A 72,089-nucleotide genomic window follows, 5' to 3' on the forward strand; every position below is an offset into this window, starting at 1 on the left:
GTGGAGCTGCCTGCAGCAGTTTCTTTCCTCTGAATGTGATTAGAGCTACATAAAGGTTTTCAGATTCAGCCTTCAAAACTCATTTCCTAAATGTACAGTATGTCAGTGTATGTCATCAATACACTCATCTTTCTGAAATTATTCCAGATTGGACTTAGGGGACCAAAGCTCTAACATTTCGTCTGAATAACAAACTGGAGCTGTGGTGCTGAAACGAGTATTTTGGAGGTAGGACGGGTCTAATGGTATATATTACATCAAACTGCATCATGGCTAATGTATTTGAAGTTTCAACTATACTAAGTACTAAAAGTCAAAAGACTATTAGCTCTGCCTTTGTTTAAACTTTCTATTTTTAAAATGTGCCGTGTTACTTTTGTAACTTTTTGCAATAACACATTAACACATTTTGCAATAACACTTTCCAACAACTTATCTTAGTAACATGCACTCTATAACTGCGTATGTCTAACTTTGATATCATCAGAGTGAGTGGATAGATTTGATCAAAAACGGGCCTCATCTTATCCCGTTTTATTCCAGGAAATCTGCGTTTTACCAAGTCAAAACCCCATGAAGTCGATGATGTGAAAAGGAAGAGGGGGCTTTATTGTGGATTACTTTCTTTCCATGTCTTGCTTGCACAACATCTTGATCTTAGTGAGACTTCCTGAATAAATAAAGCTTAATTAAGTAAAACCACATCAAGAGGTGAAAAGAGTCTCTGAAAATGTATTTCCACATTTAGCTCATGCAGGCTATTTTGTCTCTCCATTGGGGACTACAGTAGAAAATATATTTAACACTTTTTAATGCCATTTACTTGCTCTCTTTTTGGCAACTCAGTGCTTTCTAAGTTAAGCCTAGTTCTCTATAAGCATGTTTTTATTTGTCTTCAAAGTAATTGTAGCTTTTAATCAAGCATCAAATAAAATAAAATAAAATAGACAATATTATTGGTTAAATTAAATAAAATCCAACTCCTAGCTTGATAAGGTTACCTAGCTTATCAACTTGTACTTGTACTTGATACGTACAGACACATTCCTAATGCAAATAAACCGTACATGTAAATACCAGCATATGAAGCCCAGGGACAGGGGCATCCATGTTTCATCAGGGTGAGAAGTCATTCAGTGAAGGGATGGGAAACATGGTCATGCATTTGTTAAGCTGCATACTCCAGAGCTAGGTACCTCTGCAAGTGTAAATATCCAAACGGTCAGCAAAACATGCTGTACGCTACTCCGTCTCTACCGAATTGTCTGAGTGTAAATGAAGTGTGACCCAAATAAAAAATTCAGCACTTTACTTCCTGCAGCTTCAACAGGATCTGAAGGGAATAATTAATAAATCCACAGCAAACGTCTTACGAAGATTTAATGTACATTTATTCTTAACACGTGGAACATATAGTATAAAGATTTCATACTGAATAAATGATATTCATTAAGCCAAAAAAAGGAAAAAAAGAGGAATTTACATCAAGTTTTTAGCTACATCATCTGAAATACAAATATGCAGAATCCGCATCACTGGAAAAAAATAAACAAAATAAACAATTAAAATGGTTTCTTCATCAAGGTCTAGTCTGTCATTTATGTAGAAGCTCAAATGGAACCGCAGACATGATTTTTGTTATATTCTCTACACCCAGACCAGAGACAAACTAAAACCAAAGTTGTGTTTGTTGGGGGTGGCGTTGAGACAGCAGCTAAACCTCCCCCACCCTCACCCCTCTACCCCCCAACAAGGAGCACAGTATGAGCAGAGTGAGGCTCATAAGTAACGAAGTGGGCGGGTGTCAAGTAGTCACATGGCATACTTGATGATGCAGGGAATTGTCAAAGATTAAAAATGGTGAAGAGCAACAGAGGTTGAGAAAGAGAGAGAAGTGTAATGTACAACATCATATATACACTGCAGCTTGGACTGCATCTAGAGTTGAGGACCAGTCCTAAAGAGTTGACTTTAGTATAAGGGTCAAGTCATACAATCAAGGGACAAAGAAGAGGTCGGGGTGTTGTAGGTTCACCATACTTTGGGGGGAAAGCCGTTTTCTCTCTTGACATGAATTAAAACTGTTTTTAAAAACTACAGTTTGCTGCCAGGCCAGCGTATCTCAGTGTGAAACAGTATTATTACAGTATGTTTACAGTTTTAAGGTGTACAGTACAGAAAAAAGTCCTACAATCTACTGCACAGGCCTCCCATGACACGTCTGTTCACAGCCAATAATGTGGTTCCTGTGGGGGCTGAGTATATAGCATCCAAAGTTACAGCAATTATACCACACCACAGTCTGAGAGTCTAAGTAGCCTCCAAACATGAACCATAATATTGTTTAGTCCGTGCCTTCCTCTCTCCCAGCCGACCCCAGTAGGGAGAGAGCGAGCACATGTTTCCCCCAAACTCACTGTAAACGAGACAGCAACTTTGGTTACAGTTTTTTCTTTTTTTTTTTCTTGAGTTTTTTTGTCTTTTCATAAAAAAACAAGTCTTTTCTGCTGGGCGCCACACTCTGGCCCGTGCCAAGGTCTCAATCTGCTCTTCTTTGCCAGTATCGTGGCTTTTCAGATGTTTAAAATCCACAGCTACTTCATGATATTCCTTCCTTTAGTCAGGAGCAGGGGTAAGAAAGACAGTGGAATCCGAGGTGATTTTGCATAAATTAAAAAAAAAAGAAAAAAAAAAAGAAAAAAAGAGGAGTCAGTTTTGCTCTTTGCAATCACACACAACAGACACACACACACGCACACACACATAAAAAAGGGTGAAGGGGAATGGAAAGAGGCAGAGCTGAAACCTCCCCACGGCTGTCATGACTGGCCAATCAGAAAAAGTACATCACAAATCACTTGGGACACCAGAGCGTTCATAAGTGGGGACACAGAGATGTCCAGTAGCCGCGACTCGTACAAAGTGAACTCAGAGTGGTTTTCCTCAACCTTAGCCAGGGCATGCAGGGCCCGGGCTGCCCGTCTCATCATGTCCACGCTAGTGGGTTCAAACTGAGGTGCACCCTGCATTTGTAGCAGGGAGCTCGGGCTCTGTTGGTACTGTGTGGCAGCAAGGCTGTCCTCTAAGAAGCCCAACAGGTTACCCACGCTGCCTTTCTGCACAGCAATAGCCCGCGCTGCTAGGCTGTCACCCTGGGCAAGATTAGCCAACAGGACAACTGCCATTTCCCGGCACACGAGTACCTTGCGCTCACCAATAAGACGCACCAGCGAGCCATACAGCTTCTCTAAGCGGCTGAATGGTGGCGTAGCCAGAATGAGGTCAACGTTGTTGTCTTGAATGCTGAGCTTGCTGAGGGTCTCTAGGACCAGTCTCTGGGGGGACAGTGAGCCATGGGGGCCCAGTGAAGGAAAAGGGTCCAGGGCCTCTGCTGAAGGGCAAACAGCCCAGTGGAGCAAGCCATCCAGCAGTGGCAGGCATATACTCTCTGGGTAGATAGAAAGGTCCAGCTGGCCTGAGATGTTTGCCAGAGTGACTAAGCAGTTTTCCCTTAACACCTCAAGGCAGTCCCACCACCACTCGTCTCTCTCACAGCTAACGCCTTCATCTTCTTCTTCCTCCTTCTCATAGGTGACTGGTGCCTGTTTGCGTTCGGGGTGCCTATGGTGGAGCAGCACCAGGCGGCCCAATAGCAGCAGGAGTCCTGGGTGTTTTGACATCTCCAGGTCGTTCCCAGGAACAAAGGAGAGGCTGCGGACTATGTTGGAAACACAGATACAGCGTCGAGCTAACGAGTCCTGCCAGTCTGACAGAGTGCAGAGTGGCATTTCATCCTTGCTGTGAGGCTCATCCTCCAGGATCTTGATGTTGCGACGGCTCTGGAGGTCAGGGTTGATGCTGAACAAATACTTGCCGTTCTCTTTCTGCTCCTCTGCGCCTCCACGAACAACTTCTTCTGTGACTGACCCTGGGCGAGCAGATAGAACATCGTCGATGGTGGCAGTGACTGGTGCACCAATGGGAAGAGCAGTGGAGGTCTTCTCTGCTGATTTCTGAGGTACACAATACAGGGGCATCTGCTGCTGAGACTTATCGTCCCTGTTGAACCTAGGTTTTTCAGGGTTTTCTGTCACTGTCTCAGGCACATGGAGCTTCTTGCGACTCTCAGTGGCTGATGGCATGCGTTTCCTCTGCCTGAGAGGGTCCATTCGGCTCTCAAAATGGGTCTGGATGTGTTCAGTAGTGTCACCACCCCCAACACTCCAATGTATCAGGCCGCTGTCAAAGCTCTGCCGCTGCCCAAGCCTGGATGGGTGATTCACCAGGAACGGATTTTTCCTCCGCACCACCTTGATGGGGAGTTTATCAAATTTGCTCGCCATCTTCGGCTTTTCTGAGTGGAGATTTGGGTCCGTGGAGGACCCTGAGGTAGAGGTACTGGGTTCCTTAAGAGGAGACTCACTTTCTCTCTCCTCTTCCTCATCCTCTGAAGATCTATCTTTCTGGGAGCTCTCCTCCTCTTGTTTTATTTGGACCACTGAGGAGGTGCCAGGATTGGCCTTTGATTCTTCTACTTCCTCCTCATCCTCTTCTTCATCCGTGTCCATATCCTGGCCTTCCGGCATTGGAATTTCATCATCAGAGTCCTCAGCAGCATTTGGGTCTATAAGGGTGCGCTGGCCAGGGTCCCCTACTTCGTACTCCTTCAAAATGCCAAAGATCTCAATGAGGCAGCGTCTGAAGTACTCTACCACAAGCTCTAGAAATCCAGGCAGCTGAGAAAACACAGAGAATGGTCATTAAAATAATTCTACCAACATATGCACAATGTGATAAGATAAAGAACTTCTGTGTTAATACATATTTTACATGTGGGTTTTGTGGAAATTACCTGGCATAAGTTAAACGTAGAAATACTGTTGTCATCATACAGTAAAATGTTAATGGTGTCCAAAGCCCAGGTGCTTTCAGCTAGTAAGCCTGACTTTAGTGACATCATCACTCTCCAAGCTTCAGGAGTTCCTGTTAAACACAAAAATACAATGCCAGACATCAGACACACTTTTGGTAGAGATTAGAATCATCCCTGATTTTGTGGACCTTTTTGTGATTGCTGCAACATAAAATGCCTGATTTCATGAGAACTTTTCTAAAAAAAAAAAAAAAAGAAAAAACAAAGAAAGGAAAAAGTGATACATGTTGAGGTGTTTTTTGGTGTTTTTAATTGCATAGTGGTGCAAAATTCACATGGGGATTGGTTAATTAATTGTTAGGATCACAGCATTGTTCCATTGAAAAATAGCCTGACATAACCTTTCAGATTCTGGTATGTCCAAAATAAGAAGATTTGAACCTGTGGTCTAATTAACACAACATCTAAGAATCTCTTAAACAGTTACAATTTTACATTTGAGTCAGTACATGTACGTGTCTGTTGAAAATACTGAGCAAGGCATAAAATTAATGTTGTGTACCAATGTCTTTCATGGTGAGCCGCCTGCGAGGTTTAAGGTGGGGTTGGGAGGCCTCAACAGAGCCTGGGGGGAAGGCTACGTCTCGCCTGATCATGGGTTGCTGTACAGGGGCTTGACCAATGTGGGAGGCGGGTACTGGAGGTCCTGCTTTCTGCACCTTAATGCCTGAATGCATGTAGGGGGACTTGCTAGGTGATGTTCTGCTCTCCATGGGCCGGGGCATGGGTGCTGGGCTTGACACCTGAGGAATGTGGTTTGGGGAAGCCTGGTAGGTGGATGGCAGGGGTCTGGTCATTGGAGGTCCAGAACCACCAGGGCCAAATGGTGGCTGGCGCTGGTTGACGTGGCCAGGCCACTGACCCTCATGATTCATGCGTTGGTCTGATGGCATCATCTCCTCTGAGCGGTTAATGCTGTGGTAGCCCGGGCCCTGACCTGGTACAGGAGGTCCCTGTCGGTTTGGATAGTTAGGGTAGCCCATCTCATTGCGGCCCTGCCACATTGAGGCTTGGGGGCCATCAGGACCTGAAGGCATGGGGCTTGCCATCATCTGAGGGGGCATTGGAGACTGAGAGTTGGGGCGTGCAGACGATGGTCCTCTTTCTCGCCCAAACGGGAAGGGAAACTGGCCCTGTGGGCCCGGTGGTCTTCGGTCTCCTCCAGGGTACGTATTATATTGGTTATACAAGTCCTGTTGGCCCTGGGGCCCTGAGGACTGGGGTCCTGGTTGCTGCTGGCTAGTGTAGGGGACATTGTACATTTCACCCTCATGACGCTTAGCAGGTGGTCCGTACCCTCCATCTACAGGGCGCTTATAGTTCTGTCAGCAGAAAACAGAGTTCTTATTTTAAGTCTTATTTTAAGTGTCATAGTGTAATTTTAAGAGAAATAAAAGTAATTTACAGAGAAATTAGGCGTGTACCTTGCAGAAAATAAACACAGACAAGAGAGTTTATATAAAATATATGATAAAAAAAAAGGACAGCAAAATATTTTTCTCACCGCTTGCTGCTGTGGAAACATTCCTGGCTGTTGATTTTGGTAAGGGCCACCAGGGGGAGCTCCTTGGCCAGGATACTGATTGGTATAAGACTCGTGCCTGAGAACAAAAACAGAAAGCTGTTTTGTCAGTGACATTTTTCATATAAAGCTGCCATGCTGACAATCTTGTCATCTTTTAACATGATTCAAATAACTCTCTCTGTTCTAGCATCTTAACACTGAATGGTACTGACCGTTGCTGTGGCGGGGGGCGGCTGGGCGAATACATCCCTGTGTCGGCTCCAGAAGGCATCATGTTGGCCTGAGGAGCTCCTGGTCCCATGCTCCCTTCAGGGCCCAGGCCTGGCTCCTGTCTATAAGGACAGTAATGGTAAATGGTCTGCTTATATAGTGTTTTTATCCAGAGCGCTCTGCAATGTTGTTACCCATTCTCACACACATTCATACACAAATGATGGCATCTGCGATGCAAGGTGCTAATCCAACCCACTGGGAGCAACTTACGGTTTAGGGTCTTGCTCAACAACACTTAACCACTTAAAATATAACCAGGAGGACCTGGGAATCCAACTACCCTGTGGTCCATGGACAACTAAGCTACAGCCTCCCCCATAAAAAGTGGTTAAAAATGAGTAGTGGAATTTCACAGTTCTGATCTTATTCTTGTTCAGTACCTTGTAATAATTAAAAAATATATAATTATTAATTCAAGCTGACCACTTAATTATTATAAATAATTGACCATGATTACCTTCGATCATATCCATAAGGGTACTGTTGCCTCTGGCCCAACTGCATGTTACCCATAGGGCCTGGTGGGCCTCTGTTATACTGTTCTCCCATCCCACTGTTGGGTCCTGGAGGCATAAACTGCTCTCCAGCTTAAATAAAAAAAAAAAAAAAAGAGAGAAAAACAACAACACTTTTAGTGTCAGGTCTAACAAAACTCATCTGATGTGGTGGTTTGGCTGACACACACCTTTTCTCATGCCACCAAAGGGGTCCTTGTTAGACTCATAAGGACCCATCCGACCCATCATCTCTGGGCCACCCATCCCAGGCTGATAGCCCTGAGAGTTAGGAGTCATGGCATTCCTTCTGGAAAATGCTGGATCTCCACCATCAGCAAAAGGGTCCTGCAGATTCACACTACTCCTACAGAAGGGGAGAAGAATTGTTAGAAAAAGGTTCAGTTCTGGGGTTTAATTCACTGTATTCAGGATCCCTACACAGTTTGTTAAAAATTGTGTTTAACCTTTTACTCATCTGGTTTGACAACCAAGAGATGAAATATACATGACGATGCTTGATATTGTTGAGAAGAGATTTTGTGGGTTTTAACTTGTACCTGACACCAGGCATTGGAGGCATTTGTGTGTGCGGGGTGGACGCTGGGGTTGGGGGCTTCAGGTCTCCCCCCTCGGCCATTGAACTGCTGGTTGACTGTGGAGTTTGGGGTCCTTGCAGTGATCCTGAACCAGCTGCAAGAGAAAAACAAGTACACTGAGGACAAGAAAAACACTATCAAGCCATCTGGTTCGTCAAATTCAAAGATCCCAGAGAAATCACCCCCCCCGTCCTCCACCACCTCCTCTCTTCACTACAGGAGTGAAGGTGAGACCTGACAGTTGATAGTGAAGTAAGTTAGTTCTCTGCATAGGTAGAGCACCGCTGGGGGTTTTCAAGAATGCATGCTGCTTTTGGCAATCCTAAATCCCATTAAGAAATCCATGAGTGTTGCAAGGAGGAATGCAGATCGTGTCAAGCTGACTAGCTTTTGAGTGCACAGCCAGCGAAAATGCTGAATCCTCCAGCACATCACAACCAGGAAACATTGATCTAAACCCTGACTCTGATAGATTGCTGCCTGGCCTGGAGAGACAGCAAGTTGTGGATGTGTGCATGAGACTGAGCGATTGTTTGTGTTTTGTTTGTGTGTGATAGCGCTCATCCTTAACTTCGGCTCTGGAGTTCTCACTATTAGCACGCCAGTCTGATGACTCACAGGTTCCCATTCATTAAAATGGCACGCACACACACACACACACACACACCACCAGGGTCATTGGCAGGTCACATTTATTCACATTTTCTCACATCAACCTCTCGCCTATGTAGCTCTCTCACACATACACACACCCTTTGCCTTCCCCCTCCTCCTCCCTCTGGGTAGGGATTTCCCTCTACTAAAGATGAAGGAAGGGGGGGGAGGGGGAGATCTCGTAAGGAAGAGAAAAAAATAGCTTGGTAGGAACAGAGAGAGAGAGAGAGGGAGAGAGAGAGAGAGAAAAAACTGTGTGACTTTTTACACACACACACACACACACACACACACACACCTTCCTTCATTCATCATTTCTGGCTCAGTACTAATCTCCTGGGAGTGTTGCTTTGCCTCTGTAGCCCTAGGCCAGGCACCAGGCAGTGCGAAAATGCCACTGATGGGGCATCACTATCATCAAATTACCTCCTACCCCTCACCGATCAACCTCGTTCTTTTTCCCAGCTCTTCCTTCATACTAACTTGAGGGGCTGATGCCAGCTGACAAGCACCCGAATGTCTCCAACAACAACACCCTGGTGCTGACTCAGTGCCCCATGTCTGACAGCCTGGGTCTTGGGCAGAGTAAAGCACCACATGGTCACTTCTGGTGTGCCTGCTCCTAGCAGCTGTAACAAGAGTCCCTCAAAACAAACAGCTTCCAGGTGACAAGGTGGTCCCTGCACCCCCCCACCTCTAACATGACTGATTGCCAGTTTGCACAATGACTTTTACTCAACATTCATTCATTCATTCAAACATTTAGCATGCTGGTTGTGTTATTTTTAGCATAAAAACAAACACAAGGGAATCTATAATGAAGAGACTTTTATCATGTCTTGTGCAAATGCCAGACAACATACCCCCAAGACACATAGTTGTGGAACTGTCCAGAGAATGCAGTGCACTTCTGTGACTTACAAATACACCAGTGACATTTACAGCTTAACCAATACATGAAGAAAAAGTGATTTATGGAGGATGGCTGCCTCATACAGGAAAAAGACAAAGGGTGGTCTTAACATTGCAATTAATAAGATACAATAAAATACTCTAGTTTATTGGCAAATGGGGGCCTAGATAAATACAGCAAATAGAATATGATGAATTTTATGAAAACCATGCTGCACTCAAGAGAAAAATTAAAAAAGATTGCATTCATTTGATGTGAGTGCAGTTGAACTTAAAAAATGAAATAAAAGGTAATGAGCTGCAGAATGCTGTTGCTCACCTGGGCTGGGAGGCTGGATCTTTGCCTGGTTCTTTTTTGTGTCTGTATTAAAGACGTCTGGAGGCGGGTCCTCGCCACGCTCAATTTTGCACTCGAAGGCATACAAGCACTGGATGTACTGTTTCTTAAGCGAACTGGCCGCACTGCTTGACGTGCCCACATTCAGGTTGGTGGCCAGCTCCCTCCACTTCTTGTTCTTGTTCACCTGGTGGGCGATAACAGGAAGGAGGAGGTTTTGAAAGCAAAAAGCACACAACAGCCTTAGAACAATTAAAAAGATTCCTGTTTTTATGTCTAATATTCATGGCAAATTCAAATGGAGAGCAGGCAAACCTGTGTGAGGCCTCCAATCTCTTTGACAGACATGTAGAGCCTGAAGAGATCAAGAGGCTTTCGGCCCACGGCAGGCAGGTTGTTCATGCCCATGGCCTTCTCCTCTGCAAAGGCCAAGTATCGGTCTACCCACATCTTCCTCTCTGGCTCTGGGCCAAGCTCATACAGACGAGTAATCTTCTCATTCGTGATGGTGGAAGAGCTCGACTTCTACATGGAAGGAATTCAATAGATGAGAAACAAAAGAGAAACAAATTAGGAATTTTATCATTTGGAGTTAAAAGCATTTACCTTTTTGGATTCAGGCTTGGGTGTCCCATCCACTTTGTTGTTCATCTTCTGGGCAGGGTTGATTTTGTCCATGCCAAACTCTGAACTGGGAGCCATACCTGAATGTTTGTGGGTAGTAAGAGAAGGTTATAAAAATACAAGATTTCCACACTAAAAAAACTGAAGAGTTAAGAAACCAGAATGAAAATTGTGCTAGAACCTGTTTAATTCAATTCAATTCAACTTTGTTTATATAGCGCCAATTCGCAACAAAGTCATCTCAAGGCACTTTACAGAATAAAGTCACTTTAAAGATGTATATAAAAACCCAACAAATCCCCCTTGAGCAAGACCTAGGCAACAGTGGAGAGGAACAACTCCCTTTAACGGAAGAAACTTCCAGCAGAACCAGGCCTGAGCCTGGTGGGCGGCCATCTGCCTTGACCGGATGAGGTGAGTGGAAAGTGGAGAGAGGAAAGAAAAGAGCAACAAAAAGTAACAACAAAACATTGAGCAGGTTGGTAGGACCAGTGGCTGGGCATTGGAAAACACACAGCTCCAAAGCTGTGGACACCTGCAGAAAGGGACTGAGACAGGAAGAAGAAAGACAACTAGAAATGACTTAGTCAGTGTGGCTACAGTGCTGAGAAGAAACTGGGGGTTGTTCTTGTTTTTCTCTATTAATGATGAATAATATGCTGTTGTGGCATCACAGTGGGCTTTTATGTAAATTTTTAAATGTTTTCCAGGCTAAATGAGATTCTTCTAAATTAGTGGACGGTCACTTCCTTTCCAACTTTCGTGTTGCCTGGTTAAAGTTGCGAGTGTGTGAACTATACCATGGAGATCACCTCTTCTGGTTTACTGCCTTCTTACTGCAATGGTATCAATTATTGTATGTAATGAGGCTGCAGAATTAAGAACAAAATACTCAACTTGTACAGTAGTAAAGTTAAAGTGGCTACTCTCCATTATATTGACAACTGGTCAAGCAAATGATGAAAGAATCATTTCGTTAAATTTGTTGACAGAATTTTCACTTAAGCCTGCTGTAGTGAAATTGTTTTCTAACTGATGTATAGTCCATTATTGTAAATTAAAATTATTAAAAAATGGTCAGACAAAAGAGAATTTTAAGAATTACTCACCAGGGGTGTTATTGGCCATGTTTGTCCCCATTGGATATGGCCCTGGCCCTCCCTGGTTCATCATACCATGCATACTACCAGGGCCGTATGGGGAGCCTGCTCCCATTATGCCCTGAGACATGTTGGGGTAGACAGGTGGCCTAGAGAAGAGAGTGCTCGTTTAGAAGGAGTGTTTGGAAAACCCGAAAATGCATAACTATCAGTCTTGTCATTCATTTTCAAGCCTTGATGTTTGATGTAGGGTCATATTTATATGTTTTTCTTTGTCTTGTTCTCACTGGGTTAATCTTCTGTAGGAATTTACATCGTTTGAGTCTAGGAATTGCCAAACCTACGAGTGTCTTCTCTGTGGGCTGAGATGGCTTCCTTATTCCTTAAGAATGTGATTCACCCATCTCAGAAAAAGTATACTGCTCCCTCATTCTCCCTATATTCCTTTTCTTTCATCATTAAGTGTTTACAGCAATCTACTCTGTAGCAGAGGCAGACACCAAAACACGCAACAGACCCGGCTGCATGCGGTAACATCCAATAATTTTTCATGGTCATACAAGCAAGGCCACACACACTCATGTAAAGAAACTCTCCAGGCTCAAGTATCTTAACACAATGAGTCTCAATAGTCAAGTGCTCCCTTATGCCTGAGACTTGGATACAGCCTGTAATTGTGGGCACCCACCTGTTGTGTATGGAATTTGTGGGGCCGTGGTGCATGGAGGGGCCGCCATCCTTCCTGTTCATGCCTGGAGGGGGACACATACCAGACCCCACCTGGGGAGGCATGCCGGCCATGTTAGAGCCCATCCCAGGACCGTAGGGCCGTGCACCCATCTGCCCTTGGCCTATTCTGCCAGGTGGCATGCTTCCATAAGGAGCTCCGCTGCCCTGACCAGGCATGGCGTTTATGGAGCCGCTCATACCTGGTCCGCTGGGGTAGTTGGCATTGGGCATACCTGTGTAGCCTGGCTGCCTGGGGTACCCTGGAAAACAGGTTACATAAAAAACAGGTCACAGATGGACAGAAATTTAGATTTTATAGCATGCTGCAATGTTTTAAATAAGTTTTCATTCTTAAAGAGAGATGTGTGAAAGAAGAAGCTCTACTTATTTCTCCCTGACGACATAAAGAGTTTGAGAGGTCCGGCTCTAAATTTACCTCTGTGCTGCCTGTTCTGACAGGCAGCCTGATGAAGCGGGCTTTATCTGGCCCTCACTGCTATGACTCATAGCAGAACTTCTTCAAAGCCCACAGAAACCATCTGAGACTTCAAAGTGAAGTGATATAATTTCATAAATATATGAAGTAAGAGGAAACTTCAAAGTCATTTTAAAAATCTTGGCTTTCTACAAATCTGTGATGGTCACAGAATGGCAATGTAAATTCATTCATAGTATTTTTAGGATTTGAAAAAAATAAATATGCATAATGTGACAGAGCACACTGCACCATTACCCTCTGGCCTCAAATTTTGTTAGCCAGTGTGGAAAGCCTTTTCGCCAACTGTACTTGTACACTGAGGCCTTACCTTGTGGGCCATACTGGCTTCCCTGAGGCCCATAGTTTCCCATTGAGTTGTTCTGGGGATAGGCTCCCATCCCACCATGCATCTGGCCTCCTGAAGACTGGCGTGGAGATAAGGCAGAGCCAGGTTGTCCAGGGGACCCATATGGAGTCATCTGAGGGTTACGCATGTACACTGGAAAAGGAAACACGATCATCAGATGCATAATTTATCATCAGTAAAAAACAGTGGAAAAGGACCAACAGATTATGATATGGACAATCTAGCTTTTTGTTTCCACACAACATAGTGTGCCATGTTTATTTCTTGACCTGGCAAGTAGACTAGATTTTTTTTTTTTAGACACAGCCTAAAGCATATTCGCGTATGTGAGACACATGCAAACAATCACAGGTAAAAGCTGCTGGAGTTGTGGCCTACATTCTTTCACAACAGCAGGTAGAATAGTTGTGTTTCTGAGTTAGCCAAATGTTTAAACCTTTTGAAACACAAGTCCACACTCACCCCTGTCCTGGCCCATGGCTGACTGGTTCATGGAAGAGTGCATGATGCTGTCCGACTGGACACTGGGCGGCCGGGGAGGCATCTGATTACCTGCACAAAACCAACAAACAACCTTGAGAACTTGAAAAGTTGGAACAAGATTGGAAACCTTACAAAATCTTATTGGCATCTCAATGTTGTTGACAGTTTTTGTTTGCTGGCCATCACCATGACCACTTCTCATTGACTACATTTACATGCACTTAAGTAACTGGGGAGCTCATAAAAATTAGCTTTCTCGGGTTAATCTGGGAACAGTGTTTACATGCACTTAAGAAATTCGGTTATGGAAAATCCGCATATACATGCAGCACAAGACTAACCTGATTTCTCCTCCACCTCTTAGTCATTTTAGAAGCCTGGCACACAGTTTTTAATTTTATAATGACAGAAAACGGTGCTTTCTGACTTTTCTCTCTCTCTCTTTCTTGAGTGTGCCTGTTTATGTGTTTGTGTCACATCAAAGTGACAGCGCAGGGGGAGAAAAAGGAAAGACACATGGGGAAAGTGACTTATTTAGACCTCTACGAGACAATTTGTGTAAATTAAAATTTCTGTCGGACCTTAGGCAGAGTTTGTTTTTAAAATGAGGCGGCTTCATTTATTCTTTCACTCAGCTGTGCGCAGCTTACTGTCTGCAGCCTTTGGTTACGCACATGCACAGTTGAGGAAAGCCGATTAGAAACCTGGTTACACATGGTTATACATGGCAGAGTAATTGGTGTTCTCCGACAGAAATCTACCTGGGGAAACCAGGTTTCTCTAATCCCCTACCTTGATTTCTCAAACCAGCTTTTACATTTATACATGACACTTAAGAAATCGCCTTTCCCAAGAACGCCGACTATAACCGGGTTACTTAAAGTGCAACTTCACCAATGTTAAACTTGCTTTTTATGGCTTTAGTTTGGGGTGTAGACGTATGCATTATTGCTTTTGAAATTCCCTCTGACCTCTGTATTAAAATATTTCTCTGGTTCTAGCTGACATCACCCAGAGAGGATTTTCATCATTAGGAGTTCAGATGATATCATCTGGAGGAGAACAGGTTCCCCATAATTACAAACTCCATAGTGTAAGCAAGATAATATAATTTGAACAAAAGGTTTAGCCAAGTGATGTCATCTGGAGGCACTCTGGAATTCAAAGGGAGGTTTAATGGTATTTATGTACATGTACTGCCCAAACTAGAACCAAAAGGCACAGATTCAAATTCAATGAATGTTAATATGGAAAACGCTTTCTGACTTTTTTCTCTCTCTCTGCCTGTGTGTCTGTGTTTTCGATGTCACAACAGAGTGGAAACGGAGAGGGAGATAAAGGAAAGACTAATGCAGCTCATCCACAAGAGTCTGAATTTTAAAAATCCACAGGGGTAAGTTACTTATATAGACTTCTACGAGGCACTGTGGTAATTACATTTTCTGTCGGACCTTAGGCGGAATTTGTTTTTAAAATGAGACACCATCACCCTGTTAACCCATTAACCATTTCTCCTTTCATTCCTTCTTTCACTAAGCTGTTTGCAGCTTACTGTCCGCAGCCTATGCACCATTGGAGAAAGTCGATTAGAAAGTGGGTTATGTGTATACATGACAGATTAATTGGTGTGCACTGACAGAAATATACCTGGGGAAACCAGGTTTCCCTACCCCAATTTCGGAAACCACCTTTCCCCTTTTCATGACACTTAAGAAATGGGCTTTCCAGAGAAACTCAACATTAACCTGTTTATTTAGGTCCATGTAAATGCCCTCATTTAATCCACGTATCCATCCATTATCTTTAACTGCTTATCCTATTCAGAGTCACGGGGTGCTGGAACCTATCCCAGCTGTCACTGGGCAAAAGGTGGGGTACACCCTACACGTAACCCGTCTATCTCAGAGCCAACACAGAGAGGCATACACAGACAAGCATTTACACTCCTACAAGGAATTTAGAGACATCAATTAACCTAACACGCATGTTTTTGGATTGTGGGAGGAAACCAAAGTACCCGGAAGAAACCCACACAAGGACGACAAAATGCACAGTGAAATTCCTTAGTCTGCAGGTAGATTCGAACCAAGGACTTTCTAGCTGTGAGGTGGAAGCACTAACCACTCCACTCAAATGCTGCCCTCACTGAATCATGGCAAAAAATAAATAAATAAAACTAAACTAAACAGTGGCCTTTCTGCTACTGGTGACATTGTTCTTCACAACACATCATTGGTAGCGAACTAGCTTGTGTTTCACTGCCACCTGCATGGTTTACATCATGTTAGGAGAAGCTTAATGTTCCCATCTGGCAACTGGCTTCATGAATTACAAATATGATCTGCTGTATTTGTGCGTGTGGAAGTTCTGAATTAAAACTCTAAATCTGTCTCCTGTTTGTTTACTGGATAGCTCATACAACATCCAAATCCATATGCTGAAGGTGACACTCATGAAAAATGTATTTAAATTGTTTTGGCTGGTTAGGTATTTTAAGCAGGAAATATTTTTTTTCACATTTGGCAGCCTGTCAGGTGAGTCAAATTTATTACTGCATAATGTTTTCTGCTTTTGATTCATTTTCTTAACATTTTGCATCTGTTCTTTGTCTGGGAGTTCTCGTCCTGTCATTATGCACACCTAAATAATATAAGGGCATGCTTTTATGTTTTCTTCTTATTACAGATAAGATTTGGATTAATACACTAACTTACACCTGCTCTGATGGTCACAGAAGACTATTGATAACTAGCAGCTAGCTTAAACATAATTAAAGTGCCTAAAAATACATTTATTTAACCTAGTTATACTTTTATAAAACCTTTTGAATCAAACAAAGACGTGTTATTACAGGAGCAAAACAAAAACAAAAAATAAATTAAAATTCAGATACACTATAAATAGTATTATTTATAGTGTATCTCTTCTTGGTATTCTGTCTTTACCTGGCACAGCAGCAGGGGACAGAGGGCCTGTGCGGGATGGGGTGACACTGGCAGGGGAACCCACAGGTGATGGTGAGGGCCCACGTATGCCTGGCAAGTGGGGCGAAGTGTGAGGAGAAAAGGGCGACTGGGCGGGGTTGCTCTGCTCTCCCTGACTGCTGGAGACGCCTGAGGTGCTGACGCCTGGGCTCAGGGCTCCCTCGGTACCGGTGGGAAGGTCATCAATAGAGCCAGACAGATCCTAAAATTAGATGAGCAACATAAGGTTAATGAGGATTAGACATGGAAATTAAATCAGTTCAGGTTGTTAGCTCAATATACCATTGTATGAAAAAGTTGAGCATATTATTATATATCGAAATAACATCAGAAACCCAAAATGTCAATATTTGCCTTAATTGGGCTGTATGTCTTATTTTCCACATAAGAATATCAGCTCTATTTAAGTGCACAGGCACACTCATTTATTTCTCCCTTTTCTTCTTCTTTTGTTTTTTTTTATGCTCCACATCACTCCCTATAATCCTGGTAATGATCCATCTTGGCAAGAAGAACTTGCAAAGAAAAGGTGGGAAAAATATTTGAAGCAAGTCATCTCAAGAGGCAGCTGAAATAATTGGTGCTGGGCACAAGCTCTGGTGCCATGTGGTGTTTGTAATGAGCCTCGCTGGCTGTGCCACAAAGACAGGCAGGCAGGACACTAGGAAGGCAGCCGATTAGAAGAAGGTGAATGTTTACACACTGGCCACTCACGTGGAGCCCATGTGCTCACTCAGAAATGCATGCTCATCTGCCAGTCACATTGGAGGAGGGAAAAATGAGAAGGAGGGGAGGAGGGGGAAAAGGCACTCATTGGAAGGTGGCCAACTATTCCCATAGAAATCTCACACACAGAGGCTGGCTGCAGCCCCAAAGCCGGCGGTTTTGCACTTGAAACAGCGCCCAATGCTATTTTTGGACCATGACCTGATGGAGGAACCCCAGAGGGAGTGACAGGAGGAGAACGCTGATTCAGAATCCCCCCACCACCACCCCCACACATCCAACCCACCCCCACCCTGTTACTTCTGCCCTCCCTCCATCTCTTCCTCTGTTTCTCTCTCTTCAGTGATGGCACAAACCCAGGCCATGCACGGGAGACAGGACTTCTGCAAAACCATGCAAAACCCAGGAGGAGGGCATTATGTATGTCCCACACTACAGTGTTTACAGTCTGCTTGCAATTAATGCTCACAAATTTAAAAACAAGAACAAGGCACAAGAACAAGAACTCAGCCACATTGAGTGACACAGAGAGGTAAGATCATAATCTTCTGTAGGAGAGCTCAAACAGAAAAACATTCCTTGTTTAAACTACCATGGAGGGATCCTTTTTCCAGCAGTTAGCATTGTCAGCTGACCTACATCCTCTCAACTCTTCCCAACCAGCACTTCCCCACCTCCATTTATCACAAGACCGGTCATCTGACAGAGGGTTCTCACTGAATGCCCTAGGCGAGCCCTTTTCAAGACCACCTTAGTAGCTGCCACTGCCAAAAATAGTAAAAAACCCTCTAACATCAACATCTCCTTGAGCAGGACTAAGGGGTAAAAAGGCCAGGGTTCGGTTCTTGAAGTTACACACTACCGTCAAGTCTAAGTAGGTAAGTAAGGTCACAACAGTTGGACAAGAAAGAGGCTTCTCAGTCAAGAGAGAGAAAAATATGAACAACTAGGATTTACCCTTATATTAACAACATATAATAAAAGTGGGAGCTTGGAAACTCCAGGGACCCTTAAGCGCAATGAGGATCTGCTGAGGTAAAAAAATCAGATCTACAAGAATTGAGCAAAATTCACGAAAATAAGAGGGAAAAAAAAAAAATCAAAAAAACAAAAAAGACAATCGACTTTTGCCACCATGTTTCTGGTCCTGAGGACTACTGTCAAATGCCATAAACTCATTTAATGAAATTTGTAATGTTGTTAAATGTTGTAATGTCTTAAAGTATTGCGATGACTGAGATATTTTATTTTTAATTGTCGTATTCAGTTCCAGTAAACCCAACTTTCTACATCCAAATGTTTTCCTTTAACCAATTTACTTTTACTTTACAAGTAAAGGAATGTGTCACATTAAATTACCTGCAATACATTTTCTTGGAATTAGGGCTAAACATTTTAATTACACAGGCACCACATTGAAGATCATTTATGAAAGCTTTTTCCACATTCACTTGTTCTAATCTTTTCTGCAAATAATGCACATATAATATAACAGATTCACTGTCATATAATCTGATATGCAATTGTGGACACAGCAAGACTGAAAATCTAATTTCTCTGATACTTTTGCCTCAATCTTCTAATTTTTGATGCTTGTGCAGCGTTAAATTCTTCACATTCTCCAACAGAAACTTCCAGTGTGAGACATCTTCCTCTTTTTAATCATTAGGTTGATGCCAGTGGGAAACCTGCTGATCATGGTTTTGAGTGTTTATATGTATAGTATAATCAACAACCACGAGAGCCAGCAGTTATCTCAGATAATTAAATCCAGTGTTTCTAATCTACTTCAATTGTGGTTCAAGAAGCAACATAACTTTATCCAGGATTACAACATCCAGCTTTTTTGTGATCTGTTTAACAATGTATGAAGAACAGAGGCCAGCATCGCTAACATCATAAAAACAAAAACCGAGGCACAGGAGCTATTTTATAGATTTCTAAAAAAGCATGACTTCACTTTATTATTATGGGTTATTGATGGGTTATTATGAGTTATTACTCTAATACTTGCAACCAAAATGACCATAAAACTCAACATAAATTGAACATTATTAACTTCACAAAAGGTAGAGTTATTAAAGGCAATTGTTGTAGACTGCATTTGTATTTTGTTGAATGCAAAAGAAAACCGGTTTGTAGAATAACATGTGGTAAATCCAATCCCTCAGAAGCACTGTAAACACACACACACAGGCTCCTACCTACACCCACTCTGCAGTCATTGATTTTTCCCGGTTCAATACTGCACAGCACCAGCCTGTTCTGCTGACTGCACAAGCTGGACAGCAAGGGGAGAGGAAGGGAGAGAACAGGCGAGGAATGAGGGGAGGAGGAGGGAGGGAGGGATGTGGTGATAGTGATGCTGCTGAGGCTCTGCTATTCAACTCACTCATTATTTGAAGGCAACCAATGAAGACGACATGGATCAGGCATGAGGAGGAGCTGAGGGGCACTCAGATGGCTACAATGGACTGTGTGCATGTCTGTGTGTGTTAAGAACTTGGACAAACGTTCCACAAGCATCTATCACAAATACAACATTAGTTTACACAAAAATCATACAAAATGATTTTTCACCCTACATCAAGTGAAAAGGAAAAGCTGTGTTGTGGAGAGAAGGAAAGAGCTATGGTACTTTCTGTGGAGGCTTCTTTCTATGGCAGCCATTTTGTGTTTTTCTCAGCACTGCCTAACATGGAACATCAGAGATGAGAACAGTCTTTATCATATTTGAGGGTATAAAAGAGGCAAAAAGACAGTTGTATGATGAAAATGCATAAATAAAACACAAATAAAATTCAATAAATGACTGTTCACAAACGCAGAAAATGGCACTCTACTATTTCCACAATTCCTATAGTCTTGTCTTCCCATAGTCACTGCTCTTCTGCCTGTGCTGTTGAGTCATCTGCTCTTGCTCTCCTGTCTGCCATTCTAATGTATTCCATTTGCAGATTACTTCACTGAATCAATCAAGCCCGACCAGAGCCATTAGTCTGCCAAGCCAGCCCCCACCTTTTTTTAAAAACCAAAAAAGTGGAAGAAGAGAGGTAGCATAGCGCCCCTGAGATAATGAAACGTATCTGGAATGTGTGGCCCTGGCCAGTAGTGTAACTAAATCTGGTGGTGGGAAGGGGGGGGGTTCATCCCTCAGTCACACACTCTCTCTGACCCGCTTGTCTCTGTCATTCTCAGCCCTCAGGGTTTCACCAATGGCCTGGCTGGCAGGCTTCCTGGTTCTCAGGCTTCCAGATGCTAAACACAATATACAAAAAAAAAGAGACACTTCGCACACATGCTCACACGTTCTCTGTGGTGAGGTGATAGCTGAAGAAGACAGTAAGAGGAGGGGGTGGTTGGGGTGTTAGAGGAGTGGAGGAAAAAAAAAAAACTGGCTGCATTTCCAGGGCTACCATGGTTACTGTGATCCACGTGGGTGAGCAGACACAGTCCCTCCCCCCTGTTGCTGCCAACCCTCTGTATGTCTGTCTGTCTTGTCTCTCTGGGCGGCCTCCTCATGTGCCTGGCAGGGTCACAGTGCAGTCAGCTACTACAAAAGAAGAAGCTCGTCATTGTTACAGGAAACACAGACACACCAAATCTGCCTTCCTCCCCCCATGCTCCTTCTCCACCATCACCACTTTAATTATACACTCAAGCCCTTTAGGCCTTTTACACCGAGAAGGCCTCAGCGACATACACATACACAGACCAGACAAACACGAGCAGTAAATCTGTGAACTTTGTTGCCGTTTTTTCCGAGTGTCTGATGTCAAAGCTTATATGCTGACAACCTCGTCAGTGACAACACTCCAGCAGAGCACATTTAGCACTCGTTGAAGGCAAAATGGGCTTTTGAAATCTGAACAGGGTCATGGGAAATGTCATCGCTTACCTTTTAAGTGTGAGATCAAGTGAAATTTTTCGCTGCACATTTTCTTGAGGTTTCTCTTCTTTTTCTCTAAGCTCAGCCTGTGAATGTGCTGACTTGATCTAACCGAACCCAGTTGAACAATATCTACACACCAACAAACAATGCTTCTATCACATATAGATGGCAGAGTGTAGGTGCTCAGACAACCTAAAAGCTTTTCTAGTCTATAAAACTACTGCATTACCATAGGATAACAGCAGAACCTGTCCAGCTGCTCAACAAGTGGACAGACTAACAGGTGAGTGTTTCTGACACCTCAGCCACCTGCACAAGGGTGCCACCTCCATCCAAGGGCAGTGCCGAGGTACAAAAGGGTTTCAACAAGTCCACCGAGGGCTTGAAGACAGGCAGCTCAAGCCCCAGCTCAAGTTTTGCAGGGCTGAGCTCAACCATAAGGGGGCACTCCCATCCCACTGTGAGGAAAGAAGTGGAGAAAAGAGGAGAAGTAAGGCAGGCCCCTGCCTCATACAGCAGCAGCAGCAGCCATTACAGGGTTTTACATCCAACACAGGCTCACAAGAAACACTCAGTACCCGGTAAGGCACCCTTTAGTGTGCCATGCAACCCTTACTGAATTCACACCTTGATAAAGATATAGCTATTGAGCAGGTGGCTTCAAAACTAGTCAGTGTTTCACACACAGATGTAGGCAAACAATAAGCGTGGCTAGTAAGAACACCATTAGGGAGTCAAGATGCTCAGCCTCCGAGCGCCCTGCTGGGATTAGATGTTTTGTCTGGTGGCACAGAGACAATGTCTACTACCTCCTCAGATGAGCTAACTTAAGCTCCCCGGAGATCACCACATTGCTCCTTTGTCACCAGCAACCATAACGAAGGAATAATAACATTGACAAAAAAAAAAAAAAAAAAAAAAAGCACAAAATGACTTAGTGACCCGACAAAATTTAGGAAGAGTCACATACTGCTAGGAAAAAAAATTACAATTCATATGACACTAATCAATACTGTTCAGCTTTAACATTCAGGTGTGTTACACACTCACAGTTAAAATTAAAATAATGGCCAACTGTAACGCTTAATCAATAACTAGAGAGTTTTTTTTAATGCTCCACATTTACCTAATTGTTCATTTCTGTAGGGGTAACAAAAAAGAGGGAGGTAACATACACACTCTGCAGCAGTCTGTGGGTAGTTAACAGAGTAGATTGAGGGAGGTGGTGATGGGAAGGAGGGTGGGGTTGGGAGCTGTCTGATTGCTGTGAATAATAGGGAGATGGTGAGTGCATGGGGGGCCTTTTGTAGACATCACAATAGTAGCGGAGAGTCCCAGCACAGCACACAGATGCCCAAGTTAGGAGGGCAGCTGCCCAGCCTGAGGTGAAGGGTGCTGGAATACGCAGGGCCAAGAGGGCTGGATGGGCCTCGGGGTGAGGGTGGGGGGACCCCTATAGCTAGTCTACCCTCCTTTCCAGAGCAGCAATGCCCCTCCCCTCCTACTGTCACATGCATGGAAGTGTGTCTAGAGGGCGCTACCAAAAAAACACCACCAGTGAATTAACTGGTGGTAGGAGAGGAGAGGAGAAAAATAATAATATAGAGGTTATTTCATAAACTTGAGAGCTAATTTCATTGTAAGGCTGGTTTCATCCATCCAAGCTCAGCAGCTTGTTCAAGCAAGAGCAGAAGAAAGCAGAGGACAGACAGTGCTGCAGTCAGCCACAGTCTTTGTGCTGCAAAACTAGCTCAGCCCAGCAGAAATGGAAGCAGAGGGGAGGGGCATGGGAGAGTGTGTGCAAGTGTTAGAGTGTGTGAGCGAGCGGACAGAGCAAAAGGGAGAGTGCTAGGTGTGTGCGCGTGTGCATACGCAAGCTCACAAGAGCAAAGCAAAGCTTTAGCAGGCTGAGAAACAATTCAGCGAAGCAAGAGCAAAACAACGCACTCTGTCAGCAAGAATGAATCTTCTAAAATGCATTAATTAAAAATTACATACAGGAAAGAAAAGGATGAGACATGAGGGGGAGCAGAGAAAAACCGATGAGCTGGGAGGAAGGGGGTGAGAGTGAGTGAGAGGCACCCTGGAATCTGAATATGACATGTTCACACAGGAAGCAAAGGCCCCAGAATAGCAACAGGAAACTGGCCCTGGACTCTGAATACTGTCAGCGTCAGCCTCGCAAAACAAGGCTGCGCTGCACAGCGTTATGAAAGCTGATTTACTGAGAGAAGAGAGAGAATGAGGAAGGGAAGAGGAGGAGGGCTTAGGCATGGGAAAGAGAAAACAAGAATTTAGACAGAAAGAGGAATGAGAGAATGGCAGAGAGAAATATATATATAGAAAAAGAAATGCAGCAAAAGCACAGTGTAATATTGAAAAAGGCAGGGAGGGGGGCTGGGCTGAGTAGGAGAGGAAAAAAGTGGGCCGGCCTTGTCAGGCTGATTGCTCCAGAGCTATGTCGCAAAAACAAGTTTAGCTGCCGCAGGAGAGCTGGGCTGGGCTGGGCTGGGTTGAGCAGGGAATGGGATAGGAGGAAGAGGAAGAGTTTTTTTTTGTTTTGTTTTTTTTGGGGGGGGTTCAAGACTGGAAGATCCTCAGTTCTAGATCAGGAGGTTTAGCACAAAACATAAAAAGGTCAATCAAGGAGGGGGATCTCTTGTTGTGATTTGCTTGGTCTTCAAAGCTCTACATGGGATAAGAGTCAAATCTAAGTTTGAATGGAGGGGTGGGGTCCTGATTTACTGAGAAATTACAAGGTGGTAAGACTACATTCAAAAGAAGACTTCTAACTGATGAGCACAAAAGCAAAACAATCCTAAAAATGTAGCTGATATAAAACCAACAGGTCCATAAATATTAAACACACTCCAGTTTGGAGCCTCTAATTTACCACATATTACAATTAAGTTGTGAAATTCAAGAAGGCTTAAAAAAAAAAAGGTACCAAATCTGCTAAATTACACCATTGGTAAATGGAAAACAAACACCATTAACATAAATAAATAAGACAATATAGACCCTTGACTGTTCCTACAAGATAAATACGAGAGGAATAGGAAGATGGGGGAAAACAAAACCAGTGGGTGGCCCTGGTGGGATTAGGCCCACAATGATCAAAATGGACAAATAGTATTGTTTTTATTTCATTTACTTTTACTCTAGCTGGGTTTTTGCTTATTTATAAATCAGTAGTTTGTACTTGTTTATTGTATTGATTTGGTGGAAGGACAGGTGGACTTAAAAAAGGCAACACAATTTCCCTATGGGATAAATAAAGTTGTTTGAATTTTGAATCATTGACGGAAGGGTGTACAATAAGTCCTGGAAGGGGACCAGAAGGCGATTTCATGTGGGAGGTTGGCACAGCGGTTTGTGGTGGTCTACCATGTCTTGACATGGAAATGAAGTGCCACTTTTCAGGGAGTATGAAAATCTTAGGGTGAAAGCATGGACTCTGGACTGCTTTTCTAACTCAGTTAACTCAACACAACTCATGGTTTTCTGTCAGGGAAAACTTCTGGATTGTACCTGGCACCTATTATTTTCTTTGGTGTCACCTCTGTTGCAGGTTTAAGGGAGCTGGGGTAATACCAAAAATTGACCTGAAAACAATGTAAATTAATTCAACAGAGAAAACTGTCAATACTACTGAGTCACCTTGGCACAACAGCAATCTTCTCGTCTAAACTCTAAGGAAGCGTTTCTCAAACACATTTTTTCCAGCAGTCATTCCTCTGGCTTTGCTCAGCCTAGTCTGAAAATGTGTGTTGTTGCATAGAGAGCCACATACTAAAAACTAAAGACACCATTTCTAAAATGTCCTCTATTGTTCCTTTGTGTGATGATATCAACATTGTTTCTTGCGGTGTCACTATGATGACCAGCTACATGAGGGATTACTATATTTACAGTTGAAATTAAAAAAAAAAAAAAGTTAAAAAAATGTGAATGGCACCAAAAGGGAGTAGAGTTGGGTCCAATTAAACTGGTCAAATGCAGTGGTAAAAAAAGCCATCTTACAAGCTCCTTCTAGACAAGTAAGGCTACTTTGTCCAAAATATAAGATGCTGGATGCTGGACAATGTTTGAGCAACAATTCATTAGTATTATTAACAGTCCAACTATTGTCCGGAGTTGTGTTTTACAAATGTAACACAGCAGTAGATCGTCTGAGTGAGAAACTCAACTTGATTTCAGCAGGCACAACATGATAGAAAACTGTGGGAAACAGTATTTTGTTTACAGCCCTGCATCTAAAAGAAAACAAAACAAAAAAAGGTTCTATCATTTGACTAACAGAAACGTTGTTATCATAGCCATTATCTCACTTTAAATGTTTCCGACAATTCAGGACAGAGCAGTGTGCTTCATGCACAAGTTCGCACATAATACAGAAATTATACTAAGGGGTTTGAAGAATAAAGTCCGGATAATGTCGGGGGTGTCTTACTCTTTGCTTTCTCACAAACTCTTTGCTTTCTCACAAACATCCTCTCCAGACAAAGTTAGGAGACTGTCAGAATTCCAGTGCAAGCACTCAAAATGAAATAATTATAAATTGCTACCCCAAAGTTTGCAACACACATTTCACTATGCCATCATTTCAGCTCTTGATTTTCAATCTCCAGAATCACAACAATACAACTACTTTCACATTCTGTAGCAATCCTTGTAAGGAGTTAACTGACCTTCATGTGTGAAAGAGTCGTAGTGGTGCTTTAAGGTCATTCATTACAGTCAATAACATGACACATTTAATATAAAACAGTAAAAATGAGTTTTTCCTTCTGCTCTAAGCTAATACATTTTTCTACAAATAGCATTACAGTATTAGATCTGAAAATATATTTTACACTACAAATAGCACTATACTTCAGCTGTATTGCAAATGTATCTGTACTGGACTTTATCAGTTAAAATGCTTAAACTGTAAAAGTGTAGAGAGATTTCTCTAAAGACAACAGTTCTGGAGAACCAGTGGTAAACATTCAACAGTTAAACTGTGCATGTGTGTCCTGGAGCCACAGAGAAAACAAACCAGGAACCAGCTAAACCTGCTCAGCTAGTTCCATTATCGCTGCCTGTTTTTTTCCCTTCCCTATTCTGCAGCTCTTGTTTTCAGAGTTAACTGTTGCTTAACTACCTGTGCCTCCCAGCAGGCGCAGAACCTCCTGTACTCTCTGTTATTCCCACCTCAATGATGGCCTAACAGACGCTGGGCTTTTTGCACCTGGCTTAAACAGACCCATCTGTGCTCTGAATGAAGGTGGTGTCTGGCTGGCTGTCTATGAATGCTACTAAAGTAGCTAAAATGATGCTTACAGCTGCTGTTGGATTGGTACTCAAACAAGTTTTGAGCCAGATTAAAACAAATCACTGCAGGCTCTTGCAAAGGAAACTTTGCTTTTTTAATCAAACAAGCAGATCTGTCAGGGGTGTTTCAGGTTGGATAACATCCTGCTTTGCATTACAAGACACAAGTCAATTTAAGATTAGACTATCCAAAACTAAATTACTGCACAAATATGTATGAGTACTTATTACATAATTTTAATCTATAAGAAGAATAACCGGATCAGTTTTCTTTATCATGTTTTGAAGCTCTTCGGCCACCCAAAAACCAGTTCCTATAGAATAGATAAAATAAATCATTAATTAAGTAAAACATTTAGAAATAGTGTCTCACTTCCAGAATCGTCATAAAAACAATTATTGTTCACTAAATTTCTAAAATTACTTAACTTGAAAAACACTGGAGTCTTTTTCTAAAAAGCTGTCCAGTTGAAAGTTTGTTTTAGAGACAGTGTCACCTGTTTAAAACAAAAGTCTGAGTCCATATATACTGAATGAAGGATGCTTCCGTAATGATTTGATGCTGCTGACTTCCAAATCATTTGTAAATTTGGGAATTTTGATGGTTGACAGTTGGTGAAACTCCACTTAGCACCACAAAGGTACTGGTTTTGACATGCCCGCAACACTTGTAAAAGTCAATTCATCCGTTTTGACATCGGCTGTCAGGGTTGTACACTCAGGTACCATCTAATCTGCACACAGTGCCATGTGTGGATCTACAGGGGGGCTGAAGGTATAGGAGGAGAAAGGGGATCAGTGCATCTCACCCTTAGTCAGATTAATAGCTCTGCCAGCCAATCACACAGCAATGATAGGGAATCCCCAAGAAGTCCAAGAGAGAGGAAAAAAGGAAATAATAACAGCCCCGACCTGGCCTGCTCGGCCAACGTCTGAGCCCACAGAGAGATGTATAAATAAATAAGAGAAATAAATAAAAGAGGAGGGAAACACATCCTGAGGGCATCCCCTACTGGCATAGTCTGTGCTGCCTCTTACCCCTCCCTCCCTCTCACCATCTCCCACTCCAACCAATCACTCACGCTATTTGAAGTTATTTGCTTGCACTCCCTCAACTCCCCCCCACCCTGGCACCTTGCTGCCGACTCCACTCTCTCTCACTTTCATTCTCTCTCATTAATGATCTCATTTCTCACTCTCCTTCCCTGAGGCCCAGAATGAGGTTAGCACCGCAGTCTGACCTATAAACACTGCCATGGAAACTGCAACATGTTACAGCGAGACACCTTTTTAACGTGGATGCTGCAGAGGGGTAGGGGTGAGGAGGAAAGGGGATTATTTCACCTTTATCTTAGCCATAGGACTATCAAATGCTAGAATTACTTCACTTTCAACAATTTGTTTCCAGGCACAAATATTTTTTACCTCTCAGAGTAGATTTTTATTTTCTTTTTTTTTAAGAGCCAGTAAAAACCTGCACTGTTTGTACACATTTCACATACGCTTGGCATCAGCTTGTTGTTGTGTACTGTGTGTATGCTGAAGTCAGAGGCAGCGGTGAGTCTAAAGCAAAAGATGCCAGTGAGGATGTAGATTTTTAGTCATGTTACTTCTCAAATGCTTTAAAGATCATCTCACACATAATTTTAGACTTTACGGACACTGATTGACCCTACTGTGGTTAAACATGTAATACCCACTGAAGTTATAGCTCTGACAAAGCATAAAATATCAATCACATTGCTTGGAATAGATTGGTGCAGCTTAAGTGTTGGGTTATCAATCGATTGTACTGTGGGCCCAAAAATCCAAAATCTATCCCACATTTCTATACAGTATGCATCGTCTTCACATTAGAAAATTACGCCTTAAGAAAGCTCACTATTATGGGCTAACTCGTACTGCTATACCAATAATTTTTGTTACAAGAACGTTAGAGATAAAGATGAATTTTTCTAAATTTCAAAACTTAAGACACAGCTATGTTTAGTATTCTGTGAGAAAGATACACTATATTGCCAAAAGTATACGCTCACCTGCCTTTAGACCCATATGAACTTTAGTGACATCCCATTCCTAATCCATAGGGTTTAATATGACGTCGGCCCACCCTTTCCAGCTATAACAGCTTCAACTCTTCTGGGAAGGCTTTCCACGAGGTTTAGGAGTGTGTTTATGAAATGCATAATACACAGTGCTCGCAGTCTTCGCTGTAATTCATCCCAAAGGTGTTCTATCGGGTTGAGGTCAGTCAAGTTCTTCCACACCAAACTCACTCATCCATGTCTTTATGGACCTTGCTTTGTGCACCTGAATTCATTTATTTGGATGGGTGAGCAAATACTTTTGGCAATATAGTGTAAGTACAGCAGTATGTTTACTGCGTATTTATTTGTCTTTTAGTGGAGTTAAACTGAGACTGGCATAGAATCTCAATTGACTAAGGTTGCTTTCACACTGCCAGTTTAGTCCAAATCCATTTGTGTTTTCTTTGCATGTTTATAATAATTCATTTTACAGAACCTGGGTGCAGGTCAAAAAAACATCTGGTGCTAAAACCTGGACTCACCGGTTGTACTGATTGTGTGCAGACATCTAGAGTGAAAGGATGTTCTAGGGTAAATCTAATACATGCTGGTTGTAAAGAATGTGACTATTATGTGTCTAAAACATCAAATTAAATCTCTTACTCACTTTTACTAAAAAGTCATCTGCAGTGCTGTGATCAAAGTTTCTGACTATAGCTGCAGGAAGACATGATGCCCAACTGCTGGACTGACTGCAGTGTAGTGCCTGCTGTAGATCAAAAACCACCCTGAAAATTTAGGGCATAAATTTCTGAGATTTCTGAAGTTATCAAAAATATTTCATATTAAAAGGTCAAACTCTGGAGGTGGTTGTTGCTAATGAAGAGGAGGATTTAAAAAAAGTAACAATGAGCAAATGTTAAATAAAAAAAAAGGCGGAGACTCACCGGCAGACTGGATGGCCGGGCCTGCATGTTGTCTTCTTGACTGCTCTTGTTGGAAGCCATGGGCTGGTTGGAAGGAGGAGCACTGGACTGAGAGCTAAAGGAATCCTGGGAGAGTTCCTGATCAAAGGGACAAGAAAAATACACACAATAAATTTCACATATTAAAGGAAATCCCTAAATCAATGACTTTTTTACTGCTTTTTCTATAAAGTACAGCTATGCAACCACCTACACACAACAGATTTCAAATGGGCTGTACATATTTACTGTGTAATGCAATAAGGTATTGTAAAGCATGTCTGTGTCAACAGGAGGAGGAATATGGCATGGTAAAAGTCATGACTTACTTTACAGCTCAATCATTGAGATAAAATCTCATCAAAGCCATGTTGTTTTATTTTTACTAACAAGCTAAACTGACTGGCGAAGCTTTGCCTCGTTGTACTCTAGCAGTTCTTTTGTTATGTGGTCTAAATACTCCTCTTCTTACAATTCATTTAACCTTTAATTGAGCCTCTTTAACTGAATAATTAAACTTTATTTAAGAAACAAATCAACCATAGATGGCTTACATCAAAGGTTTATTCTAAACCTTACATAGCTGTTTTACAGTTAATGCCTTGCAGTGAGCCAACACATATTTAAATTAAAAAAAAAAAAAAAACTAAGTGTATACTGTTCATTCTGTCTATTCCATATACATTTCAACTAGGAGAAGACCCATCTGACAAGGTGTCCGAAGCAGCTACAGACAGTCTTTAGTTTCCATTAGCACTTTGAGCCACAGAGTTGATTGCAGCACTGATAAAAAAAAAAGAAGAAATTCAAAGAGCATGTGTCGGCTCAAAAATCTCCCGCTGCAAATACTAATGGAAACACAGATGGGCTCGAAACAGCACATCACATTATGACTGAAGTGTTGCTTACAAAGCTCTGTGTGGTGTTTTTACCTGTGGAGGAGGTGGGAACCTCTGATATGGTGACTGCTGCTGTTGTTGTTGTTGTAGGGGGGGTGTCTGTGAGTAAGGTGATGGCTGACCCTGCTGACCATGAGCTGGAGGCTGCTGGGATTGAGGAGGTGGAACTCCTGGTTGTTGCTGCTGCTGCTGTTGTTGTTGTGGGGGCCCTTGCTGCTGCTGTGGGTTTTGCTGTTGTGGTGGCTGCACTGGTCCAGTGGGTTGTGGATACCCAGGCTGACCTTGAGGACCCTGTGGACCTTGAGGTCCGGGACCCTGCTGCTGTTGCGGCTGCTGCTGTTGGGGAGGGACGTAAGGTGGCTGTCCTGGCTGAGACTGTGAGGACTGGTTATAGGGAGGCTGACTGGGAGGAGGGCCATGTGGACCTTGGGATTGTTGATAAGGGGGGCCTGGCTGCCCATGTTGGCCAGCAGGCTGAGAAGGGTGACCCTGCTGGGGGTAGGGGGGTCCAGAACCGCCCTGTGGTTGACCAGGATATGGAGGCTGCTGCTGTCCAGGGTGAGGTGGGGGGCCATGCTGACTGTAATAGGCCTGATTCTGCTGGTTGTAGCCTCCTGGGCCCTGTTGTCCATAAGCTGAAATCTAGAAATGAAAACAAAAGATTAGTGTAGATCAACATTTTTCCTTGAAAAAGGGAGACTACACAGATATGTGAGTAAATGAAGTAAACAACATGAAGTGGCTATTGTATCTGTCTGACAAAGAGAGGGAAGCTGTTTTCTTGAATCAAGTCCATGGTCAGACACCAGGCCAGTATGAGATAATCACAGCACACAATGTGCACAAGACCACAGATAGTGGACATGGTAGAGCTCTCTCTCTCTCTCTCTCTCTCTCTCTATATATATATATACACACACACATATACACACACACACATATATATATATATATATATATATATATATATACATACACACACACACATATATAGATACATATACACACACACACAAAGCATCAAAGGGAAAAAAGGGAAAAGGGATCAAAGGGCATTAAAAGGGAAAGACAACTGATCGGTCAAACCACATAAAAAAACACATCTAAGTGCTGGAATTCAGCCACATATTGCTTCAAATTACAGTCATGAAAATAAAAATTGAGTTTTGAATTCATCTCCTTGAACTTTAATATGAGGCTTTTTATATTCTACCTGATTGGGTTTGTGGTAAGCCTTTCAATACAGCGTTTCCCTTTCATTACCCTCAGAGCATGGAAGGAGAAAACCACTGACCTTGTGGAAAAAAAACCATAAATTAAAAAAAAAAATGAGGGGAAATAAGCCATGTGTTGTTTTGGGAGGATTCTGAGCCACTTAAGAATTCAAAGACGTGATAGTGAAGAGTTGCCACACACTTAAAACAACATGAAGTGGCTGTATTGTATCTGTCTGACAAAGAGAGGGAAGCCGTTTTCTTCTCTTTAGGGCACTTATCAAGTCCACGGTCAGACACCAGGCAGGCCAGTATGAGATAATCACAGCACACAATGTGCACAAGACCACAGACAGTGGACATGGAAGAAAAGGCTTCACTCTGCGGGATTGCTTGTATGCATTTCTCTGTTAAGAACTCTCTCTGGCTGAGAGAGTTCAAGAAGGGGCTTTTTTACTAGCAATAAGTAAGTACCTCCAGCAAACTGGATGTTTGCCGTTTTCAATTGGATGATGCTGTGAGAATGTGCTGCCCACTGTGCCTGTAGACATGAGTTGAATTTCCCCAACTTTTACTTTAAGGCATGAAAATCAACCAAACAGTGAACAATCGATGGACTGTTTTGTTTGAGGCTGTTCCTGAAGGAGCCGTTTTTTACTCTATTTTAAGTTTTAGTTTGAAAACATGTCAAATTAGGATGTTGTTGTCAGTACCTCCAAACCTATTCCTATCTAAAAACACAAAGATTTTCTAAAACATTTTTAATAAACAGTGTATTATTGCCGGCCATCTGTCTTTCAGTTCTAGAATAAATGGGCAGTTCCCGATTGGTTCTGTTTGAAAGTAAGATCCAGTTAGGCTTTTGGGGCAGAGTCTTTCGGAGTAATACCCTCAGACACTACCAGTTCAGCCGTTTCTTTCCCATCTTTATACCAAGATGGAGAGTAAACATACAATGCTGAAAAGATGACACTGTCTTGAGTAGCAAAACTGTGTAGCATTGGGTTGGGATGCAGAAGTCAGTGGGTTCGAATCCCATCCCACCAGGCGTGGCCCCGATAAAATGGGAAGAAGGTCATCCGGCGTACAAACTCATGCCAAAGTGCGAAACACGTTCTGCTGTGGCGACCCCCAAAAGGGACAAGCTGAAAGCCGTTTATTGTCTATTTCCTGACATACAACTAATTAAATTGACAGTTCTGGCTCATAACCACTCTCACAGTGCTTTTACAAGGACTAACCAGGTTACAATCGTCTTTCTCTGCAAAGCCGATTTCTTTAATGTCAAGTAACCGGGAAAGCTGATATCCTAAATTGGGCTAAGGCTTTAGGGAAACCCGAATTCCCTACATAGATTTTTCCTGGAGAACCTTGATTTCTCTACAATATTTACATGTTACCATGGTTCTAATCACCTTTTTCCAACAGCGTATGCACCCAACAAAAGGCTGCAGATGGGAACAAGCAGCTGAGTCAATGAGGAAGAGATTATTAATGGGGTGATGCTGTCCACATTAAGTATGACAAAAATTTTAACTAAATACAGGGTCCGTAGTAGAAGTGTCTCTCTCTTCTTCCTTTCTCTCTTCCTGTGCTGTCACTCCTCTGTGACACAATCACAGCTTAAAAAAAAATAATCAGAAAGCAGTCACTATATAGTTAGAATCATTGCACCAGGCTTCAAAATAAGTCTGAGGTGGTGGAGAAATTAGATTACACTGCTGCTGTGTTTATCCAGTTACCAGGTTACTTAAGAGCATGTAAATGTTGTTCTAAATACCTGAGGAATGCTGATTTCTCTGAGTAACCTGACTACATAAGTGCATGTAAACTTAGTCGCTTTGCAACAACAACAACTACTGGTCCTGAACCGGTGTAAACTCTCTTACAACTGATATTCAAGGAGGCTTAATCACTTTATCTTTTGTATGCTTCACATACCATTTTCACCAGTCCTGTATTGGGGAGTCAACCAACAGGAATAAACAAAACCGTACAACAGAATTTCTCACCAAGCAGCACCACAGGTTGTATCCACAAACTAGCTGTCCAAAGTGAGCAGGACAACTCCACAGCACTGTTTTTATTAGTCAACATTTTAAAAACAAAACAATATCTTATCAGCTAAGTTTTCATCCTCATTACACTAGACAGTGACTTACAATTTAGTGATGCAACTTGTGTTTAGATAAATTTGCCTCTGATGTTTTATTGGTCTGCCCTTATATAGTGCTTTTCTACCTGTTGGTACTCAAAGGGCAGAGACACATTTGCATATTGATGGAGGAGCTGTTATGCAGCTGGCCTACATTCACCGGGAGCAACTAAGATGGGATTCAATGCTCAAGGACACTCCAACATGTGACCGGAAAACTCTGTCAAAGGGACTGAAGGCCTGCTTATTTTCCAACTGTCCCTGCTTTCCACCGCTCCTCCAGTTTCTGATTGACTAACCAAACCTGATCAAGGTAATCAGCGGTGGTATCTGGAAAACAAGCAGGGTTGCAGCTCTCAAGGAGCATGGATCCCCACCCCTGGTCTAGAAGGTTTACTGTGAAGATGCAGGGGAAATAAGCATCAATTACTGACCTGCTGTCCATACGGGATGCTACTCATAGCACCAGGCGTTCGGCTCTGCATTCCCATAGGATACCTCTGAGGCCCAGGAGGAACATAGCTCTGGGCTGGGTAGGAGCCTCCCTGCTGGGGTCCAGGCCCTGTGGGAGGCCCTTGTTGCTGCTGTGAGTAGAGGTTCGGTCCACCATATGGCTGGCCGCGTATCTTCCCTACCTGGTCCATTGGGCTTGGAGGCTGTTAAAAAACAAAGAAGATTTGGAGTGAATTGATAAGTTCAAACATTGCATGGATACAATGGCAATTATGGCATCAAACGTGTATAAAAAGGTGCAATCTTAGAGATGATTGCCTATCAATCACTCATAGATGTGATGTTAGATGTCAAATCTTGGTTGATGATTACAAAGACTAGAATGCCCTTACTACCTTTTGCAGACAAACTACCAAGGTATAACTAGTTCCACAATGATGCAACAGATTGGACATTTTTTAGAATCATGGGATATGAGGATAATATTCAAGTCAAATATAGTTTTTTTGGAACCTTTCACAGGGTTTTCTTAAAAAAAAAGAATTGAACAGAAATAACAACTCTTGAAGAAACCTCATCACATCAGTCAGTCACTATATAATCAAACAAATATAGAACAAAAAGCAGGAGTAGAAGGGAAAAAAAACTGTAGTGGATTAACTTTCATACTAGAAAGGGAAAAAAAATTGGCCATGAATGAATGAACAAGCCCACTATATCCGCCAGGAGCATTTCCCTGCCCAGGAGATCATTGTGCCAGTGGGTGGATACTGTTACAGTAGAGACGTCGGGGAGGGTTTCTGTGAAAATAAGTTTAGGAAGTAGAAGTGTCTGTGGCGACTGGACTTGAGCCCACCCCTTAGCTGGAGCCACATCAGGATGGAGGCTGGTAGTGGTGTTGGAGTGGGCTGACCTTGGCCGACTTGGATTCGGGGAGATCAACATGGCCCAAGCAGCCAATGTTACCAGACCAGACAGGATTCTCTGGCTGGCGAGCCAGGGAGGGAAACAGAATAGACAAGGGAGAGGTTGAGGTTTTTTTTTTGGGGGGGGGGGGGGGGGTCAACAACTGGGGCCAAGGTTATGTAAGGTCTAATGTTGTGTGTGGTGTGTGTACATAAGTGATGACATTGGTGGAATCTCCCCAAAACAAAGCACTACTCCAGGGTCAAAAAAATAAAAGCAGAGAAATAAATTTAAGTTGGATGAACTAGTCTTCCTCTAGGAACCCAAAAAAATAAAAAAGTTCACGTGGGCTGTGTGGGCATCTTACTGGTTGAGGCATTCTAATGCCATGCTGTTGGCAGCTTCGGTGTATTCCCATCAAACCCACCCAGCGACATCGGAAAGTACAAGCCACAGTGGGGGCTTTGAAGTTGCAACACCTCCTGGCCTGCTGACCCCAGGCGGCAGACACAAAGCTTTCAAGGCTTCCCACGGTTATTAATCTGTGTATGTGTTTTTTTCCCTCCCCTAAAAACCTCTATTCCTTGGTTAAGAGAGACAACCACCAGGGCTATTTATAGTCCGCAAGATGGAGAGGGCAGTCTGCCGAAAATGTAACAGGTCCCAGCTGCACTGCTGTTTGAACCTGGGCCAGGCCTTGCTCTTCCTGGGCTTTAATAAAGCAGCAGGCTTTGGCACTCTATGAATGACAGTGCTGCATAAAAGATAGGAGGTTGGGTATGGGGGGTAGTTTAGCAGGAGGTTAGAGTTTGTGTGTGAAGATATAGATGTGTGTATTGGTGAGACGGTTTGGATCAACAGGCTGTCAATGTGGTTAACCAACACTATTCAATATAACCTATTCCATTCCAGGTTTTCCCTCTAGCTTCCCCCAGGCCACACTCTCCTTAGTTCTTCCAGGTTCAGAAGGGTGTGTGTGTGTGTGTGTGTGTGTGTGTGTGTGTGTGTGTGTGTGTAAACATAGGGAAAAGCATGGGGGTGTTACTATGCTCCCTAGGGTCATTACCGGCCGCACCGCGTGGATGGGGGGAGGGGGGAGTAACAGGCCCCAGTAGGCCTGTGGCCTCTAATGCACTTTTAACCCGAATGTGCATTGAAGGACACTACCCCTACTTCCTAATGTAAATCCAGACAGTCTTCAGCCTGAAGGTGACAGGTGGAAAAAAGAAAAGAGTAAAGCAGAAATCTGCTTATTTCTCATTTCTCAATCCATTTCAAACAGCTCTATCTGTGCAATTATGGCATCAACAACAAAATACTTCCATATTCGCATAAACAAAACAGAAGCCACTTATTTTAGTAGCCAGAAAGTTGCCATAGTGCTTTCCTAATGAGCTGCTAAAACAGTTAGACAGAGTCTCCTGTGTCATCTGTAAAGTGTGCTGCCGAGGCCTAAACCACCTGCAAACATCTTCCAACAATCATGAAAAATAACTTATATGCTAACAAACTACAAAGAAACAACACTAAAGGTAAAATCTATTTCTCAATTATACAAAATCTCCCAGCAATCTTCGGGTAATAAACAATCAACCTTCTCCCACTGCCCATCTTTTGCTTGCCAACTTCTGTTGATATTTTGCCAGCTGTGAGAATATGTCTACACTAGTTTGTTTACCCGTATTTCAATTAAGAAGACTGACACCTCAGGCCTCTGGCTCAGCATGGAGAGAGAGCAAGTAAAGTGCAGCAAGACAAAATTCATGGTTTCCAGCGCCAAGAGCCACATGGAGAACCGATGCTGACGTTTCCAGAACAACCACTGATCTCGCTCTCACATCTCATTTAACAGCAACTCAAAAAATGGACATAGCAGTCATTTGACCAGGTGATAACATAGCACACAGGTAAGTGTGAACTGTGCTTAGAAATGTTAACATAAACATATTTTCACATTGAGTGGAAACAATTGGCTGACAGAATAATAATTTATAAATATTATAAATATTTTTGATAAATACAAAGAAAAAGAAAAAGTTAACCTATTTGAAATGGGTTTTGGGGATAAAACCTATAAAAAAATAATGGCTAAATGCCACCCTATTTCCATGTTCACAAATATGCCAATCAAATTGGTAATAAAATGATTAGAGCCACAATGAGTTGTTTAGTAGTAGACTTATGAAAAGACAAAACTAAATAATTAACTATAATAATAATTATTTACCTCTACATTTTACCTAAATCCAAATTCAAAATCTTTGGCCTTTTGACATACAGCCATATAAAGAGATAACCTTGAACTTGAGTATCAGGGAAAGATAGCTTTTACAGTTTTATATTTCATGAAGTGTTAAGTCAATGAAACACAGCAGAATTAACCTTTGAAGAATAATTTAGGTCATTTTTCTAAAATCCCCAATCATAATGTCCAAAGTTACCACACATATAGTTAAGCAAACCTTTTCAACCTTCAACATTGGGGATACTTATTGGATACTTATCAGCCTGCAGCCTGGATGTGCTTGTTTGTTGCTGCAACTGACCTTTGCTTTTGACCAAAAACTATTAAAAACACATCAGTCAGACACATCAATGAGTGACATATTTCGGCATTCCAAAACTGACATTTCTATTTTTAACAAATGTTGCACCATATGCTCTTTTATGTCATATTTGTGGACTAAATTTAGTATCCAATAAATAGCTTACATGTGCACAAAAAATTAATGGCATATGCTCCATTTTATGTAACAACAATAATAACTCATAATGACTTAAGTTTTCAGTGCCTGCAAAAATCTAAGGAATCCAACCTTCTTAAAAGGTCTCGTTTTTCATACCTTAGCCTACACATCTGTGCGCTGCAGACTTAGATATAGCCACGGCCAGGCATTGCCAGCATTCATTGATCTGTTTACCAGCAATTTTTTGCATTGCTTAAGTTTTTCACATCTGATACACTATTACATGTCCTCCAAGATTCCAGTAAGTTTGGCTGGTGCCCTTGACAATGTGTATGTTGCAGAGGCCACTTCTACTGCATCTTGTTTATAAAGGCCAGTGACTGCTTTACAATATTCTGTTCCTCTTTCTCTTAGCTGTAGAAATGGCTAATTCTTTATAAAGGAAACCCCAAGGTTGAAGCGCTGCTGCTGCTGTTGAGTAAAGATCTTTAATACATTTTGCCTTGCTAATACCAAATTCTTTTTTAATCTCAAACATAAAGCTTTCATATTTATTTCCTCATCTTGTACAACCAGTTGAGCGTTTAATCACCCAAAAATTTTGATTAAGTATAGTTTTACAAATTAGGGATAGAAAGCTGATAATCTGTATCGACTCACTTTCACCCTGACAACCTTAACTATAAAAGTTCATTATGACTTTAATAATACTTTATTTGTTGGTTTGGACATTAGCATGTTTGTTCAGATCAAAGAACGAAAGTGCTTTGTTTCTAATCTATAGAAGGAAAAAGTCAGTGGTTTGAGGTAGTGGGGACACAAGATAGATCCAGTGGAAAGATAATAAGGCATGCTACACTATTAAGTTGAGTATTATTATGTCTTTATGCTTTAAAAAGCACATAACTACAATCAAAGTTCTGAATGTTAACTGGCTGCCACATAAGGGGAAAATTTCAGTTTCAAATTTGATATTCAAATTTGTCCGCATGCTGATTTGGCACAGTTTTTTGTTGGATGCCCTCACTGAAGCAACCCTCCCTAATTTCTACCAGGCTTACGATCTGCACTGTGTGGCTGGGGATGGGGAGGGGCTGTATGGGTTTCAGTGTCTTACCCAGAGGCACTTCAACATGTGGTCGGGAAGAGTGGGCTGCGATCCTCCAACCCTGTCGTTGATAGGCAGCCACTCTACCAACTGAGCCACTATGCAACATATTTCACAAAATTAGGCCGACTATGTTCATCATTTTAATTCTATGGTTGATTTCCTTTATGTAGTTTTAAGAATGTCCACTCAGTTTAATAAATTACTATTTGATTAAAATTTCAATTAAGGCTCATTGAGCGGACTTAAAATAATGAATCAGAGTAAGTCCCAAGTCAAATTGTCAGATCTAAAAGAAGAAACTGACCTAATGAATTAGTTTAGCGATAATATCTAATGTTCTGCTTGGCATTCATCATGATCCTGCAGTTGTTACATGTGGCCATAATTACTTGTTTGCAGACAAACATGGCAGATGACCAACTTTGGCAGCAATAGTAGTATAGTAGACATTAGCTGAAAGTTGTTAATCCCGGTAGAAGATGATTAGGGTTAGTCAATAAGTTTTGGGGTTGGGGTCAGGTAAAGCTACCATTCAAGGCGATAAGCCTCAGGAATGTTCTAAAAATTTCAGCTTTCATAAAAAGTAAAAAAATATTAAATTAAAAAAAAAAAAAAAGTGGGTCAAGTTTAAAAGTTGACGGCACTCTTTGTCTGGAGCCAGGTGTCCTTGTGGCTGCAGTAAGCCAAAACCTTTTACAAAAAGTAGTAAAGTCAATTTACAAAAATGAAATAAGTAAAGAGGACAACAGAAACAAAAGTCAGAACATAATTGCATACCTTATTTTCTCATTTTTAAAATTATAAGCTAAATAAAAACATCACAAATTAAAATTCGAGTGAATAAAAGCGGTCTATAATATTACGTGTAGGGAGATTCCCTGACACGCAAACAAAAAGCAGACAAAAAGGCTTTGCAGCAACCCACTCAATATTGTCTGAAAATGTCTAAGCTGGGAGGATTTTTTTTTTCAAAATGTTAATGGTATGTTTTGATAGTGGTATTATAGATTCCGGTTTCAAAATATTTATACACAATATTTTATGCAAATTTTGCCTTCATATTTTGACCATGTATCCTTTGTTTCCCAAAGAATGCGAATTATCAGAGAACTTTTAGGTGTAGTAATATATACACATACAAAAGACTAACTAAAAAGCTGTCATCAGAAGCAATGCTGAGCTAACTGTCCCAGATATTTTTAATGAAAATTCCAAAGCTTGTCCTAATGCATCTCTCCACACTCAACACTCTCAAACGTGCAAAACTGCATGACAACTCAACCAACAACATTGAACATTTTTTTCTGCTCAGTCATCAAACCAACTTTGTAGGAAACTCCTCCACCCCTTTTCTCTTCCAATAAAAAAACAAAAAAAATAAAACATATAACCACAATTAGCACATGGCTAATCTGCATAGAGGAAAGCCAGTGCACACTTGGCAGAAGAGGTTGCACTGAGTATATTGTGTCATGACCGGGCTGCTGCTGGATATTGCAACTATTTAAAGTGTGTGTGTGTGTGTGTGTGTGTGTGTGTGTGTGTGTGTGTGTGTGTGTGTGTGTAACATGGTGATGGGAATTTCTAAGGGCTTGGGGAGGGAGGGGATAAGGAGCAGTCTGGAGCAGTGCCTGAAAGCAGAACTGGAGTCTACAGGGCTGAGCAGATGGACGGGGGGCGGGGATAAACAGACGATAAACAACTGCTGCTAATTTAATCTGCCACACAGCAAAAGAGTCTAGCTCCATACCATTGTTCTGCATTAAAGCCCCGCAACATGAAACACCAACTCAGGACACCCATATGTGGTGGAAGACTTACACATGGACATGATTTCCCACCCTTTACTACCAGGTTTGGTGGGTTTTCTGGGTGAGACTTTTTTGTGTAGTGTACATGACATATGTTCACAGTAAACCAGAGAAACTTTAAAGTGAATATAAGATAAGATACTTTTTAGAAACATGAAAACTGAGGTTCTATCCTGGACTTCTTTAGTCATTTTCCTTGTAATTTTTTTCCTTTTTTTAATACATATTTTTAAATACTTTATTGGTCCTATGGGGCAAGTATTGCAATTAACAGCTGCCATTCAAGGTGCTACTACTATTTCCAGGTTCAATATTTTCTCCAACACAGCATTATTATACTTCATCAAGACACGTGAACGTTGATGCAGACCCATTCTCAGTTACATTCACATGTGTTTCTGTAATACTTGTACAAAACAAATCTCAATTTGTTGAAAATGAAAAGAAACAAATTTAACTAGTGTCTGTAAAAGGTAAATACGGATTTGGATAGGACCTAATGAATGTTTTCAAGACCCCTGCAGGAATGGTTCCTTGGCAGGATGCTCTGCTGAGGTATGGGCTACTGACCTGAATTTCACTGAAATTGAAATTACGTATAATGACAAGACAAAGTATGTGAAGGTTTTGAAATTGCCTTGTTTTTTGCATTCATTGCTCAGATGAGGACGTGATGTGTTCGACATACATAAAGAACAACAATATCCTGTCCTTTTTTGTAACTGAATAAACCTATGAATGTTTGGGAGATAACAGTAGGGACATTTCAAATCCAAATGGTAAACTGCGAAACACTCTCTTTTTTTTATTACAGTTTAATACAGTTTGTGTCTCATGTCAAGTATAGTATGCTATCAAACCCAGCCTTTTCTTATATTAATTTTTGGAAACAAAAAGTAATAAGTTAAAATACACATCTCAAAACACTCAAGGGGGACGTTAGTGCGATCTAATTAAAGTACATTGTTTTAGTGGTGACAATTTATCAAAACACGGTGTAATGAAAATTAATACAATAAATACTGAAATAAGTAGCAGAACAACAATAGGATATATAAAACAGCTGGTATGTTACATTTCTTTTTCTACTTTTCCATACTTTTTTCTGGTTGTATTCCCATTTCAATCCAGAATCCCGACATAATACAACAGGTGTGACCAAATAGCAGGGGATAGATCTTAACAGAGCTAAAGTAAACAAAAACAACAACAACAAGAACAACCAAATAAGCCATGTTCTCAATTAGTCAGTCCTCCCACTGCATCAACTTGAGGAGTTTCTTTTCTTTTTTCTTGAGATAACCGTAGCATGACTCTGGATAAAAGTAAGAAGGAGATGGGCCGGGTAGAGGGGGTGGCAGGCTGTGCCTTTTGGTCCTATCATCCACACAAAGCCCAGATAACAGCACAAAACACACCCAGATGTTCACCCAGCTGTTCCCATAAATTCAAAAGATGTTCTGGTAGGAGAGGAGGACAAGAACTTGAATACTTGGATGCTTAAATTGGTTTTCACAACTAAGATGAGGCTATTTAGGGTTAATAAGAACAATACAAACAACAACAACAAAAAGATTGCAGTTAAAAACACTGTGCTGCACCTGCATGAATTAGGGCTGGTTTAAAAAGTGGAAAAGAAAACACTGCTACTCTAGGTCCCTTGTATTTCTGTCACATATCAGAGATATTGCTAAATGTATTCAAAATTAACTTCACAGTAGAACAATTAAAGAGTTGTAGATTCCTCCCATAGCTTCAATATTACAATTACATTCCAACAATTGTAAGGGAGAAGTGACCATAGGCCAGAACAGACAAAAAATATATAATAAACTAAGTAACAGTTACTTGATTTTTTTCCTTTTTAAATGACAACTGAATATTTCTTTAAGAAGTGAGTAAACTTATCTTAAGGCTATGGTATGGCCCTTTGTGTACAGAACCTCTGCCGTAGTGTGGTTAGCTGAACCTTCTCATTAATATTATGTTTTGCAGCTTAAAACACATTGTGATTGATAATTGTGTAGATAAATTGAGGCAGGAGTGTTAATTCCATACTTTTATTACATCTAGTATTGAATGTTTTACTAAGTTTATTATAAATAGGGAACACTATGACATTGTGAGTTTAAAGAGACAGGAAAAGATGGGAGAGGAAAATACATATTAAATATATTAACTGTAGCATAGTTATACTGTTGTGACAGTTTAATATAAAATTGGCTAAATAGGGTAAATGTTCAGGCAAATTCTTTAAACTGTAGCAGAGATTGATCTTTCAGAGGGCTGAGGTTTAAAGACTGTGTGTTTGTTGACACACATTCTAGTTCTTAATCAGAAATAGAACTGATCAGCGCTAAGCAGTCAGCAAAATGTGAAGCCACCACATGAATATTTTCTACAGATAATTTGCCACATTCATATATACATGACTGGCAGGGTGCAGCTCATGTCTGTAAAAGTTGCTTCAGAAAGCCGATTTAAGTTGCATTAATAAAACACACAAAACATGTTCACCGCTTCGTTCATAATGCAGATCCATGTTTTTAACACTTTGTGAGGTTTTTGTAAAGGACAGCATTAAAATGAAAAATTTAATTAACCCAGCATCTGGTTCACCTGAAATCAAAGAGATTGTGGACACTAAGACCAAATAAATAAAAAATAAATAGAAAATCATTATGTTGTGGTCAATGCTGATATTGTGGTGGGATAGCACAAATAAATCATTGTTGGAAAGAACTTCAGAACTTTTTATATCCAATCATAATAATGATCTGTTGGCAAATTATCACATTGGTTGTGAGATGTTCCACCAGATGTTTTTCAGTATTAAATAACTTGTCTTGTCTTTTCTTGCCCCTGTCCCATCTTTTTGAGAACCTATCTCCAAAGTGTTAGCTGGCCCCCATCACAGCACTGACAGATCTAATGCTCTGTAAAACAAATCTACTGTTAGGTAGATAAAAGAAGATTGCTAAGACCAGCCAGAAAAGAAAAGAAAAAAGAAAAGAAAGAAAAAGTGGGCTGACTGCTGCTGGCTGGCCTGTCAGTATGATGCTCAGGTTGGAGCTACAAGAAAATGAACATTGGCCATGACTGCTGGCTGTCAACCTGTCAGGCCAAACTTATATTTCCAAGTGACAGTGGCTGATTCCTGGGAGTGAGGCATGGGGGTTTAGGAGGGCTGAGAGAAGGGCCAGTGGGAAGAATGCACATCCTGGTGAGAAGCACTATATGGCAAAACAGATGTTCATCATTTAACAGGGACATAAACATAAACTACAAGTAATATATACTACACCTGTAGACACCAAAGGGCTTGGTACTGAACAAAAACACTTTATTGTAGCAATTTAAATTTGTCTATAGCACAGAATATTGAAAAATGTCAACAAAGAAAAGCTGGCACCAAATGCCTGGTGTGATTAGTACTCTTTATACTTATTTACTGATAGCCTCCAAATCAAAATTAGTCACATAAAGCCAGGTTTTAGCAGCACGAAGGCTAATCAGTGAGGTTTTTTTGTTAAACGGTTTGTTTATTCTTTACTTAATAGTAAGTCTAATGTTATAAGTAAGTATTCTTTTAGAATCAAATTTTAGAAATTTCAAATGATATCACATTATCTCTGGTATATACTAATCATTCCTTCAGCATTAAAAAAAAAGAAAAAACATAATACATGCTTTCACACTGAAGCTTAACAAAATGTTGTAACCCAGTGAGTCCAGTCCTACTCAGGCCACATGAACAGTTCCCCAGGACCACTCAGGACACAAAAGGTGTTCTTTTCAATACTTCGCCTGTGATTTGTAGATCACGTTGCCAGGGCTTAGCCCATGCTACTGGTAAAGATCCTCATTCAGGCTGACCACTGGCACCCTAGATGATCTATTACGATAAGTGTGACACTCACTACAATGCCAAGAATACCCTTGCTACTGAATGAGAGGAAGCCACTCAAGGACCTGGCTGGGTCAGTGCCTATCTCATGGTTAGAGTAACAACTCTGACACTGATGTCAAACACACACTGCACGGCAATCACATACACCACATACACAACCAGAGGAAAACCTGCTCAGTCATAATCTAAATGTCACATTAGTCATTTAAATCAGAATACAAAGTTTGTGTATTGTAGTGCACCTGTCCACTTGTAAAGACCTTGCAGAAAAAGTCCTGTTTCAGGCCTTCCTTTTAAACAAATGAGCGTTGGACTTTAGCTGACTGTGAAGACTGCTGGGATTGTTCATTTGCACTCACTCGTTCACAAACAAGCCACTCACTGACATGCAAAAATTCAGGTTTAAAGAACAACATACCGTCAACAGTTACTTTTTTTTTAATTTTATTTTCAACAGCAATACTGCTACTTGTTTAACAGGAGTCTAATCTGGGCATAAGCCAAGCAGCAAATACCATCCAAACACATCTTTGGTGCATAGATCATAGTCAGTTGCCACACAGGCCAGAAACAATGACACAAAATAAGCTTTTTGCTTTCGCTTTTGTCTATGTAACTATGTCACTGTTGACCACCAGCTGCTCTTTTTTAACTGTGAGCCAATCAAATCAAAACTAAACAATGGCTCACTATCAAATAGGCTGTTAACAGGACACGGAGGCATCAGAACCAGTGTAAACACTGTCCCATCTCTATGAAAAACTCATATCAATTATTTAGGCCAGTTAAAATAACCATGGGAACATATACTTTTTTAAAGAATTAAAAAGTTCAATTTGAACTGTTAAAGACAGACTTCAGCAATATAAATGAGAAGAAGCATGATGCTAACTTATTGTTGGAGCTGTAACTAATTATTTTGCTCACTGTTTAACTGTCAACTTATTTTAGTCTCTGTGCCAGAAAAAAGTCAAAATTGCTCCTGCCAGAGGCCAAGGTGAGATTTTAATTGCATTCAACAAACAAGGCTTCAATTCCAGGCTACAACTAACAATTACTTTCATTACTTTTAAACCTGATTATTATTTTCGTGATCAATTCATCCCTTGGTCTCTACAAATGTCCATCACTGCCAAATAGGTATCTTGTTCTGTCTGAGTTAAAAAAAAAAATTGTTTTTTCTTAATAAGAATCAGGATTATTAACAATTTAATTTCTATTAGTCCAAACAAAAAAATTATTATGGACTTAATTTTATCACTAGCTATTCTTTCCTCATCTTGAGGTATAATAAACTGTAACATTAGGCTTTACTGGACTCCAGATTGGTAACTGATTAATCATTCCTCATTTTCTTTGGGCTACTTTTGTCTTCATAGGCTTTTTACCAACTTCTGCGTGCTCTGAGCGCACTCCACAGCTTTGGTTGTATTAGGTTAAAAAAAAAGGCTGAAATTGCACATAATACATTAGGCAAAACAAAAAGCAAGGCTATGACTAGAGGGCATGGTCCAAAACAACAAACATAATGACAGAGTTTTACAATATAAGAGAAAGACATAAGAGAAAACCAAATGTTCCTTGCACTAGTGTCACCTTACTTCTCCCACTTTATATATGAGCCATTGGCTTTTCTTTTAACAGAGCAAAGGTTAGCGCTGCATGAGAGCTGGGAGGAAGCATCATTCTCTACCTCCTAGTATCAACGACTGCACCCATTTAAAGGTTAACCACTTTATTCCACAAAAACACACGCACACCATATGTCATGTAAATGAAGTCTGTAGTGTCACACAGGCTCAGAGAAGGATATTACTATGCTAATCTGGAGCATTTTATAAGGTAAATGTCAAAAGAAATGAATTACCTTTACATTCCAGTGTGCCCCTGTGCAGTAGCCCAGGTTTGATATTTGTCCATGAAAAAAAATGTGTTTTTCCTCAATGTGTTCCCAACCTGTAACACTGAGCTTAAAATAAGATAGAGTTCTTTTTTACTATAAGAAACATAAATAAACTTTTTAAGTCAATCAACCAAAAATTTTAACAGCATGAACAAATACTGACGGGTCAGCCTGCAATACTGTGTGGCAAATACTAAACCTGGAAATGTTCTCTCAAATCCACATTTGCATGGTGGCCAGCCTCATAGCATGGTATGCTGTCTCTATATTGTGCTCTGTATTAACAATTTGTAGGAATAATTATGGGATTTTAAAAAGAAAAACAACAGCAAATCGTAGGAAAAAGGCTGAGCTAGAAAGCACAACTGTCTGGGGTTGACAGCACAAAATAAAAGGCAGACGGATGGCTGGTGACACGTGGAGTAAGAGCGGGTCAGTGAGACAGAAACACACGCACACAACTACCACCAAGTAACTGCCGCACTTTATTCACAAATACACAGCTGTCAGAAGCAGACGAAGATCATTCACAAAACACCCACCCCACCCCCTCCCTCCCCTGGGTATTGCTGACACCATTTCTCCCTCTCTCATACATACACACACACACACACACACACACACACACACACACAATTACATACACGTAGCCACAGTTGCCAGGAGCCAGCATGCTGTCCATGTGGCCTGTGGAGAATCATTACTCAGCAGTGTATACTAAAGAGCAGAAAGTGAACTTCCTTTTTAAAGGCTCCGTCTTCGTTTTCTCTACCAACTCCCTACTACTTTGTGCTACAGTTCAGACAGAACAGTAGCACAAAGTAGTGCTATGCCTTCTTGGAATTCTGCATTGTGTTGACCGAATAGAACAACAAAAAAATAATAATAATTGGTCTCTGTGATAACATCCAGGCTGGTACTTTAGTGTTTCGTGACCCTGAAGCCCTAACCGACCCTAAACTCATAGTTGAAGCAGTCATAATGAGTGAGTTCAGGGACGCCACAGCGGATCATTGTCCGCATGTTGATTTGGCAGTTTTTACACTGGATGCCCTTCCTGACACAACCCTCCCCAATTTTGACCGGGCTTGGACCACCACTGCACTGTTAGGAGTTCAGTACCTTGCCCTTGCCCAGAGACACATTGACCGGGGATGGAACCACTCACCTTGTGGTCCATCAACGACTGCCTTACCAACTGAGCTACAGCCCCACTCATATTGATGTCATAAATAAAAATGGTCAATAACAGATGCAAATTTGTTTATTATTTTAATTTGTTATTTATTTCCCTTTGTTCCCAGAAAAGAAACAAAGAATCTTTTGGCTGAACCGGAATAACTGACTATTTCCACATTTCCACGTTATACAATGATAGTTCACCCCTCAAGCAAAGCATTAGCTTCAGACAGTGACAAACACGCTACACAGTTACTTTTTTCTTCATAAGCCTTATTTTCTTAAGGTGAAAGCTAAGCAAACCGTAGGTATAAACAGTAGGTAGTTTAACAAAAACAGTATATGATCACCCCAACTACCAGCTTGAGTTTAAAGTACACAAAAAATCCAAACAGTTATTTGCTTAGCATAGCAATTAGCTTGCCTCTGTATGATATTTGGGACAGCCCTAAAAATCTAATTTAAAGAACAAATGTTCTCTATTAAAGAATAAATGGTTAGCCCTCTGTCACACTACCAGTCAATAATGTGACTTTATCAGAAGATACAACATATATTCAATAATTCAGTTTATCCCCAGTCATTATCGTGATTGGCAAATGGCCACTTATTTAGCGTTTTTTCCAAAGCGCTTTACAATGTTGATTCCCATTCACCCATTCACACGTCGATGGCATTGGCTGCCATGCAAGGTGCTCACCTGACCCACTGGGAGCAACTTGGGGTTCAGTGTCTTGCCCAAGGACACTTTAACACAGCCAGGACCGTGGATTGAAACACGGTCCCTGTGGTCCATGGACGACTGCCTTAGCAACTGAGCTGTACCATTAGTAAAAACTAACTGAAAAAAAAAAACCAAAACCAAAAAACAAATGAATTCTTCAGTGGTTTTTAAAATATCTTGTTTTGTAGGACCAACAGTCTAAAATACAAAGCTCCTCTTTGTACTATCACAGAAGAGTAATACCTACTATGGGTGGGCGGATTGATCCTTAATATCGATACTTTCGATATAGGGGTTGTATCAAAAGTGATCGATCCAAAAGTCAAAATATCGATATTAAGGGCTTTTTTTAAACCAGTGATTTTATTTATTTTGCATGAAATATAATATTTAAAATGAGCTAGACGCACATTGGTCAAGCCTCCCTGCTCTGCTGTGTTTGTTGCCCTACCATCACGTGACTCAGCAGCGCCAACAGCAAGCAGCTGCAGAGAGAGTGAGAGCGAGTTGGTGCGTGCCTGCCTTGGTATCATGGAGCTGGCAGATAAAAAAACGGAGCGCTGTGTGTAAGTATTTTACTGCTGTGAATGAAAACATAGCAAAGTGCGACGTCTGTAAAAAGGTCATTCGCTACTGTGGTAACACCACCAACTTACACAAACACATAAAACGAAATGACAAAGAGTATTCGGAAATTTTTGTTACTATATTATTGTTTAATGTATACTTTTTTAGTATTATTCAGTTTTTCTGTTCTTAATTTTATTACTATTATATAATAATATATATATGATATATATATATATATATATATATATATAATTCTCATGCAGTTTCATGTTTGCATATTGAGTTTATTACAATAATATTTTTTTTTCATATTTGAAAATGTCCTGTTTTGTTAACCTCACACATGACTAATTACAGGCACAATAAGAGCAAATCACATCACAAATCACAGATGTATTCAGATTTAGCAAAATTATGCAATCACTTCATAAATTGTGATACAGTGATATCCCTTATGCAAGAAAGTAAATGTAATTTACATTGTGTGCTAAAAATAAAAAAATATCGGTATCAGCAATATTTGACCTGTATTGGATCGACACAAAATTTTGCAGTATCAACCACCTCTAATACCTACAAAATATTAACCTCTGAGAATGTGAACATGTTAATATGACATACTGACCTAGATGATTACTAACAGAATTGCCAAAATAGCTGAAAACAGCCCTGAAACAATTAGTCACTTTGTATTTAGTTAATATAAAGAAAATGTACCGACAACCACTCAATTCATTTTATTTCTAAGTTAACACTAAACCTGACATAATTATAATGCACATTCAGCTAATACAAATCGTCAACAGAAGTAACAAAAATGGTCAAGGAATGTATTAGAAAAAAGTTATACTAAAATAATGAAAATTCCATTTGTGCAAAGGATTGCACCCTTTTAGTAATTTTATTATAAATCAACTTTCCAATGAAGAAACATTTGTACTAGCTGCTGTGCCATGTTGATTTAAGAAAATATTTGTTTTACACGTTTTGCAATGTTACATTTTTGCACCCAACTGTACTGCACTATTCAAGCTAAAAAATATAAAATTCAATTAGCCTCAAAAATGTGCTAGTTTTTTTTTTAAACTTGTGTGACATTTAAGAATATGTTTGGGTCTGGGACAGCAAAACCAAATTTTATTGGGCAAACCTCAATTTTGGTAGGAAGGACAAACCCTTTACTACAGTGGCTGCTAGGTTACCTTCACATTTCCGTGACAATATCAAATAAAAATGCTCAAAGAGATGGCACCATGTGTTAAATAAGATGATCAATAGCTTTCAGCTTGTCCCTTCAGGGGTCGCCACAGCAAAACATTTTCCACACGTTGATCTTGTCATGTTTTTTACGCCAGATGCCTTTCCTGCAGCAACCCTCCATTTTTATCCGGGATCACGACCAGCACCAGGGTCGCCCTCAGTGGCTGGGTTGGGCCACACCTGGTAGAGCTGAATTCGTACCCGCTGACTTCTGCTAGCCCTATGCTCTACCGCTGATCCACCGGGCCCCCTGTGCTAAATAAGCTGATACTGGTCTGTTTGAAGCTTTAATTGTTTTTGAATAAAGATATAGAGCCAGGCAAATTTTATATATGTTCCATCTTCATTAGTCGTGAAAGTTTCTGACACAGTAAAGCTGTCATGACAGTGTTTATTTTTAAGTTACTTTCTAATTTGAAGTTAGTCTCCTCTTGTACATCAGGATCAGAACTGTGTATGCGTCTATTAGTGGCTGGCAATTTAATACCTTTGATTTTCATAGTGTAACAACATTGGACATTTCTCAATAAATTAAAAAGTCTCTATCACTATGACTGAATTTAAACCAAGGTTGAGAAGTCAGCCATACAGAGCAGAGGTGATATCCTTGATGGCTCTGTCATGTGTTTGACAAACCCTCTAAAAAAGCCCCACTACAGTCCACTTCAGAGTATTTGTTTGTATGCAAGTCGAGATGAAACCCCATAATTTTAGCCTTCACCCAACATTTAATTACGACATTAATTCATCTTCAGCAGGTGGCCGGAGGCAGGTGAATGTCTTCATAAAACTCATCTATCGAATCATTACTGGAGATATATCCACCAATTAAAAGGCCAATTGTGTGCTGTTAATAAGTGGAGAGTTGAAGCATTTAATAAACTCTGCTTAAAGACTGTCAACAGCACTCATCCTGAACTGTTCTTCTGCTAAGGGGAGCCTGTGAAAAAGCTTCTACCTGAACTTTGATCTGCTGGCAGCCACATCACACTTTGCAGACAAAAATCAAACACACCACAAGTTCTCTGACTAAACATAATGTGCACATACTGTTATTGACCTCATGTGACATCTCCATGCCCCAGTTTGAAAACAGTTTATGTTCAGAAATTCCTGTGTATTTGTTCTCCATAAAAGAATACTTTCCTCCAGACTCCATGTCTGGGATTATAACAATAAATTTATGTCTTCTCTTCACCTGCACAACTGACACAAAAATAAACTGTGATAAAAGCTCCAAATTAAAGTGATTATGATTTTCAGTTTAGTGATACTAATGAAATGTTAAAAAATCTTGTTTGCCCTCCGCAGAAATGCTGTTTCTGCTACCTTTAAGTATGCTTAACAACCAAAATGTTCAATTACCTGTCCAGACACTCTCTGTCCACTTCTACAATAAGACTGAGCCTTGGCTTCTTTAGCAAAGAACTGCTCTAAAAGCACATTAGCTCACATGAAAAGGTAATGAAAAGATGTTAAGAGGGGTGGGATAGATATTACTCTTTTTGCTTAAGAAACAGAGAGGATATAAGGATATAAGGATATGAAGACAAACACAAGCTGCTCTAATTAAAACACCATTTCAACTTAACTTTTGAATGGGTGCTTTTATTGCAATGCAAACATGTCACCAACATAATCTGTCACTACAGCAATTATTTAACATGTAAATTCAAAAAAAAAAGGCAAGACATTTCTTTTTACACTACTCTTTGAAATATTTAGACAGCACAGCTAAGATGTAACACTTACTCCAAAGTTCACAAGTCCTGTTTGACACCTAGAATACAACCCAAAGTGTCAGTCTTTTTACTGTTCACACAACACAACCAGAAATAAAGATTTACACTACACCAAGCTGATACTGACAGAGGTGATTAAGTGAGTGAGATGAGTGGTACTGAGACTAGACCATATGCATAACTGGCATTAAGAAATTAAGGAGGCCAGATTATACACAATTTTAAGTATATGAAGTCTATTCTCGGGCTCTGGTTTTAAAAATTTGCAATTTCAAAAGCTTTTCTTATAATGGGCCTTTGTGCAGTAGTTCTTTCCCTCTGTGAGAAACGGTCTATTTTAGTACCTGTCTCTTTAAGACCCGCCTCACCCAATGTCCACACTGTTGTGACTGGCCAAACAGAGAAAGGGCTTAATCAGACAGAATGCATTTTAGCAGTGTGGGGCAGCTTTTTTGTAATTGTTTTCAATTAGAGTGAGAGCTGCTTTTGCATTGTGCCACGTCTCACATTTCTCTGGTCTATATGCTTCATGTTTGTTGTAGGAATGCCCTATGTGTCTCCAGTTAAACAAAGTTCAATTCCAAGTGTAAAAGTGCCTGAGGTCACCAATGTTTCCCCCCACTCAAGTACAATCATATGAATTCAAAGACCCGATGATTGACAACAGTTTGCTAAACTGGACAATTTATCCTAAAATAAGCAATAAAGTGACCATCATCCAAGTAAATCTTCTGGACAAACAGGTCTACTCTCCTCTTTCTGTCACAAGTACCAGGGCTCGACATTTACTTGCCTGGGGGAAATAAAATCTATGTTCTAAGCAGTGAAATACATCATGCAGCAGCCGATCAGGCAAGTGCAAATAAAAAAAGTGATGTCAGAGTTTCCCAAATTACTTCATGAATGTTTTCTTTGTAAACCTAAAAGATGATTTGCCAAATTCACACAGTGAAAGTTTTACATGTGTGTAAAAGTTGCTAAAGGACATGATTTTCAATAAGTTGATTTATTTTACATAATATGACATAACAAGGTGAAGGCTTTTTCTCATTTGCGGAAGTATGGTAATGTTTGTAAACAGGGGAAATGACAAATAAATTAGCCCGCTCTCCGGTTCACCTGCAACAAGAGATTGTGGACACTTAAGATTGATCTACAATGAAATACTATTTAAACCAATTGGATAAAATACTATTTGTGGTGCAACACTCATAAATTAGTTATTAGGACCATAAAATATATTTTTTGCTTGCCCTATAGGGTATAATGCTTTCCAATTGCCCGATTATGGAGATCACTTCCCCCAGACAAGCAGCAAGCATTACAGATGATATATTATTACTACTTCTCAATTTCATGTTGTGTGTTAATAAAATAATGATTGTTCAAAACCCTGTGTATTTTATTTATCTTTTAATTATTTTACTTTTTAAAAATTGAGACAAGTTATGCTATCAAACAAGTCAAACATCTCAGCTACTTGTGGTCTAATAGCTACAGTTTTTGTTTTAAGATGCAAACAGCCTAGAGCAGGCAGCTAGAGCCAGAGCAGGCACCCTCTACCTGTCCATTTTGAAGAGCTAAATATGTAAAGATGTTTTTCTAACTAGCAGTCTTATTTTAGTGGCTACTAAGGACAGTGATTCAATGTAAGGACGAAAATAACAGACAAAGCAAACTGCTTAAAAGCATTCTGCCTGATTATATATATATATATATATATATATATATATATATATATATATATATATATATATATATATATATATATATATATATATATATATATATATATATATATATATATATATAAATAAAAAAAGTAAGTAAGCACAAAGCGCCTGGCATTTTATAGACTTAGAACACGTCCCGACTGATTATGCCTAAAGTCTGCTAGTGAAAGGACAACATTCATACGCAGGACTGTCATGGTAGGAATATGTGGAGAAAGTCTCTGGGACCTGCTGGAAAACCTCAGGAACGTCTTGCAATAGAATCAACACGCAATTTTATTTTGGAGTTGTTTCTTCAACATATTTTCTGCTCACATTTTGGAACTTTAGTACTGCTTGATAGGGACACCAATCATCACAACAGGGAAACACTGAGCTGAGATTCAGTCTGGTCAACCCATTTGCCACAATTTAAAGCTGTCCCAGGGTGTGGACACCTTTTTTTTTTTTCACACAGGAAGTGACAAATCAAAACTAAAAAGAGAAGCCCAAACTTTCCCCTAAACAGCAGTGAGAAAGATGGACTCCTGGAAATCCTTTTAACAATACATTTTGCCTAAGGCAATACAGACCACCCAGGTTAGTGAAAATGACTGTGCAGCACGCACATGTCAAGATGCAGTATATCTGGGATAAAATATATTCACCCAAATGTGTCCAGTTGCACTGTGCAGCCTTAAGCATCCACAATTTTCCTTGATGTGATGCAATCAAAATATGTGGAAAGCTTGCACATTAAACTTTGAAGAAACAAGTGGTAGTATAACCTCTGTCGATGAGGAGCATGTTCATCACAAACAACTTTTCCTGAATATGAAGTGATGCAACACAGTATGTTAACTTTGTTGAAGAAATAAATCAATATTCCAGCACATGTACAATACTAACTTCATTGTGACAGTTCTATTCTTTGATTAGTAGATGCTTAAATGCATTTATTAAAAAAATATGCCACATTTGTTTGTGATAAAGATAACATATCCTTCACACATCCATGTGCATTAAAATAAACAGTACAGGTAAATCTACACACTTCCCCTCTGTTGCTTATGACACATATCTGTAGAGTAAAAACACAACACATGCTGCTGTTATCACTGAGTAGAGAAATGTAGGTGAGCAGTGTTGACATGGTTACACACGCTGTATGTGGAAGTAAATTAGACTATTGTAAACCTGCTGGGAAAAAAAGCCGTGACACTTGGCTGACACCTTGGTCGCTTGTAAACACAACACTGCAGCCTGTCTGACTCACTCACGTGGCCACCAGACACTTCGGGAACACAAGTCTCCTTCAGTCCTGATCTAGAAACAGTGAAGAACGCAGTTGTACAATGGGGCTATATGACCACACCTACTCTATGTGCTGTACCTAGATCAGCAGACTCGAACGGCGCACACAGTGTGCACATTAGCAAACAAACTTAAGGTGCACATCTAAGGTCTACAACTAAAAATGACAGTTGAGATGTGATACAAGTAAGCCTAAAGTTCAAAGATGTACAGAGTATAGTGGGTCTACATAAAGACAGGAATCATGCAAATTACTGCAGTGGGAGGAACTGAGCAAAATGTGTTCACAAAATGATTTCAATAAATACAACCAATGAGTATGTTTATTCTAAAATGAAGAATTTTTCTAGCTTGTGTGCATTTCAGTTCTGTATTTCTGGGAAATATTCATATATATTTATGCGTAAAAAAATAAGACTTAGTTACTGCACGTGAACAATCAAAATAAATAAACTTTCAGAAAAGATGTGTATGTCTATGTTTCTTGACAAGGTAGAGGAACACATAACTGGGCAGAGGGGGCTGTTTTTCTGCAGCCTTCCATTAGATGCAATTATAAATGGCCGAGAGCAGAGGGATGGGGAGCCAATCAGATCTCAGCTCGCATGTCAACCTAAGACCAACTGTCTCCTGGCTCTGACAGCAGGATTTTACCTCCATAATTCAAATCCCAAAGCAAAGGCACACTGCATTTTGCCAACTTCAAACCAGCGAGGCCGTGTTTACAAGGTGCACATGGAGAAGAGTCGCGTGGGAAAAAAAGCAAACGGGATACGGAACTAATGCCACAATGAATGAAAGCCTCCGTCAAGATGAATCAATCGCGGTCACAATCACACTTTGATCCGAGTAAACACTTAGCGGACGTAATTGTTGCCATTCACTGGACTGTGAGACACATCTCCACTCCACCGTGCAAGCGGCATTTTAGCGGACAGAAGGGTCTTTTCTAAATGATTATGCAAACGTTATTTAACGGCTATCACTGTCATTTGCATCTTGTTTATTGCATTGACAGCTACTGACAACTCTGATATCACTGCTGGGCGCACAACACCAACAAGAAGCCAATTCAGACAGAAATACCAGCCTTTAAGTCTAAAATGAGGCCGAAGAAGCACTGTGAAGAAATATCACCTTATCTCCCTCTCCACGCACGCACACACGCACGCACGCACACACACACTTTCTTCCGACAAACTCTTGCTCTACTTACTCAAACTCTTGCCCTGTACCAAGCAGAGACACGCACTAGTAACGTTACCCACAACTCAGAAAGTTGTTTCTAACAGAATATGCGGCTTCTTTCTCTGTCTAAACACTATTGCAGGGGGTGGTATTGGGAGAAAGAGAGAGGCAGCCATTTTAGAGCTCTTGCTACATAGACAATGGCTGGTCCAATGCAATGTGCAACTCTACCCTGCTTTTTCTGTGCTACCGAGTGGCTTTAACTTAGTCAAAGTGTGTCAGGGCAGTAAGTGAAGTTTACCTGATTTCTGTTTGGAGGTTGTCCAGTGTTTCCCGGGCTCATAGGAGGCGGATGGTGGGTCCTTTGTTGCCAACCCGGATGGACCCCACCATACTGACTACTGCCCATATCCCCTGGTCCCTTGCTGGCCCCTTCCTGATTGTTATAGTCTCCTTGGGTGTAATTCGGGTAGCTCCTGGCAGAGCTGGGGGATGTCAAAAGCTGATTTAAAGTTGGCGTAGACGTAGGTTGTTGGTTCCCCATGTTATACCTTTGATTATTATAAGAAGGAGCCATAGCTGTGGTTCCTCCTGCTGGCTGTTGCTTGCCTGGCTGCCCCCCAGCCGCCGGAGGGTGGTTGTTGCGCGGGGAATTCATGGCCCCGTATCCCTGGCCCTGATAAGAAGTCCTGTTTTGGAACGGGCTGTAGTTGTTGTAATGGTTGGGGTAGCCGTGTTCGTGTGAATTAGGGGGGTAAGGGTCCATCATGCCCGGCCCCGATGCAGCTGCCATGCCAGGGCTTTGTTGTCCGCCATGTTGATGAAAAGGGGCCCGGCTGTAGTGCTGGTTGTAACTGTAAGGAGGTGGAGGAAAGGGTCCCGGGTGGTGGTGTCCCATTCCGGGATGGTTATTCCCTTCAGGCCCGCCTGTATCATTCTGATTACTGCTATTATTATTTACCCTAGGCAAATTTCCGTTGCCGTTCTTCATGTCAGGATCCCCTCCTCCCCCAGCATTTCCAGCATCGGTCCCGTCCTGCAGCTCCTTCTGACCAGGAGATCCACCGTCAGGTCCCTGTTCCTTATTTTCATGCTGTTTCTCTCCCGGTACCGACTCCTCCTGTGGGTCCCGATCCGGCTTTTTGAGTTCGGATGGCGGGCTAGTGTTGAGAGTGGCGACGCTGGCGACCTGAGCGGCCATGATATCCCTCTCTCTCTCCCGCACTCTTTCTCTGCCTCTCTCTCTATCAGCACGGCGACTCACTCACAATAAAACTCCGAATAACCATTGAATATACATACAATTATATTTATACCAACGTACCCGTTGTCCCGGTTCATTCCCCCTTTGCCCGCCGCCCGGACCGGTATCCGGTAATCCACTGCGACTCCGTTTAAAGTTAAAACACAGAGGGGAAAGTTTGTGAAAGAAAAAATATATAAATACAGAGCCAGGGAAATGAATTTCACCGACACAAGTGTAAGTGTATGTGTGTGTGTGTGTGTGTGTGTGTTGGAAAGGGGGGGGGGGTTCTGTTACAGAACGAGAGCGCGAGCTAGAAATCAACCAAACCAGCACGATGCTCCGCGAGACACAGCCATCTTACCGACCTGTCGCGAGAAAACCAAAACCCGAAGCGGAGTCCTCAGCGAAAACTGGATCCGGGCTGCGCTCAGCTAATAGTGACATTGTTTATACCCAATAAGGGCCATTGTTGGGGGTCTAATGCGCGTTAAAGCGAGCTCATACATAAAAAGGCTGTCACATTTTTAAATAAATCCCAGTTTGTCAGCGTAAAGTAGTGATCAGTGTTGCCATTAAGTGTTGAATATAGGTGAGTAGCGTATGCTAATGAAGACACACAGGAACGGGCTGTCTGGCAAAGAGTTTATCACATTGACATTCGAAGCTGTTTTGTTCATTTTCCCAATATGTGCTTTATGTTAGTTGCTTTATTTCATGTAGTGGTACACACAGCTCATTGCATTGGCGCGTACACCATAGTGGCATAAAGTAAGAATGTCTAATAGCTAAAGTAAACATCAGTTCCGTGGTTTTACGTCCCTGACCTCAATAACATCAAAATGAGTAAGACACATTCATAAGTTTGAACAGGTTTTGAGTAGCCACGCTTTTCATATACAAGGCTTTTGTCAAAAACTGATAAATGCCAGACTTTCCTCAACCAAACACTCTGCCTTGAAGTCAAACATAACATTTTAACCATTCTGATTTTAACAAATGTGTTGTTACATTTATTTATGCACCTCTTCTTAGCTCGTTAAAGGAGTACAACAAAACAGACGGACTGTTCTCTACAGTTAAAGTGGGCTAATGGGTAGAAGGGACTGATTCCATACTGCATCCATGTGTCAGCAACAGCAAATGAGAGGAGCAGAGGAAAGCATGAAATTACAACCTGTGTGTCTACTGTGTGTGTGTGTGTGTGTGAGAGAGAGAGAGAGAGAGAGAGAGAGAGGGAGGGGGGGGGTGGACGAGGGAAAAGGAAGAAGGATGGGGGGGGTGTCACAGAGCAGGAAGTTGAGATACAAAAAGAGAAACAGTGCTGAGTGGTGATGGAAAAGTGACAGTATTGCTCACTGAAAATCAACACACCACGTTGTATGTCATACGTCAAATCTCATGTCAACACACACCAGAATGCGACAAGATTTAGGGAACATCATAAAGTCGTCCTATACAATTAATAGAAACAGACATCCTATGTCTCTCCACCTCCCTCTCTCTCCCCACCCCCTTTCTTCGTTCTCTCTGCCTGCTTGCCTCGCGCTCTCCTAGCAGCAGCAAACCTTAGAGCTGCTTTCAGGTGCTGTAGGGATTTTTGCAATCACGCCCTGAATCAGACGTCAACCTCTCCTGCATGTTAAAAGTGTTGTGTTAGCTGTTACAAGAAAGTCTAGATTGAGTTACCACAGGTTATTTCAGTAGCTGAGACTTGAAAGTGTAGTCAATGCTCCAGTGTACACCAAAACAGCTAAATAGACAAAAGTAATGTAGGATGAAAAGTAACATTTATTAGGTCTGTGCTGGCACATCAAATTTGCAAACACGAAAAGAAATAAGTGTTGTGTCCACTTCAATGTATAAAGATTAGAGTATACACATAAGTTAAAATAGTGTACCATGTACACAACTACTGAACATTGTATGACTAGAATCAATTAACTATATTAATGAACATTTATGCAAGTATTAAATGTGCTTTGTCAAACTAAATTAAAAATGAGGGAAAGGGTAACTGTAGTGGAAAGGGTATTTTTATATTGTTTCATTGAATTAATATGCCCAAACATGCTTCAGTTTGCTTATTTTCCAAGGGTAAAATAAATAAATTAGACACACACTAAAAAATAACCAACAGCAGTCAAAACAAACACATACATACTTTTGTTTTAGCATGAAGACCAGCCAGAAAGCACTTCGATGCTGCGACATTGTGTGTTCACAAGCCTCGGGCGGAGCGCGTGAACGCAGCATCACCGCTTGCAAAAGCAGCAGAACTTTGCTATGTGAATGTGGGGGATGGGAAGCAGCAGCTCCCTGCTCTGCTCAGCCCTTTCTCTCTACAATGCGGGGCTTTTTGCTCGCACAGCTCACTTTGTCTGTGGAAAAAAAACATCCTCTTTCACTTTAAGTTTTACTTAGAATTAAACAGAAATTTCCACATGTATTTTAAAGCTGCAAATACAGCATTTGTATGTTTTATAATTGAGAGGAGCCATGCAGGGTGGAGGGGGTCAGCTCAGCTGCTGTCTGCTTATATAGGCTAAGGAGGGTTGCGTGTGCATGTGTGTGTGTATGTTAGCAGAAAGCGCAGAGATGAGGCTGACAGGGAGGAGGGGGCAGGGAGCTTCTTTATTCTTTTTAGCATAAACTTACTGTTTATTATCAAGAGGTGCAGTCTGTCTTTAATATTTTTGAGTCTGCTTTCTAATCTCCTCACTCCTATTTTAGAAGAGGCTTAAAATTGTGCTATATTTTCAGCTTTCACCTTGAAAAATATTTATCTGTTGTTCAGCTGTCAGTGTCGTTGTCAGATTACTTAAAAGAACTGAGATCATATGGTACGTTTAATTTCTGTGGGAGAGCAACAACATAATGCTCAATACTTCCTGTGCTGCTAAGGGTGTCACGCATTTATTTATGTGTTTTCTTTCTCTTATATGCAATGAAGCCTGTCCAGATAAGTTCAGTAGTAAGTGCACAGACCTTTTTTTTATTGTGGAATTAATTGGGATGCTTTGAGTGATAAAAATGCCAAGACTTGGAAATCACTTGTGAGACTTTCACTCTAAAATGCTGAAGCTAAATCAGGAAAAAGGCTATTCACACTAGTTTACGGTTTATATTACAATTGCTGTTCATATGCAGTCAATGTACTATAACTGGTACCACCCACGGAAGAATGACTTGACGAAAAAGTGTTACCATGCAAACTTCTCACTGTAATTCTCTGTCATAATCCTGTCTGGCTCATGTAGAATAAGATTCACACCTCCCACGTGATCTCATAGTATTGCGCCCCCTTCCTGTCTTTTGTTCGATTCAAAATCATTCAAATAAAGACAACACATTTTTACTCGTTTACAGATTTGTCTTGTTTCTCTGACTGTTGACAGTGGTGGTGAGGGTGGGGGTCTTGTGGCACCCCCCATCTGTCCCAGGATGATGATTTAAGAGTGTTTACTTGTGCCTCATCGCCACCTCCCTGTGAGGGTGACCATGATGCATCACCTTCAGCCCAATGCCGTGGCTTCCCTGGCCATCACCCAGGCAGCAGCTTGGACCTCATCCAGGAGCCATTTTCTCTTGTTATCATTATTAAAAGAGATATCTAAGAATAGAAAGTAGCTGTAGAAAAAGTGTTGAAAGGCTGCATTTAAATATGCAAAGATTTGGTAGGAGTTTATTATTTATGTCATCCAATCTAGTTAAAACACAAATTTCTGTGGACAGGCTACAGCCATAAATATTTTACTAACATATCTAAGCCAAAATATTCCATTTCTGATAATTAATGTAAGCCTTTGATATTCTTAAACATGCATTTTTAATGTAATAACTTTCTTCAATTAATCTCAGATTTGGACAGTAAAAGTGTCACTCTTGTTGAGCGAGTTTACTGATGACTGATTATTCAGGAGTTTTTCTTTTATTTTTATCTCTTGGGATCCAGTCTGGGAATAGAGCCATACAATCACCAAGACAACCCAATAATGTGGCGTGGAATTTGCTAACAAGATTGGAGTTGAATTCAGACACAGACACAAACACACATGGGTGCACGATACGCACCCACGTGTACGTAAGCCTAACGCACCCCATACCTGACAGTATTGTACATGCTGAGATTTTATGGTTGTGAAGAGTCTGTCATTAACACACACTTGCACCAAACATCAGTGGCAATCTCACGCTGGCCACACACATACACTAATACACCAAACACACACACACAATCACAACAGTTGGGCCCTGTCCAGATGGTTGCCAGGCAGCAGTTCAATGCATAGTCTGGAGTGTGTAGAGGAAGGAAGTGCCACTTTGTGCAAGTGCAATGGCCATCCGGCTCGTTCCCAGATGCTGTGTGTGCATGTGTGGAACCTTCCGTTTAAACTTACACCTGACAAACACACACCCACTACTGTGCAAATAGTGCAGAAATGAGGAATGTGCAATAGATATCATGCATGGTTTCACTCAGGGATTTTTAATAAATGTGTGTAGATTCATTTTTCAAAAAAAAAAAGAAAAGAAAAGAAAAAGACAAAACAGTTATTTCAGTCATCTACAGTAAGGGCCTTGGTATATGTTTATCCAAACATACAGCTTTGTCAGATGAATGGATTTTAAAAAAGCACTTGTGGAATTACTCTGCTGCCTCATAAGGTCATATTTTAGATTAATCCTTTAGCCATTGTTCTTACCTGATTTGATCAAATGGGTCAAACTTTTTACAAGCTATAGTTCACCCTGAACTGCTTAGCAGACATTCAATCAGTTCCTCCTCACTTCTTGTATTATTCTCTCTCAAGCAGCAAAACCCTATCTGTTCCTTAGGTGAAAATAGACAGGGGGCCTTGATGCCCCATGACAGGCTTTCAAATCAAAGCTGATAGGACATATTTAGGTTACACTGGAGCACTTCTATCTATCTTTTTTGTGCGTGGGGTGATAATTTGCTAGAAGGATTTTTTTTTTTTAAATCTCTCAATTCATGAAGTTCACACAGTCACACTGGCACCAGCGCTGAATTCTAAACACTCCATTTTCTCGCAGTGTGTTCAAGTGAAGTGAAGGAAAGACCCCCGATCTCAACAAAGCCAGGCAAGGTTAAGAGCACTCAAAATTACAGTGTCCACCTTGCAAGGACAGAGAAGTGCTCACTCTCTTTTCAGCAGGGATAAAGAAAGAAGCACGCAGGGAATCATATCTGTAGTAAGGGAACTCATCATTGCAAGCACACTGGGAACTGCTCCATTGTGGGTCACAGAGCCCAGTATGTGAGTCTTTCTTCAACCCACAAATAGTCCTATCCCTGTAAATCCCACAGAGAATCTTGTCAGAGTGTCAGCTGCAAGGTAGGCCAGAATAAAAAACTGAAAAAAGAAAAACATACAGTTGTCTAACGGAAAAAAAAAACACATTTACTTCTCAAAAAATTTACAGCTCAGTTGTACAAACAGAAACAGAAACCTTTAATGGAAAGTCACCTGGACATCTTTTAAAAAACAGGCAATGCTAGCTGGCAAATGGCTAACACGTTGGCAAGCCGGGAACATACTAACACTAGTCAATCAGCAGCACTCTGGCCTGCTTTCTCTTATCAAGGTAGTTTGATAAATTCCAGCTAGCTTATTTTTTTCAATAAAAATAAGTGTTTTTTTTAAGTGTTTATAGCATTTCTATTCCATCTCTGAAATCATTCCACTTTTTTTGGAGCAGTTTATACACAGGCACAGGCTTTTTTTTAAAAAAAAGGTGCCATACAGCTTAAAAGCTACTAAAACCTCATTCACAGGACTGTCTTCTCTGTTCCGTCAAAATGTATTATTGTTAAGATACTTGCTGTGGCAGTGTTAAAGGTCCGAGAAGCAGGCTTATTACCAGAATGTTGCCTGTCATGCTAAAATCTGAGTAGGACAAGTCAAAAGCAGCATTTGTCTCCTCCCTCTTAGAGCCATTCCCCTAACCCTGATTCCTGCACTGGAGCTGCTTAGTGGTCGTAGGTTACGCTGTGGTTATAATGGGAAGTTTCCAGATGTGATATTATATATATATATATATATATATATATATATATATATATATATATATATATTCTATACATAGAGCATAGAGATAATTTTTTTGTTTCAAATATTGAACTAAAAGAAAATATACAAATGTTTGCATAATACATTGAGCATTATTCTTCTCATGCAGTACACTGAGAATACAGACCTAGATTAGGTTATGAATATTTAAACCTTTAATTGTACCAAATATGCATGTTTGAATTAGTAATTCAGAAGCCATATAGTTTGCAATCAATGGTGGCAGTCAGGGGTCTTTGGCTTGTTTTGAGGTGAAATTGCTAACTGTAATGCACACATGATGAACAGCAGAGTGAGCTTGCAGAGAGATGGCTGAAATCGACATGTTGAAGACGAAGTGATTAAGTTACCTGTTACAGAACAGCCCCTGAGCATATATCAATATGAACTGTGGCAGGCTGAGAAGATGAATTGGATGTGAATGAATGGATGTGGAAAAAAAAATTGCAAGCAGCTGCACTTATACAGCACAGAAAATAGAGCTTATGTAGAAACCAAAGAAGCATTTTATGGAGAAGTCATTTTCTGTGTGTAATATCAGTATGTTGGTACAAGGCATTATATAGAAAAACGGCTGATGTAATTCACTCCCTGGGCCTCTGAGATGCTCAAGAGACCAATCTTCTCATATATAGAAATTGAATGTATTTCAGCTGTTACCAGCTGAATCATTTTCTTGTCCTACTCTTTTAGCCTGTTGTTTACAGATGCACCTTTTGTTGTGCCTGAACTCTTCCCTCATATGGGGGCTGATGTTTATGCTGTTTCAAGCACGAGTGCCTTAACTTACAAAGGGCAACAATGAAGTGAAATTGAAAGAAAGAAGTGAATACATTAGCATGACAGTTTGATATGAGATAAGGTGGTGGATGTGAACCAGCCAGAGAGTTCTTTTTGAAGGAGGATAAACACAAACAGAGGCTGTCAGGGAAACATAGGGAGCAAACTTTGGCATGCCATGAGAGAACAGGTTTGTGGGAACAAGGATGGATTGGCTGACAGGGCCTACAACAGATACAGAACAGGCCTGATCCTCTGTCATGATGGTAATTGTCCCCATGTGTGTCAGCACACTTAGGGAATGACCTTTTGCATCCATGCTAGGGCAGCAGGTGGGGGGGTGAAGAGGGTTCTGCACCACCCTCCAGTCAACTGTGAAAACAAAAGTCTATCTTTACTCTGTGGGGAGGCTGCAAGATAGGGGACAAGAAGGTCCTTGAGGGCCAAACCCATTCTTTGGGGCTGATTATTAGCCTCAAGGCTGCAGGGCAAGGTTGAAGACACGGGTGGTACTGGCTGGGGGTTGAATCTCAAACCTTTGCATTGAAATACTGATGAAAGAGACGAAATTCAGCTGTAATTGCTCTTTTTGCAGTAATTCTGGGTGACACACCTCAAAGCTGAATAAAGAGAAAACAAACCATGAACACTGATGTGTTGCAGCTGCCACCTTTTCTCTCCATGCCTGGTGAGGCAGGAGGATGCTTAGATTATCAAACAAAATGTACTATAATGTGTGACAATTAAGTAAAATGAGGCTGTGCATATGACTTTCCAGTTTTTCTCTGTCTGTTGCCAGCTGAGTTGATAAAACATAATCCATGGTTTCCTCTGAATATGATATGAGAGCTTACGATTTGGAACGCATCATTTGGATCATTTAGGATTTGGAACAGGTTCACATTTGAAGAGGGTATTTGAACCAGAACCTTAAGAGACACTGCTGGGCATGGCTCTTGCCAAATAGGGCATTTATAAAAAGTTGGCACAGGCCCTACAGAGTGAAGGCTGGCAAAGGCATGATGCCCACATCATAGTGCCAACCAAGGGTTTTGTTTGGCATGTGTCTCTGTAGTATGGCTTGTCTCCTCCAGACAACTGGCCCAAACACAACTTAGCATTAGGTTACAGAAGCATTACAAACTGAAAGTGATTCATTAAAAAGCTCTCAGTGTCTGCGTGAGATGAGAGGTGCAAAAATGAGGATCAATAATTAACATACAGCAAAGATGCAAATGCAAAATGTGGACATATTCCATAGCCACCTTTAGCCTCAGTTTTTTAGATTGGATTTTATTAAAACAAGTCTAAGAACTGCCACATTTTGTCATGTGGTTTCACAGTAAATTGCGAATTAAAATTAATTAATTTTAAAACAGCGAATTAAAGCAGAAAAACAGGTGAGGAACTAAATTAAATAAGTACCTCCTCAATTGTAAACCCAGAGTGACAGTGTCTTTCTTCTTACAGGAGGATTTGGCTGAATGCCTCTCCAAGAGATTTCGATATCCCTTATTTGATAGCAGCAGGCGCCACATACGCAATCCTCACTGAGACTGGCCCAATAAAAAGGGGTTCTATAGGAACACATTCAGGGACAAGTGAAACGCTTAATTTCAGGCACCAAAGAGAGCAATTTCTGTCTTGCAACTGTACAAATCAAGACAGTATAGGGAAAACAGGGGCAAAACAGCTAAAGTAATTTATTCTGCCTCATTTTAAGCTGCCAGAGAGGCCTATTTTAAGAGGAAATAAAAAAGAGGGAGGAGGTGCTGGAGACAATGCATTTTAAAGGAGGCTCCATCCCCAGTGTGCCTTCATCTGTCAGTCAAACCCGGCAACGTAAACACATATTAAGGGGGAAGAAAGAGGGGTTTCCATAGTCACAGTTTTAAATGGCACAGTCGTGCTGTACACAGTATCTCCCCTCCCTCCCCTCCCTTCTGCAGTGTTGTTTGTTTGCTGTTGTGTTAGAAGAATTCAGGTTGTGGAGAAAAGCGCTGATAGTGAAGCACTGGGAGGCTTGCGCTATTTCCACTGCAAGAGAAAGCAGAGCAAGACAGAAGAGGGCCCAACAGACTAAGAGAGCGAGAGAGGAAAAAAACATACAAGGCCGGTTATGCAGAAACACAGATTTAATGTAAGGCTTGGCTCTCTGTTATAAGCAGAGGAGAGAGGAAAAAGCTGGTCTGGACTGAAAGGAAGAGGGAGAGGAGAGGAGAGGAGAGGAGAGGAGAGGAGAGGAGAGGAGAGGAGAGGAGAGGAGAGGAGAGGAGAGGAGAGGAGAGGAGAGGAGAGGAGAGGAGAGGCAGCACCTCATCTAGTGACCCATGGGATGCCTGCAGATGGAGCACTCAGGGGAGGATTTAGTCCAGAGGGGAGTCCCTGTCTCTGGACCGGATTGACCGTCTTTCTGGGAGCGACTTCTCAGAGAGGATGTTACCTCTACTGGAGCTGCCCCCTCTTTGGATAAACAGTGCAATAATATTCTAAATTAACAACAAAAGCCCCGGGGACTTCAGGTCTCTCTACAATAACTCGCCCCCCTCTTTACCCACCACCCACGACACATGAATTTTATGGTTTCAGGCTAAATAAAAAAGTTATTAGTAATTCATGTTTACTGGAATGATGTGCATGTCCTTGCTAATGGGTTGTGCTTTTTTTATACTTTTGGTTGGATTCATAAATGACATGATATTTAATAATCTCAAGCACATATTGATTGTGTTCCTTAGTGCAGCCTTTGGTAAATCTGTGTGAAGTTATTTTTTAAAGTGCTTTAAATGCATGAAAAAAAGAGCATTTGGTTAATGCCATTAGTTCAACTATATCACCACTGGCTGCTCAGTTCGTGGGCTGCCCATGCAGCCGAGCTTCTCCCTCGGTGGTCTTTATTTGGGCAATACATAAAACATTGAGCATGTAAGCAAGAAACACTTTTCATCGACACAATGTCACGGTGTGAAAAAGGGGATACGATTCTTGTCGAGCCACATTAAAGCCCTCTCAAAAACCTCTGATTCTGTTTGTTCTGTCATCCCTGCTGGAGACCAGGTAGGAGCCCCTTAACTGTAGCTTCTCACCCGCCGCTTAATCTTACCCACAATCACATTCAGTGACAGCCCCACAAAGCCATCCGGCGAGCCCAACAAGGCTCTGCTATTATGTAACCACTGACAGCTGTGCTTTCAAGGGAGGGGTGAACCCCCCCATCCGTGTGGCAGCACTTTGTGTCAACCAGACGTGACAGTCAAGAAAAGGCCTGGGTAGAGAAAAGGTTATTATCAGGCCAAGCGGGGGCACAAAGTCCCAGTACCAAGTGCTCTGAATGATGGAGTCCAAATCAATCATTTTTTCAGATCCCTTATCAAAAGTCATGTAACATGTTGCATCTGTTTTGATACGAAGTGCTCAGCCTCTGTAGCCTGTTTGTATCAGTGCAATAGGGAAACAAACACAAATCTGTAAATTTTCTTGGCATTACAATCTGTCCCAGAGGGAGCAGAGGTTATGGCTGTTTATGATGCAGGCAGGATGAAAGGATTCTTTTATTGTAATGTGCATCTAAAGATGTTCTAGGTTGTACTTCAGCAACACAGATTCCTGTACTGTGAACAAGAACATGTGCATGGGTTTGAAGTCTCCTGGCACTAAAGGGGTGATTTCTCACCATTGATTTTCCTTAATCTGTAATTTCTTTGAAACTGTGGCATTTTGACAAAGAGACACCCAAACGTTTGATTAAGCTATGCATCGCCTCCCTTTAGGCCGACATCTCTGACGGGCCTTTGATGCTATGAACACACGACGCAGCCAAAAGACCCAGAATAGCAAGGGGATAATCGACAGACGGTGTGTTGATTTTGCCACCCTTTCCAAACAGCTCCCTGTTGTTCCAGGGAAGAATCGCTGTCACTGGTAGCATTCCAGGGCAGACAGACTGAAGAGATTGTACAAGATGAGGGCCACCGTCTAGATACTGTAGATCTAAACATGTCTGTGGTCACACAGACCTGGCCTTCAACATGCTCTTTAGTCAATCTGGCTCTGGTTTTGTTATATGCCAGTCTGACCAGCTTGGGCAAACATAAACCAGTTCGTCAGCTCTAAAATTGTGACTTACACAATTTGTTCATAAAATCCTTGATGTAGCAACAACAAATGCAGAAACATTACAGTACTCATGATATGTAAAGTCAAATAAGTTTTATCATTATAGAAGTTCATTTTCAATAGATGTTATAGCATTTTTTGCATGTTTTTTATATACACTTTAGGAAAATGTATAGAATATAAAGTCTGACTTTATGCCAAAGTAGTTTGGGATTGTTTTATGAAGTACTGCATAATTAAAGTTAACATTATATCTGTTGTTAGAAATATGCACTCCGGACATTTTAACAACATTTTACTTCCATCAGGTATCAGAGCAGTTATGTATGTAGCTATATTCACAGACTCGTCAGAGTTCCCACACTGACCCTTCTCCACCATAATATTAAAACCACCAGGTGGTGTTATTTTAACAGTTTATATTGCATGTATTTTTGATAAGTCACTTTCCCTATAGTTTGAAAGCTCAGTGGAGGGAAGCATCATTCTAACTTTTACACATTTCTACCCTGAACTTTTTATGGTGCCAAAGTCCCACATAAAAAGAATCTTTGTGGACAGGGCTGTTCTTCACACAAAGTTAGCACATTTTACCGACTACAAGCATAACTACTTCCACTCTTTGTGTAGCTGGTGTCCAGAGGAGGTTAAAATAAAGAAGGTCGATTCTCAAGTAAAAGCACAAGTACTTGATAAAAATAAAAAATACTAGAAGTACCACTTAAATTTCTTTACTGAAGTTAACTTTTTATGTACAGTATGTTTTCAGACAAATGTACTTAAAGAGCAAAAGCACATGTTTTTTAACATAGTTAAATTTGGTGCTGTTGATAATTTAAATGTACAGCTTTAATCCAGATTTGTGCGACAAATTTTGCAAACTGAAAATGAAGAAAGAAAGAATAAGCATTAATAAGACCAAAGGTCATAGTTAATACAGACACTTTATGTGGAAAAACAGCATCTTCCCTGTATGTGCTGATAGCTAATTAATTCATTCATTCATTTTGTATTCATTATACATTTTATCTAAATCTAATCCGAGTAAAAAGTGCATTAGTTTCCTCAGAACACATGTACAGTACAGGTAAAAATAGGCTAGAATGAAATCGATACATGCTGGTAAATTAGAGAAAACTGTACTTAGTAAATAGTAACTACACCTCTGCTGGTGTATGGCGCTCTTAGCTGAGCTCGAGATGCTCAGATGTAGATAGAGGTCACGGTACAGAAACCGTTCCCTCAGTGCACGGACACTTCATTAGCAAACAGAGACTGAAAACGGTCCTATTTACGAAACTCTCACAGTTTTTATAGCCACACTTTTGGTGAAACATATTAGTTAAACTGGTTATAATACTGTTATGCGTTATTCTTTATTTTTCCACTTTTAAAATGTATTTTTACTTCAGATTAAGATCAAACTCCATTCCGGGCTTTCCAGGACGCCGGAGCCTCAATTTACTGTGTGTGCTTTCAGTGCCGAAGCACTCACTGGCAACCTTAAGGATTCCTCCGCGGTTCACTTGTGTGTGCGTGTATGTGACTCTTGTTTTACAGCATAAAACGACAAAGTTTTCCGCCAGTACGTCGCGTAAAACAAACTAAAATAGTTCATTTCGATTGTCTTTTCACGGGTTAGGAAATATAATGCCTTTCAACCTCCGCAGGTGAGGTTTAGGGAACTTGTCGCACTATTTTGTCCCATCTGTCCTGGCTTTCTAACGCATACAATACATTCCTGTGTTGTTCCGCGGTGTGACCAGGCCCTGCTTGCCTGCTGTTCCTGTAAACTCCCGCCTTGACTCGATGAGCGAGAGAGGCAGAGACACAGAAAGAGAGAGAGCGAGCGAGCGAGAGAGTGGAAAAGCCCTGTAAGACAGCAGCAGGCCTACAGCACCCACACTGGAGTTCATATTCCAACATAGAGCACACATCAAGTTTGCTGGCTGTAATGAATACGATAATCATATAATAAAATAATGTGGCACACACATTTGAGTGGAGAAATATCAGATTACTCAACAGAACTGCCTGCATAACGAATGACCTAGTGAGTAGCCACTGCACACTGGAGTCAGAAAAACCTCTTTATTAACAAGGATGTGTCATTGTTGATAGTCTTATAAGGATAGTAGTTTCTCAAAACATAATATAAAGGCAGAAAGTGCCTAAAAAAATGTTACATTCCTATTGTTATGTGTCCTTCAGCTGACATTTAAACCTAAACTGTAGCTTTTGTGGTGTCTAAATCTTGTAACTTCTGGTCAGTTTGATTAAATTTAGTATCTAAACCTTGAATATAGCAGGTAGGCTGTATAAAATAAGCATCTCCAATAAAAATATACTCAGTAATGATAATAACATATTCCTGTAGGTACAAGTAAGTACACCTGTGCTACTCAAATGTGTGCCTTTGTCTTGTGTTTTATCACCTATAATGTCACTAGGTTTTATGGTGTTCTTTTGCCTCTATGTAACTGAATTTGTTATAGTCCAGTGTGTTTTTTTTCCTTGGGAGCTATCCAAAGGTTCATAATCAGCATCGCATCTTAAGCATAATTAATTTCTGACCAGGTTCAGAGTTGCAAGATGTGGTTGTAAGATGATCGATGTTTTCGCAGTCAGAGTGCATTCAAAACCAGATTCCACTGGCCCTAAGTGACAGTTTATGGTATTTGATTGGGTTTGGCTAGAGATTGCCAGGCAACAAAACTACCCCGAGTCCTGAATGAAACAGCCATCTGTTCCATAGCCCGGTAAAACTGAATTAATTTGACACAGGCCCTAATCCTGGAATTCAGCTGTAGATTGATTTTTTTCAACCAGAGTAACCAAAAAAAAAAAGAAAAAAAGAAAAAAAAAGAAAAGAAAAGTAGGTTACATCAAAGACATCCAGTATCCACAGTGAGAGCATTGCTTGGTCACATCTTCTTGGATGCAACATACTCTGACAAAGGTGGGATGCATCAATGTTTGAAATGACACTTTATAAATGGAGAAAAGAGGATTTAGAAACAAAGTAAAGGCTATTGTTTGTGTTAACTGTGAAGCAGGTCATAGCATACTAATCCCCATGTCTGGGCTGTTACACACTGAATGCCATTCCTACACACAACGACTAGAGATAAAACTGAGATAGATTATAACAGGTTACACATCAAAGGAAAAAGACTGGTGAGTTGGCTTCAGCCAGCTTGTCTCTTGTTCCCACTGACCCTTTTGGCCTGAAGATTACCCTTCTGCCCTTGACCCACGGCACGCTGAGGGCGAAGACCTTGTTGGACAATCTCCCCCTTCTAGTGTCTCCCAGCTTTATCCTTCCTTCTTCATGCCTGTTAAATCTATATGGATTGTTTTACCCACCCACTGAAGCACAGGGCCACACAATACCCACTGAGAGGGAGAGGTCAGAGGCTCAAGACTTCAACTCGAGCGCAGGGGCTGTTTGTATGGAGCCAACGCTTGTATCCCATTCTCCAACCCCGGCTCAAATCATGTAGCCCTGCACAAGACACACTTTTGGGTTCACACTAAATCAGCTTCATAAAGGGGGGTCAACAACAATGGAAACAGAGGCTGATCATCTGGATGCTGTTTTTTCCCTTCCCACACCGTTTTTTTGGTGGCGGCGGATGGGATCCCACTTTTTTTAATCTTCCTCTGTGGTATTAAATCAACGCTGAGGGAAGAGGGGCT

General features: G+C 41.0%; 1 protein-coding gene across 2 annotated transcripts; it reads right to left on the bottom strand.

Annotated features, from left to right (window-relative positions):
- Window positions 1–1,369: 1,369 nt before the first annotated feature.
- arid1ab (AT-rich interactive domain 1Ab) lies at window positions 1,370–57,770 on the bottom strand. 2 transcript variants are annotated; one of them, XM_067508313.1, is made up of 20 exons: window positions 56,458–57,770; window positions 34,121–34,342; window positions 30,351–30,959; window positions 29,401–29,517; window positions 16,454–16,694; window positions 13,488–13,577; window positions 12,987–13,157; window positions 12,140–12,440; window positions 11,461–11,600; window positions 10,334–10,431; window positions 10,043–10,252; window positions 9,710–9,914; window positions 7,786–7,918; window positions 7,417–7,592; window positions 7,189–7,318; window positions 6,671–6,790; window positions 6,438–6,534; window positions 5,436–6,255; window positions 4,853–4,983; window positions 1,370–4,736 (listed from the first exon to the last, which is right to left on the bottom strand). In XM_067508313.1, the coding sequence occupies exons 1-20, from the start codon at window positions 57,355–57,357 to the stop codon at window positions 2,820–2,822; spliced, it is 6,828 nt and encodes a 2,275-aa protein (XP_067364414.1). In that variant the 5' UTR covers window positions 57,358–57,770; the 3' UTR covers window positions 1,370–2,819. The 2 variants fall into 2 exon arrangements, with proteins under 2 accessions (XP_067364414.1, XP_067364424.1); XM_067508323.1 differs by having other exon boundaries at window positions 57,481–57,768.
- Between the last annotated feature and the right edge of the window lie 14,319 nt (window positions 57,771–72,089).

This window comes from Channa argus, chromosome 1 (genome assembly GCF_033026475.1).
Source record: "Channa argus isolate prfri chromosome 1, Channa argus male v1.0, whole genome shotgun sequence".
Lineage (NCBI taxonomy): Eukaryota > Metazoa > Chordata > Actinopteri > Anabantiformes > Channidae > Channa > Channa argus.

Bases quoted from the DNA above. Each gene is read 5' to 3' on its own strand.
- arid1ab (XM_067508313.1), bottom strand. From the start codon at position 57,357: ATGGCCGCTCAGGTCGCCAGCGTCGCCACTCTCAACACTAGCCCGCCA. The intron at 7,319-7,416 runs GTGTGTGTCAGC...TTTTTATTTAAG, and splicing joins CTTTGGTGGCATGAGAAAAG to CTGGAGAGCAGTTTATGCCT. The intron at 6,791-7,188 runs GTAATCATGGTC...CTGTCCTTATAG, and splicing joins CCTTATGGATATGATCGAAG to ACAGGAGCCAGGCCTGGGCC.